The sequence below is a fragment of the Lycorma delicatula genome, chromosome 6 (genome assembly GCF_047948215.1).
Source record: "Lycorma delicatula isolate Av1 chromosome 6, ASM4794821v1, whole genome shotgun sequence".
Classification (NCBI taxonomy): domain Eukaryota; kingdom Metazoa; phylum Arthropoda; class Insecta; order Hemiptera; family Fulgoridae; genus Lycorma; species Lycorma delicatula.
In genome coordinates this window covers 161,717,641-161,789,729 of record NC_134460.1, presented here as the reverse complement: position 1 = coordinate 161,789,729, position 72,089 = coordinate 161,717,641, and the positions used below count along the sequence as shown (strand labels likewise).

The 72,089-nt window shown below is 30.7% G+C and overlaps 1 protein-coding gene across 1 annotated transcript; it reads left to right on the top strand.

Moving 5' to 3' along the window:
* The first annotated feature begins 16,170 nt into the window (after positions 1-16,170).
* On the top strand, positions 16,171-70,312 carry Cka (Connector of kinase to AP-1). Its single transcript, XM_075368921.1, has 11 exons — positions 16,171-16,791; positions 26,565-26,668; positions 28,282-28,452; positions 34,992-35,226; positions 38,145-38,330; positions 42,580-42,706; positions 43,740-43,879; positions 46,917-47,086; positions 54,065-54,399; positions 56,796-57,131; positions 63,351-70,312. Exons 1-11 carry the CDS (start codon positions 16,555-16,557, stop codon positions 63,518-63,520), a joined length of 2,211 nt encoding a protein of 736 aa, XP_075225036.1. The 5' UTR covers positions 16,171-16,554; the 3' UTR covers positions 63,521-70,312.
* Positions 70,313-72,089: the final 1,777 nt, after the last annotated feature.

The following is a 72,089-nucleotide window of genomic DNA, read 5'->3' as shown; positions in this document are numbered from 1 at the left end:
AAACAGTACTCAACACAGAAATTATAGTGATCTTAGCAGAGAATATAATAATTATTTTATTTATTATTTTTATAGTTGTTATTAAATTATCTTAATAACAAACATTTTTTTAGTTATTGATTTTTTAAAGTTTGTTTTGGAAAATGTGAATCAATAAAAAACTATGAATACAAAATAAATTGTTAATTTATTGACATAAGATATATTTATGATAAATGCAATGATTTTTATTTGTTTTTTTTTTTTTGTTACTAGTGAAACAATTAATTGAATTTTTTCTGTTCATTTATAGGTTTGGGAATAGTTCTGCAACTGGACATGTCTGTTGATAACCCTTTTATTTATGAATACAACAGAAAATTACTGTGTATTTTAATACCGCTTAACGTAAAAAAAAGAAAAATGAATACAGAATATATTAAGAATGGTTATTTATTTAAAAAATAAAATAAATCAAAAGAAAATAATTTAACTTCTATTTCTACGTATTTCTTTTAAATTCTTTCTTTCATCAGCAGTATACTTAAGTGAAAATCATCATCAATCTAACTACTAAACTTAATGGAGTTTTTGGAAATTCCTGAACATTACAATAAGTTGAATAAAAGTTAAGGATGAGCGCATGGAAAGTACCTCTGTTTAACAACAAAATTTCATTGTGGAATGTAATGAATATTGCACAGGATTACTAATACATTTTGTTCCCAACATTACCAAATTTTTTAAGGCTTCAAAAGAGGTAGGAGTTCAAAGATTTTAAATCTAAAGAAGGTCATTTGTTTCTTTTTTAACACTTATTTAAAGAAAAAAGTAAAATGATGTGAACCAGAGGTTGCTAAATTTAAAAAGAATTCAACTGATAAATAATTAACAGAGATCACTTGAGGTTTACAACATTGTTTTGTGAATGAGGATGATACTAAAAATATTATTAAAAACACACTGGTGTTTAAAAACAGCTAATAACCAACATAAAAAAACTTTAAAAATAAAACAATAAAATGAAAAATATATTTTTATTTTTTTACCATTTGATTTTCTTACAAAGTATGTATTAAGAAAAAAGTCTTACAGTTAAGAAATGAAAAAAATATATCACTGGTAATCTAGGTGTGTAATCTATGTGCGATACACATACATATTTTTCTAATACTGTACTTCACATAAAATATGTAGGATAGAGTACATGTTATTTCATACCTCTGTTACTACAAATTAATGTCTTTAATAGTACACACTAGTGACACTAGAGTACACACTGATCTTGGCTTCATTTCTTGTACTATTAATGCTAATGAAATAAACCGATTCAATAATATCATTAATAAATAAAAAAATAATTAAATACATCCTGGGGTCCAGGTCAAGATAACTTCAATGTACACTAATGGATAGATCAACTATCATAATTCACCCTTCTTTGTTGTTCTTGATCTCCTCCTACCATTATATCAGTGACCTACTTTTATCGGTATAAAACTGATCCTTCATGTGTAGGATGCACAGCCTGTACTTCCTGGTGAAATTTGGTCGGATCAAATCAACCAAAAAATGTAGGTTTTTGGATCAGCTCTGAGTGAAAAAAGACTTACTAATTCTAAATGCATCCTATAATTCTTAATTTTTATTTTGTAAAAAAGACTCTTCTTAATTAGAGTTGATTTTACTTTCTTGGTTACAACTATAACAGGAAAGTACAAAGATTTGTAAAAAAAAAAACAAAAAATCTAAAAAAATTGGTATTTTTTTAAGTTTTTTACCTTAAGAAGAGACATAATAATTAAAAAAAAATTATGTTATGTATGTATCTTGTCCTGTATTTGGTCTTATAACTCTGGACCTTGTTAACTAATTTTCTTTGAACTTGGTAGACATGCATTACCTTCAAGGGGGAAAATGTATTTAATTTTTGCAAAAATTGGAAAAAAGGATGATAGAATTTTGGGAGAAATAAAAGTTCAATTCTTTATTGCAGAACACTAGCAAAAATGTCTTCTTACAAAAGTTGAATTTTTTCTATCAATACCCATGTTAATCACTAAAAAAATATTTTGCCCATCCCACTCCAATGGTCTGCGGTAACAAAAAATATTTTTTAATTTTTAAAAAATGTTTAAAAAATTAATTTTAAATTTAAATCCACATCTCAAGTTACTCATCGCATTTGAAATGTAAAAATCATAATTTTTTGACGATAGTTTCTAGTCTTTAGTGTTCTTGAAAAAAAAAGATTAGCCAAAAAGTTTCACCCCTTATTAAAAAATTACAATTTTATTTATTTAGAATTATGGCTGTCATTGTATTTTTTAAAAAGTACTTTTTTAATTTATTATCACCACTTTTGGGGACTATTGTCTTACAAACTAATTTTACCCAAAACCCAAAAAATTTTACCAAATAATTTTTTTTCAGAATTTAAAATTTTTAATGTTTAAATGTATTTTGTTAAACAATAAAAACTAACTTAATACACTTCCCCTGATGGGGAGCTCCCAAATTAAAAAAATAATAATAATTTTAAAATAATTTTTAGTGAATATTTTAATCATTAAAAAAAGCCTACAAATTTTCAAAAAGTCAAAAACATATTTTTCAAAATTTGGGAGATTAATATATTAATATTAAAAATGTTAATTATCGCTTTATTTTGTTGAGCATCTTTAGTTCAAAAATTAAAATTAACAAATCTGATGTGTACCCCACATGACTTCTTTGTGCGCCTATTAAATTACATATACACATTTTTAGAAGTACATAAAAGATTATTTCACTCATAACTTCTGATTTTTTCCCATGTTTTTTTTTTATTGTTATTGAATTATTATTTATTGTAAATTTTTTTTTACAATCACAGATTAATAATTATTAATAAATCAATATATTTAAATTAAAAAAAAAAAGAAATGAAGTCGAATTCGAACCGATGTGCCCTTGTGAAACCCAAATATTTCATTAATTAAACGTTTATTTTGCTACAACTCTGGAACTAATGAAAATAAGTACCGCTTATGATATATCGTTGAAAAGCTCTCAATGAGGGCTTATTACTGCAGTTAAGAAAAAGTCCAAAATGAATTTTATTTTGATTTTGGGCTTCTTTGTTTGAGTCGATTGCAATCAAAAGGGGAGGTGCACAATTAGATGTTTCAGCAGTTCTAAATCTAAAATCTCAACATCCTACATCTAATCGTTTTCGAGTTATCCGAAATACATACGTACGTACAGGCATCACGCCGAAACTAGTAAAAATGGATTCATGAATGATCAAAATGGATATTTCCGTTGAAATCTAAAACCCAACATTTTTTGCGATCCCAATACTTTCTTTACTTTATACAAGGAAGTAAAAATGGTCGAATGCATCCAGAGAATATGGTTTTGAACATGTTGAAAAAATGAAGGTACTAGATTATCGAAAAGAGTAATTCATCATAGAGGACTTGAAATAAAATCTTACTGGTCGGCCAAGAAAACACGTAAACAAATGTTCAAAACGAAATTGATTTTACTTTTTTAAATACGCTACGTCTCTCTAGCTTGTTAGAAATTGGAATAGATGGAAGATAAACAGAAGCCATCTAGGTTACGACCCAAACCCCATTTTTAACATGTATTTAAAATTTTTATCTTTTAAACCTAATTTACCAAAATTAATCGGATAGGTTTTCTTAAATAGATTGAAATTATCAAGAAAATACCTAATAGGAACAAGGTTTAGTGTTGTATAAAACGAAGTTTGTCTTGTGAAGATATATCTCCCAAAAGTAAAATTTTTTGCATTCTTTGCTACAGCATCTATAGATATAACGAGAAAGTATTTAGATCGGTCAAAAACAAATCTAAAATATTGGTCTTTAAGTTTTGTGCTTTAAGGATACATTAAAAAAAAAATGAACAAAAAAAAATAGATTTATATAAATTGTAAATAATTAGCGAAAAAATTGTTTGTTCAAATCCACCACGTCAAAAAAATTTATTTTTATCAGACGGACGTTTGTGCATATGTACCTACGTACTTACTTAGGTCTGTATTTGGTCTTATAATAGTAGATTCCGTTGAGCGATTTTCTTCAAACATGGAAAATAGGTACTAGCTGTTAAGACGCAGGGTTATTTAAATAAGGTTATTTCATTTTTATATGAACGTTGGCATCCCTGCTAAATTCTCACTTTTTTTATTACTCTTTTTAAATGAAGAATTTTAATTTTATCTTAAAGGAGTTAATTTTTAAAAGTCCTTCGGACAGGTGCACTCGGCTTCGTACGGCTCACACAGCTCCTGGCGGCTCACTCGATTCCATCCACGCTATAAAAGCTAGCTCCGCACCAGAATAGGGCAGTCGAGCAGTTGTTCGAAACGACCTCCTCATATCTCCGAAGCCATAACGGAGAAACGACGACTGAGGAGGAGATATCGAATCACCCTGTCCCCCGCTGATAAGCGCCTTTTATAATCAAACGGACAGGGTGAAACAACTGCTGACAAGCCACAGAGAGGATTCGTGGAACGAATACCTCGCCTCGGTCTCTGACGACATCTCCTCGGTGTTCAGGTTGAACAGGAGACTGCGAGAAGGGAAGAAGCCTCGCCATCCGGTTGTGGGGCAGCGAGGTTTTCTTGCCTACTCGGAGGCGGAGAGGGCCGAGGTTTTCGCCGATACCTTGGAAGAGCAATTCACTCCAAACCCCCCTCCCGCCCCGAACGATGAGCACACAACCGAGGTGGAATCCTTTCTTGTAGATTATTTCTCACAGGTGGAGGACGCCGCTCTAGAGATTGACCAAGACACTGAAGCGGAAGTTTCCGCAGCCATTAAGGCCACAAGCCCCGACAAGGCCCCGGGTGTCGACGGGATCAGCGCCCGTGCATTCCGGAACATACCGGCCTCCGTGATTACAACAATTTCGGTGATATTCACGTCCATTTTGTACGTTGGATATTTCCCGAATTGTTGGAAAACGGCCAAAGTCGTATGTTTACCCAAACCGGGGAAAAGTTCACTTTTCCCACGGAATTATAGGCCAATCTCCCTGTTACCGGTATTGTCTAAGTTGTTCGAGAGAATTTTTCTCGAGAAACTGAGGCGATACATGGAGGGAGAAGTGCGGCCCGAGCAATTTGGGTTCAGGGAGGGTCACTCAACTACCCTCCAACTGGTAAAAATGACCTTGTCGGTGGCCTGAACAGGAAAGCGGTGACTGCAGCCGTTTTTCTGGATGTGGCCAAGGCCTTTGACAAAGTTTGGCATAGCGGGCTGCTTTATAAGTTAGCGCGATCGGCGATCCCTAACCGCTACGTCAGACTGATGCGGTCATATCTGCTAGACCGACATTTTGTCGTGCGCGTAGGGGAAACGATTTCCTCTACCAGAGAAATAGCCGCTGGGGTTCCCCAAGGAGCAGTGCTTTCCCCGTTCTTGTACACTTTGTACGTGAACGATATGCCGCTGTCGGATGGGGTCAAAACGGCCCTTTACGCAGACGACACGGCATATTTCTACGAATCCGCAAATGTGGATTACGCGGTCCAGAGACTCCAAAGGCAGCTGGACTTAGTGGAACCGTGGCTCGACATGTGGAGAATCAGGGTCAACGGTGAAAAATCGGTGGCCGTGATGTTCACATGCAAGACACGAAAACCGGCCAGACAACTGGAAATCTCAGGGGAGAAAATCCCTTTTGAGAAAACAGTTAAGTACCTGGGGGTGGTGTTGGACAGGCGGCTTACCTTCGATGAACATGTAATTTATGCGACCCGAAGGGCTAAGGCCGCCAGAGCCTCGCTATACCCAGTGCTGAACAGTGCCAGCCCGTACCCACTGGCAACTAAGCTGCTCATCTTTCGGCTGTACGTACTGCCGATTCTAACATATGCTTACCCGGCATGGGGGGCAGTGTTGAGCTCCTCGCTTCAAAAGAAGATCGAGACCGTCCAAAACATCGCGTTGCGGACGATCTTTGGAGCTCCGTGGTTCGTCAGGAACGCCACTCTCCGATCTGATGCGAGATTTCAATCCGTGTCCGAGGTGGGGGTGGCGCAGGCGCGCAGACTGTTCGGGAGAGCGGACACAGTCATCTTCGGGATATCTGCCGAGAGGACCCAACCCCGACAGTTGTAAGGAAGCGGCCTCACGCCGTACTGGACGAACCACCGTGATGGTGCGGTGCGGGAGCCGAGAATCGACAAACCAGGCTTAGGGGCCTCCATATCGCATGAGCCATAAACGGAATAGCGCGTCAGAGGCGTTTCCGGGGTCGCGAGTGAATAGTTTTCGCGAGGTATACAGTCTGAAGAAAATACAGCAAAATACGGTAAGTCGCGCATAAAACAAAAACGCGGTCAAAATTTTAAATTTTTTATTTTTTTCTGCGGGTGTTTTGTTCTGTTTCTCTTGTTTCAGAAACGGGAGAAACATGGATGTGGAACGACTCGTCGTGCCGTCTTGGGAAACGGCCTTTCCTTCCTCTCATCCTGCCAGTCCAAAGGAAAGTAAAAATCAAATTTTTATTTTTTATATTTTTAATTTTTATTTTTATTTATTTATTTTTTATTTTTTCTTCGTGTGTGTGTGTTCTGCTTCTTTTGTTGCAGATACCAACAGCCACCACAAAAACAAATGGTTTCTTCACTGCGGCCACGCGGTCCCCCCAACCCCTTCTCAGACACACGTGTGTCTGAAGGTTAATAATTACGTAGAGTGAATAATTTCTGTTTACTTCTTCTAAGAAAATCGCCGCCCCAAAACCGCGATCGCGAATAGGTATCACCATTTTGTAAGTTCCCTATTACCTTCCTTTCCTTTCAACAAAGAAGAAAGAGGGAACGAGCCCAGCAGCCATCAGCCCAGCAGTCACAAGCCCAGCAGCCACCTGCCCAGCTGCCACTGACAGCACGGAAGAGAGAAGAAACCTGCACTTTCCCCCGTTCAGCCCTTCGGGGCCTGGGAATTTCAAGGTTAATGGTATGTAACTTCGGTTACTACCAATTCTTGGAAAGTGCAGGCCAAAGAAGAACGAAGAGGTCTTCGGAAGAAGAAGAGGGAGAAGAAGAAGATGAAGAAGAAGGAAGACCCACCACTCGTCTCAACATCACGGACTGGAGTCCGGAACAGAGCCCAGCAGAGATGCGTCCTGAAGGGCAGCCATACCAGAAGCGGATGAAGAGCTTCTACACAACCTCTCCTTTTCAAAACTTACAAGTAAGATAAAATAACCCAGCAATTGCGACTCCTCCGGAAAAGGGGACGCATTGCTCCCTCCTTATAGCTAGTGCCCCGTTGAGGCGTATTCCTGCTAGCCTATTAAGCGTTAGCACCGAAAGGACTTTAGTGGACGGTCTGAAGGGGAATTACGTCGGGAGGACAGGCTTTATAAGCCAAGCCTTCCGCGGTCGGCCCATGAAATGGGTTCGATAACGCTGGTTCAACAACGGATTGGAATGCAATTAAATCCGTCTTAAATTAACTAAATAAAAATAACCAAAACTTGAGAAAATTAGACCCGCTATATAAAATAACCCTTTAAAAAAAAACAAGCCCGATTAGAATGATCCAGCAGCAAGGGACTCTGTCCAGGTTCTGCGATAAGTAGGGAGAAATAAACTCCCGTCAACTTTGCATTCCATTCCATTCCAATAGAGCAGTCTAGTTCCTTCATTCAGAGAATCAATTTGTGTTTGTTTTGAAGGCCCAAGTAGTTAATATAATAAGTTAAATACATAATTGTATTAAATCCATATGTACATATGTTATTATTTATGTTAAATACATAATTTACAAGTTCAAGATTATAGTAAAAACAATTTACATTATAAATGAAATAAAAACTTTTATTTATATAAGAATTGAAACCCAACCACCAAAGAACACCGGTATCCACGATCTAGTATTCAAATCCATGTAAAAATAACTGACTTTACTAGTACTTAAACGCTGGAACTCCCGACTTCCAAATCAGCTGATTTGGGAAGACGCGTTCACCACTAGACTAACCCAGTGGGTTGATAAAATTTCTAAATTGAAAAATATGTAAAAAGTTATGTTATTCATTACCGGTTTAAAAAAATTTTTTTTGTGAATTCAACTTCTTCAAATCAAAATAAAAAAAAAAAACTTACAAAAAAATTACAATAACTGATGTTTCTTTAGTTATCTCTTTGCGGTGTTTTTGAAAAAATTATTAAACTATCAAACGAAGTAAATTGGTCACTAATTACCAAACAGATATTTATTTATAATTTTCCAATACAAGATTTTAAAATAGAATAATTTTTTTTAGTTTTTGAAGTAAATTATCTTTTTTCAATTAGGGAATAGTTTTATAAGTAGACATAACTTTTTTTTACGAATAAGAAAAAACACTGTAGATATAACATGTACATGTCAAAAGCAATGAATACAGAATACAGTAAAAAAGGGGTAATTTGTTAAATAAAACTAATCTAAAAAATAATGTAATTTTTATTTCCAAAAATTTCTTTTTGCTTTTTTTTCATTTTAACGGTATTTTAAGATAATTATTATCCAAGTTAATTTTTTTTTTAGCTGTTAGACAGTTTGCAGCAAGTGTGAAAATGCCATGCCTGACTGGGATTTGAATCCTTTTCCTTTCTTTTTCCTGTTTAGCCTCCGGTAACTACCGTTTAGATAATTCTTCAGAGGATGAATGAGGATGATATGTATGAGTGTAAATGAAGTGTAGTCTTGTACATTCTCAGTTCGACCATTCCTGAGATGTGTGGTTAATTGAAACCCAACCACCAAAGAACACCGGTATCCACGATCTAGTATTCAAATGGGATTTGAACCCGGGACTACCGGATGAGAGGCTGAGACACTACCACTCGTGCCATGGAGGCTGGCCTGTTTCAAGTATTGGCTGAAAATATCTTGTTTGTTTTGACAGGTTATGTGTAGTGTTTACCTATTTTATTATGGTTTCTTCTAGTGTAAGTGATCTTGTGATTTTATTAATAAAAGATGATGCTTTTTTATGTAGAATAAGTAAAGTTAATCCTCAGAAAAATAGTTTTGAGGATTTACAAAAAGATTTGGAATTAGCAGGTGTGAAAATTCACGATTCTACTGCATGCAGAAGACTTCTGCAAAGCAATCACAAGGCATGAAGCCCTTAAAGAAAACAACTTCTTATGTAACCATGAAGATGAAAAGGCTTCACTGGGCCAAAAGATACAAAAACTGGAGTGTTGAGACTTGGAAAAAAGACTTTTTCTCTGACGAGAGTCATTTCTAGTTGTGGGTTTAAGCGGGTCATGTGTGAAGAATCAATGAGGGCGAGTTTCCCCAAAATACATCAAACAAGTTGTAAGTATCTTTTACAGAAAATTTTTTGGATTGCTTCTGCTTCTTTGGACCTAAAAATTCAGTACTCATCTCTGGGATGATGAACAATGAAAAGTACATCATCTCGTTAATGGAAACTAGAACTTCAAACACTTGCAGATTTACTTGGAGTTGAAAACTGTGTTTTTCAACAAGATTTGGTCCCCTGCCACTCATCAAAGAAAGTTAAGTTTTTCATGTCCCAAAAAAGAATAGTGTTTGAACTGGCCTGGAAATTTACCAGATCTGAACCCAAATGAAAATTTTTGAGCAATTGTGATGAAAAGACGAGAAAAGTGGACTGCACTGCCAAAGAGAAAATGATTTGTGCTGTGATAAAGGTATGTTTAATGATCAAGAAATTAAAGAAATATGTAAAAAAACTTATAGATTCAATGCCTAAAAGAATTGAAATGGTATGAGCGAGGAGGTCATATTAAATTCTAAAAAGTACTGTAATAAACATTGTACATTCTTTAATGTAATAAATTTGATTATTTTTGAAAATATGCTCTTGTTCACATTAATTTGCTCAAGCTGTTCAGAAATGAAAGTTTTTGTTGAGTAATTTTTATTCGTTACTTTCTTATAATAAAATGAGCACTATACTTTCTTTATTAACATTGTGTTAAACTCATTTTATTATAAATGTAACATAATTTGATGGATACGAAAGATTCAGTATACTGTTACAGAAATATGGTGATTCATATTAAGTCAATAAGAGCAAATGTTTGTTGGGTGTGTTGCTACTATCTCACTGTCAATCTTTACTTCTTCAAAAGGCCTTTCATTCAAATTATTAACAGAAATATAATTGGAAACAAAATAAACAGCGACTGAAGTGTTCTGCAATGTAATTTTCAAACATTACAGGAGACAATGATTATTTATATTTATTTTAAAGGCTCATTAATAAATTTTCATTACATATTTGAGAGCTTTAGTATCAGAAATCAACTACTAAAGTAGTAATAAAAATTAGCTTTAATTGGTTTGTAACCACATAATTTTAAATATGAATAAAACCATTGCATTCTGTTTTGTAGGTTGGCGTCAGTTTTCTAATCACATGAATTGAACTCCTATTAGTGAAAATGATAGTGTCTCTGTTGCTCATAAAGCAAACTTTCTGGGTGTTTTAATGGATGGATGCATACTGTTTTACTGTGAAGTGATTTAATAAAACATTAATTTTGTTATAATTATTAATTATTCATTATGCTTACAGATATTTCAATCTGATCTATTTACCTTAATATTTGAAATGTTTATATTTTAAATAATTAATATGGAATTAATCAGACCAACTTTTTATTTTATAATCAATTATGTATTTTGTGATTCTGTTCAATCAAGGTTTTTACCATGTTTTCCCTTGATTTATCTTTGCCAATGCTGAGGCAATTCCTTCATTTTATCCATGGAGCAGCATATCTACTTATTATTGACTTGATGTATGTAATTATTATTATACAGGGTGATTCAAAGAAACGGGAAATTTTGAAAGTTGTGTTGGTAGCTGTGGGCGATTGATAAGTGGCGCCAGCCTCTCTAACCTAACCTGCCATTTAGTTGTTATGGATCCTTGGAGTGGTGCGTAACGTGCATTTGCTATCAAAGCGTTTTACAAAAACAATGACAGTGTGGAGGGAGCGCGTAGAGAATTTCGCAGTCATTTTAATCAGGGACGGCACGACCGTGTTCCATCAGCACATGCAATTAAAACATGGATATCTAATTTTGAGGAAACTGGTTCGGCAATGAAAAAGAAACCTCCAGGCCGTGAGCGAACCGTCCGTACACCACAGAATGTTCAAGCTTTACAAGATGCTGTCACATGAAGTCCACATCGGTCAATCCGTCGTCTCTCAGCATCTTTAAAATTGCATAGTTCTAGTGTTCGAAGAATGTTAGTGAAGGACTTGCAATTCCATCCATACAAGTTGCAGATCGTCCAGGAACTGAAATCGAACGATGCAGTTGTGCGAGCACAATTCTGTAATGTAATCCTTCAGAAGATAAATGATAACAAAGAGTTTGTTCACAAACTGTGGATGTCAGACGACGCGCATTTCCACCTCAGTGAATTTTTTAACAAGCAAAATTTCAGATAATGGGCACAAGAAAATCCTATGCAGCTACACCAGCGTCCATTGCACAGCCAGAAAGTGACCGTGTGGTGTGCTATGTCATCTTACAGTGTTATAGGCCCTTATTTTTTTGAGGATGACAACGGTCTTGCGATTACAGTGACGTCGGCTCGTTATGTAGTCGTGCTTGAAACCTTTGTTGTGGAACAACAAAAGAGATTTCCACCGATTCTTAACACAGCCTGGTTTCAACAAGACGGAGCAACGTCACATACTGCACGAATATCAATGGCAGCTGTACGCCGATTGTTTGGACGTGTCATTTCACGAAATGGTGACATTAGATGGCCTCCCAGATCGCCTGATCTCTCAGCTTGCGATTACTTTTTGTTGGATCACCTTAAAAGCAACGTGTTCCACAGTAGACCTGCTGCAATTGATCCGAGAAGCAATTGCGGAATTCCAGTTGAGATGTTACGCCAAACCATGAACAATTTAACGAAGAGACTGAAGTGAGTTTTTACATAGAAGAGGTCACCTGGAAGATGTCATCTTTAAAAAATAACTAAAATGTATGTATCCTAAAATGGTAAGATTTGTACAATTTCATGAAATAAAATTCATTTTCTAAAAAAATTTTTCATTAACGTTATATAATTTTTTAAATTTCCCCTTTCTTTGAATCACTCTGTATATCTATCAGAATAAAACATTTATTTATTATTTTGAAGTTGGACAAAAAGTATTTCTGGACTTGGGTTTGTAGATATAATTCATCAAGTGAGGGATGAAAAGTGCAGTTATGGCAACTACAACTTACATTTGTATAAAAACATTTGATAGTCTGAAATTGATAGTCTGCAACCAATTAATTTAATTAACTGATAAGTGAATTTTACCAATAAAATTAAAACTTAATTTTTGGTAAAAATTAATTTTTTCAATTTGAAAAAATTAATTTGTTTTAGCTGTGTGAACTTCATGATTCAGTACCCACTTTGACAAATCTTGGTGTATCATCTGGGGGTCCTAGGTTCGAATCCCAGTCAGGGATGGCATTTTTCATAAGCTACAAAATTTGATTTACATATTCCCTTGTAAAAGCTTCAAAGCTTCTGTGTTGAATTAATGTATTAATTTATATAGCCAAAAAATATATATAAACTTCTACTTTTTGTCAGTCACAGGATTATACTGTATTTTTTCTTAAAATCATGCACTTCATTCTGCTTTCTAGTCACAACATGATGAGATCATTGACGCTCTTGTTTAAGCATAAAATTTATTGTAGATGGTTTTTTCTTCTATTTTAGTTACATATGAATGAGGATGAAAATATAATACTTTATATGTCTGTTTCAGTCACCTTTATTGCGATATTATTTTATTGTTGGTATCCATGATAATTTCTTATCTAGTTGTTGAAAGGTATCAATTTTTAGATACTGTACGACTTTTTAGGTTCTTTATGCTTGCATCTAATAATTGATTAAGCAGACAATAATATGACAAATGGAACTATATTCTTTTTAAACAAGAGTATTCTTTATTTCTAATTTAATTCATAATACTTTAATGGCAATTATCATTCTTACAACTACCATTTTCCATGCTGTCTTTTGTTGTGACATCAGCTGTTATTATAAGTGACATTTTTGCAATAGGAAACCTGTTTTTAGGGTGTGGTCAAAAAGTTTACTTCTTCTTTTATCTGTTTAGCCTCCAGAACCACCATAAGGTATTACTTCAAGAGTATAAATAAGCAGTATATGTAGAAATGTAAATGAAGTGTCTTGTACAGAATTCTGTACAGAATAATTGAGAGGAGACTGGAAAAGTGTTAGGAGAAGACCAACCTGATTTCAGGAAAAGTATAAGGATAAGGGAAGCAACTTTAGTGCTCAGATTAATAGTAGAAAAAAAATTAAAGAAAAACAAATCAACATACATAGCATTTACAGACTTAGAAAAGGTTATTAGATAACATAGATGAATAAAATGTTCAGCACTTTAAAAAATTACGGCTCAAAAATAGAGGTAGAAGAACAATTGGAACCCAGTTGGGTTCCTGTAAATTTATGCAATTATTACTGTTGTAGTTCAACAGTAATAATCGAAGAACATAAGAAAGAAGCTGTAATAAAAAAGGGAGTTTGACAAGGATATTCCCTATCCCCGTTACTTTTTAATCTTTACGTAGAACTAGCAGTTAATGATGGTAAAGAACAATTTAGATTCGGAGTAACAGTACAAGATGAAAAGATAAAGATGCTACGATTTGCTGATGATATAGTAATTCTAACAGAGTAAAAAAGATTTAGACAAAACAATGAACATGCAATCCTACTCAAGAACTATCAGATGAAAATAAACAAGAACAAAACGAAAGCAATGAAATGTAGTAGAAATTATGTAGATGAACCACTGAATATAAAAATAGGAATAGAAAAGATAATGGAGGTAGAAGAATTCTGTTATTTGGAAGGTAGAATTACTAAAGATGAATGAAGCAGGAGCGATATAAAATGCTGAATAACACAAGCAAAACGAGCTTTCAGTCAGAAATATAATTTGCCTACATCAAAAATTAATTTAAACATCAGGAAAACATTTTTGAAAGTATATGTTTGGATCATAGTTTTATATGGAAGTGAAACTTGGGCGGAGTATCTGAGAAGAAAAGATTAGAAGCTTTTGAAATGTGGTGCTATAGGAGAATATTAAAATTCAGATGGGTGGATAAAGTGACAAATGAAGAGGTGTTGTAACAAATTGATGAAGAAAGACGCATTTAGAAAAGTATAGTTAAAAGAAGAGATAGACTTATAGGCCACATATAAAGGCATTCTGGAATAGTCGCTTTAGTAACGGAGGGATAGGTAGATGGGAAAAATTTTGCAGGCAGGCAACATCTGGAATATGTAAAACAAATTGTTAGGGATGTAGGATTTAGAGGGTATATTGAAATGAAACGACTGACATTAGATAGCGAATCTTGGAGAGCTGTATCAAACCAGTTAAATAACTGAAGACAAAAAAGAAAAAAAGTCTTGTACAGTTTTGAGTTGACTGTTCCTAAGATGTATGATTAATTGAAACCCAACCACCAAAGAATACCAGTATCCACAATGTAGTATTCAAATCTGTACATAAGTAATTTGCCTTTACTAGAATTTGAACCTTAGAACTCTCATAAAGTTTACTGGAATATATAAATTATTAATTTCAGTGTTTTAAATGTCATATTAAATCCTTCTAAGATTGTTTTATCCCATGTGTTAAAACACTGCATCTCATTAGCCCAATATTATACAGTTGAAGAAGTTCACTTTGTATATTGCAGTAGTATTAAATAAATGAAATTTTTTTCTGATTGCTGGTATAAAATAGTACATTAAATAGATCATGTTAGGAATGGGTAGGTGTGATACTCCATGAATAGAAAAAATAAAAACTATTCCAGTATTTGGTGTAATGAATTTAGGGACACAATGATAAAATTTGATTACTAGAACAAAAAATGCACAATTATGAAGAAAAAGACAGAAGTACATTTTAATAATTAAAAATGTAAATACATGAATAATATTATAATAAATTACATGTAAAAATAGTAAATAAACAAAATAATTACAAAATAAATAATTCAGAGAAAATTATTCTAGCGTATGTAAACATTAAACAGAAACAGAGAAAAATTAGGGGATTTCTTTAAATTTTTTTATAGTATTATTTGAAAACTCAGCAACAGTCTAATATCCTGTAAAAGAAAATCTTAAATTTTGTAAATCTTAAATCATTATTTAAATAAATTGTTGGGTAGTTACTTTAAATGAGTTAGTAATTTATTAAAAATGGAGATCTGAAACTTTTGATCTCTTTCTCATTCACCAAAGTATTGTACTGCATTTCATGAAATCACTTCTGTTGTTTAATTTAATAGAGGTGGATATTATTATTTTTTGCGAGTATGTGACTATACTTTTTACCAAAAATGTCATATTCATAAATGTAAACAGGTTAAGTTAACGTTTTAAATTTAGTTTACATGATTCATATTTGTTAATGCCTAACAATGGACAACCAATTTTTGTAACTTGAAAACTTGATTTTTTAAGGGTATCCCAAGAGATGACATACTGAAGATGAGAGTATGTTAGTATAATAAACAATAATGATGTCAATCTTTGTATTTTTACTGGACACTTCAAAATAGTGTATTGTTTTGTTTTAAAACAATACTGTACTGTTTTGTAAATAAAACCAATTTTATTGCTTCACGATAATTTACTTTTATCAGAAATATATCATAATTTTCGTAATTGAAATTCTATCTACAACGTTGTCTGCCTGAAAAGCATAATGCAATTTTTTACAAACATTTAAACTTAAATAGTACCAATTCATACAATAAATGTATTAAATTGCTAATAGAATTGCTTATAGTCCTTCTTAATTTAAGTATTGAACATCTTGAATGGTGTATACAGTGTATTTTTAAAATCTGTTATTCTTTTGGCTACATTAAATGATGCTTTTTTTAATTCGTGAGATTTTTTTCTGAGATTTGGTTTGTTTATTTCCTAATCTTCACTCAAAGCAATTCAAATTACCCTCCTTTCAGACTTGATTGATTTTACAATGCGTTTTCATCCTTATTCGCTAGTGTCGCTGGCATTTTTATCTCAATTTTCAAGGGGAAAAGTTTCTTTATTTTGGATAGTCTTATTTTTGTAATTCTTTATTCCAAAAATTGACTTGTTTTTTGTAGTGTGTAAAAATAGTAGTAATCTGAAGGTTGTTGCGTTTTATTTACGTCGTAATAACCCATCTGTTAACCATCAATATAATACTCCCGAAGTTCTATTATTTTCTACATCCGCTGGTAACAATTTGTCATGTGTTAAATGAGGGAATCTGAAATACGTACTTTTTAAGTTAAATGTTGTTATATTTATTCTAGATTAAACTCTTAAAGTTTGTGTAATATTTCCATCAATTTTATTGGTTTGTTGTAGTGAATGGTATATATCTCATATTAAGTGTACAGTGTTTATTATGACTTACCGAGTCAGTTTTAATAGGCAGCTAGCTCGAATTGCTGTAATGGCGGCCATGTCATGAAGATACCCGTTCAGATTGGTGGGCCTACAATGGAAGATAGTTCTCCATCACAAAATCATAATGGACAGTTAGGATCTACTAGTGGTGGAATAAATGTCGGTAATAAACAAAACGATGAAGGTGGTCAACGTATACAATATTCTATTCCGGGAATCTTACATTTCATCCAACATGAATGGGCTAGGTTCGAGATGGAAAGATCTCAATGGGAAGTCGATAGAGCTGAGTTGCAGGTAAAATATTAAATAGAAAGTTACTAAGTTCTAAAATTTGTTTATTATATTTACATAATATTTAAATGTATTAAAATTGGATCGGTAATTGCCTAGAGAGGTTTTCTAACTAGACCTCAGTCTGCTTTTCACTTGAAGTAAACATGCATAAATGCCATAAATGAAATTTCACTGTGTGTATTACAACAATTTCACTTGTTAATTTAGACAGTGTGTGCATCCTTTGTTATCATGGTAACCTTGTTTATTTATGTAATTGATAGATATTAATAATCTGTTAGTGTTTTGGTTGTAAAACAAAAATGACTTGATTACCATACTTGATCTCATTTTTTTGTTGGTTTTTTAATTTGATTATTTTTCTTTTATTTAGATATTTTATAACTGTATTATTTGATTGTTATACCAGTAACAATTGCAACTGGTATTATTAAGAATAATAATCAGTGCATTATATTATTTCTATAAAACTATACTACTTGTAAACTATTTATTTAGTTTGTTGGATTAATGATTTCACACTTTGGCTGATGTTTATAATGCTTGGAAACAAATAATTTTTTATCTGTTTTTCTTTTACTGTTGAGTTACTGTAGGTCAGTTAGTTTATTTCATTATTATTATTTTAGTTTGTGTGTCAGATTACAGATATTTTTTTCTATGCAAGTAGTTTGTTTATTGTGATGTAAAAATATATTTTTTTTGTATTATTAATTTAAATCATTTTATTTTGTAACTATTCTATGTACAGTGTATCAGCATAAATGCTATCCAACATCCTTAACTATTGTAATGAGAAATACTGGAGGGTGTGTCATTGCACAGTGTCATTTCCATTAAATAATAGAGATGGGTTTAAATGTAGTTTTAAATCTTAGCAATTATATGTTTTTATAAAAATTAATATTTATTGAGAGATATTCTGATTTTATTAAATTAATGTAGGCTCTTGGTTTATCCTTAAGCTTTTGAGTGCATTTTGCCAGAAAATAATTTTCTGTGATTGCACTTAGTTGTATGATAGCATAACTTATAGTATACCATACCATTAATGCGTATTAATTGCTTCCTCAGTTTAGCAATTAATATGTCCCTAATTTATTTGTTGTGTGGAAAAATTTTTCTTCTAGAGTGGTTTGAAGTTATAGTTTACTATTTAATCTATATATTTAATTTGTTCTGGTTATAACACCTTTTGTAGTGTGACAGCTTTTCTGGATTTTGTAGATTTATGGCATAGCCAATTTTGTGCAAAGTAGATTATGTAAATTAATTATGTTGTCAAAAATTTATACTATGAAGTTAATGTTTACTGCTAACTGAAGTGTACATATTTATTTATTGTTTATAAATATCCAAGAGATTAATAATTAATTATATGCTTAATAAAGTTACATTTTATTTAGTAAATTGATTTACATCAGACATTTCTTCAGGTGTTGAATTTGCTTAATCAGGAATGTTTGATTTATATTTTGGATCTGATTCTAAAGTTAATTCTTTTAATCTGTGTTCAATATCATTATGTATTGTAAACAACTAGTTTGTGTTATTTTAAACCATTGGTTATTTGCATGTTTGTCATTTTATTAAAACTAAAATAAAAATAAGTTAAAATAAGGTATACTTTTTTATTGAAGCTCTTTTGCAAAAAGTGTTTTTTATTATTATTTTTTTGTTAAAAATCATCAAAGCATTCAAGTAAATTTTTAAAAGTTGTCAAAAATGCATTATGTGATAAATTATTTAGTTTTATTTAAAACCATTAATAATAATTAGTTCTTCCCTAAGGAAATTAATTTTTATTGTATTATAACTTATCACAGTAAACAAGAGATTCCTGTTTGGTCCATGATATTCTTAAAAGAAAAGTCTGGTTATTATTTAGAAAAAAGACACGCATTAAAAAGCAATAATCTTGGCATGTGTTGTTATTTTCACTGCGCTTATTATAAATGTAAAAAAAGTATTGCTTTATTGTAGTTTTTAACTTATAAAATTTTAAAATGAAAAATAAGATATTCCTGCAGTAACAAGGGTAATGTTTAACATTAATTTAATTAAATTACAAAAATGAAGTTAAATGAGTTTCTGAACTTCATACAATATCATCAAACATAGCTTAACACTTGCCTCACTTACTAACCTCGTTAAATTGGCCATTACTAGGCTTAGTCAGTAACTGCATACAATACCAGTTATTTGTTATTAAAATAATGTATATTACACTTGTTCACTACTGAATTATGATATTTTTAGTGAGGATATTTTTGGTGACATCCCTTTCAAGGGATGTAACTCAGATTTGAAAGGCGTCATTTTGACGCCATATCTGAGTCATTTACACTAGAGTGGAGTATATAAAAATATATTTATTTGAATACTAATATTTGTGTTTTATTAAAATATTGTGTTATTTCAATTACCAATGTTTGTTCATATAAAAAATTGTCTTCTCATATGTTAAGAAAAGTAAAAAATCCTTCCTAGGATTTTTAGAGTAGACTGGTGCTTTTTTTTTGTTTATTGATGATAAACACGATTGCCATAATGACATATGCCAAAATGATTGATTTTTGAATGTGTGTCATCTTTCTAAATAATTATATAGAATGTTTAAACTTGTACTTTTTTATAAATAGTAACTGTTATGGGTATTGAATGTTTAAATTAAAGCTTGTATATAACCTTTGATTTCATCTACTTTACTTACGTAATTTATACTTAATTAAAACCACTTTATAACATTTAAAAATATTTATACAATTTAACCACTTCCTAAATAAAAACAGTAAAACAAAAACAATTTTGACATCAAAAGATTGGAGGCACTGTAATAAAAGTAGTTTTTAATAATATATATGAAATGTGCCATTGATTTTAGGATTATAATAATAGATTAATTACAGCCTGAATTTTACAGAAAGAATGATTTGACAGCAGTATGTAATATAAATAAAGAAGTTATTAAAATAGAAATAAAACTGCAGTAGATAGCACTCTGAAAATTAAAGAAGATATGTTACCGTGCATCATTACCTTGAAAGCATAGGGGTTAATCTTGCGAAGCTATTTATTGAAAATCCATATCATTAAACCTTTATTTGTATCTCAATTATATGAAGATAACAATTTTTTTTGGTATGTAGGAGTCATTTTTATTCATTGCAATTATAAAAATTCTGGGAATTAAGGAACAGCTACTTATGCCTAACCAAGTTTAATTATAAGAAAAAAGTTAGATTAATACATACACAGCTATATTTGCACAGTTAAAATATATTTCTATCATGTCCAGTTTTTGCTTGTTTGCTTAAATTAATTTGATTATTTACTGTGTTGAACACCTGTTGAATTGCACTGCACTCTTTTTTCCTATCTGTTTGGAGTATTACTGGTTTTTTGATACATTGTATTTTTGTAGGATGTATTTAAACATTTTTTGAGTTAATTATAGCTATGTAAGTATTTTAGTTAGAAGGAATTTTTCTAATTAAATTAGTAATCAAGGGTTGATTCTCTTGTTATTAATATGGATACATTATCTTCTGTGATTTTTTTTTCAAAGTATACTATCACCTTTTTGCTCAGAAATTTTTTTGATTTATTTTATTTTTTATTAAATTTTAAATTAAAATTATAAAATAAGACAATAATAGTATGTATAATATACTTACTAGCATACACTGGTCTTTTTTCTTGTTAATATACAAAAACAAAAACCTGAGATATGGTGAGGTTTAATATATACAGTTTATTTTAACTAAATTTTATTTTAGTTGATTTATTTATAAGTGGGTTTGATTTTTATATATAAATCCAGTGACTATTAATTTTTTTTTGGTTTGGTATTTATTAAATTATTTAAACTTTTGAGTATGACTGAATAAAATTTAACGTTTTAAACCTAATATAACGTTGTTAGTTACTTGCTTCAAAATATCTTCAGTAGTCTTTGTGGTACTTGACTGGTGTTACTGCTCTCATATTGATGTCAGCTGTTGTTATTGATTGTGCCTTTTTGATTCAGGCAAATATTTATTTAGAACTGTCAGAAAGTGTGTGAAGGATTTGAACTTTGTACTTCATTCAGTATGTCGTAAGTTTATATATAATTGATAATATTCAGTTGTGAAGATTTTCTTTTTTTTTTATGTGCAGAATATCAAGGTTGTTAGTACAGCTAGATTTGTGATTTTTGACGAAGTGGTTGACATATGTTAATTCTGTTAAAAATAACAGTGTTAATTGTGTCTCGAATTAAATTTCATTTGATTCATTTAGAACATTGTGTGGTAAAATAATTTTATGTATTACTGGGACATAGTTTGCCAATGCTGTTGTATGTTTAATGATTAAATGATTATTAAATTCTATAATGATGATTACTATTACGGTATTGTAAAATACTAGCAACAGTTAATATTTGGATTGTAATTTATATTGACAGATATTGTGCATTGAATATTTTTCTTTTATTAAAAAGTTGAATTTAATTGTAGAATTTAGTTAATATTATTTTTGTGAAAGAATATCTAAATTGAATGTGATATTATATCTAAATATGTGAATATCTAAATTGAATGTGCACACACACACACACACACACACATATACATACACACACACACCCACCCATTCTCGCTATGCACAAATATATGTACAAGGCTGAATCAAATATAAACTGTAATTATTTTTAAATAAATTTATTGATTAATAATATACACAATTCATACCTTCATCATTTCTCTATGTAGTCTTTTGCATAATCTACACATTTTTGCCAAAAATTTAGAAGCTTGACTATTCCTTGTTCATAAAATGTTTGAGGATGGGTCGTCAACCAATTGCGCACGCGCTCCTTGATGTCTTCATTGTTTTCTAATTGCTCGCCTCCAAGTGATTCTTTCAAGGGCGCAAATGAAAAATAGTAACTGGAAAACAAATCTGCAGGGTGGTCGAGGGTTTCCCAGTGCATTTTTTCCAATTTATCCCTTGTGAAAATCATGGTGTGCAGTGTGGCTTTGTCGTGAAGGATGACATCTTTGATGGGCATTCTTGTCTTTGGTTTTGGTGGTTGGCTTTTGTTGACTGCAGCAGATGGTAATAATTCATAAAGCTGCATTCATCATTCGTTGAGTGTGGAGAAAATCAATGACTAAAGCTCTCCTTGAATTGAAAATAATTGTTGCAAGAACTTTTTCCAGCTGACAGATGGTTTTGGCCTTCACCGGGCAGCCCTCATCCTTCCTTCATCATTCCTTACTCGCCAATTTTTGACTTGAGTGTAATGAATGACCCATGTCTCATCACATTTAACAATGTGCCTCAAAAATTTGTCCCCTCTGGCTGAAATCGATTCAGAAGTATCTTGCAGATCTCCAATCTGACCTGTTTATGATTTTTGGTCAGCAACTTCGGAACCCATTGAGCACTAACTTTTCTAAAGCCAAGATTTTCAGCGATAATGGATTGAGTGGTCCCATAGTAGATACCCACTTCTGATGCAATTTCTCAACAGTGAACCGGCGATCACTTCAATAAGCTCTCAAATGGCACAGATATTGTCAGCTGTGAGACCTGATCTTGGGTGTTGATCATTATTTTTTTACAACTTCTTGCCTGCCGTTAAATTGTCTGACCCCACATATACACTGTTCTGGGACAGTGTAGCATCCCCAAACTGTACCTTTAAATGAGTTAAAATTTCTGCAGGTTTAATGCCATCATTAGTTAAAAACTTGATTATATGTTGTGCAACAGACGACGCAACCTCTTGCATACTCATGGCTTTTACTGATGACAGAAAAGAGCATAGGAGCTAACCATGCTGGTTCCGCTTCTCCAACAACCTGAACATTAACGCACCCACCACTCTGCCATCCAGCTTAGAAATTCTTGCTATGTAGAATAGTATAATTACTGTTTAAATTTGATTCACCCTTGTAATTGCATGCAAATGATGCATTTAAACATATCTTGAACCTAAGTAGTGTACATATTGTCTTAGAAAGTCATCTAAATTTAGGTTAAAATCAAGATAAACAAAATTTGATTTTGATTTGATTTTCAAGGTAAACAAAATTTGATTTATTTTTTGTCCCAGAAGTGAAAATGGGTGTGTGTAATAGAATTTTTCACGCCGAATTCAAATATGGTTTTAGAATTAGTCCAATTGCATAAGGATTTTTAGAAATAACTATTTTAATTTTACAACATTTACATATTTAAAATGCATTCTTAGTATTATATAATCTTACCTAAAGAGTAATAATGTTTGGTTTTTTATGATATTTTGTTTCATGAACATCACTCTTTAGTGTCCAACAATATTCAGCTAGTATGCTTGGACCCCGGTTGCCCTGGTACTGCTTTTCCATATCCAAAATATCCTAATTGAACATTCACTATTTTCAATGCTGACTACTCTTAGATTTGGTGGGAAGAAATCCAAGTGCAAGTCCAAGAAGTGAATCTTCAGTGTCATATTGCGTCCCTTGATTTCGTAACATTTTAAAAGGTCATCCACTATTTCTTAGTAATTTTCAGATTTATGGTTTTCTAAGAAGTTCTGGCAAATGCTCTTAAAAGATTTCCATGCAGCTTTCTTCACCACATTTAACTTTACTATCAAAGTTTTCATCTTTAAATAAATCTAATTTTTTGGTCCTATAATAACTTCTTTGGGTTTTGCCTCACTGATTTTTGGAAACTTATTTTTTAAGTAAGCAAATCCAAGCTCACTTCGATCCACTGTTTTTATGAAGTTTTTCATTAGGCCCCAGTTATATGGAGTTGAGGTAAATAAACTTTTTTTTAATCAACAAGTGGTACATTAACATTATTCTTTCCTGGAGTTAATGCTGTTCAGTTTGGCCAATTTTTCTGTTTATAATGATTTTTTCAATCTCTGCTGTCCCACAAAGAAAACAACAGTATTTGGTGAAACCAAGTTGAAGATATAGCAACAGAGCAGTTACTTTCAAAATACCACAGATATTCCACTGAAATTCTTAATACTTCATTTTATCTAGCAGAAGTTTCATGTTCACATAAATTTCTTTCAGATTCGTAGTGTAAGCTAGTGTCACTGATGGAAACTCATTATCATTTTGCAGAAGCACAGCTTTCAGACTAGCTTTAGATGAGTCAATAAGCAAACGCCACTCTCCAATTTCGAACTCATGATCAAATGATTCTATTACAGGCTAAACATTATTACAAAAACGAGTCCATCTTCAAATACAAGAAATTCTATAATAATGTCTTCAAGAAATTTTTGAAGACATTATACCTATTTCTAACAATACATTCTTTTGTTTCTTAGTGGAGGAAGTAGCAACCTTTTAATCATGAGCCTAAAGTTCTGCCTCCTTTTTTGATAAATTAAGATCACAAGGTCAGTAAATGTGGTTCAACAAACACGATGTTTCATAGTTTGGATCAACCCTTAGATCATCATTATTCTCTGCAAAATCTGTGTTGTTGATCATTGCTGAATATGATATTTTTTGGTGGTTTATATACAGGCGGCAGTTCTTCACTGTAAGCCACAGGCCTCATGGCAGATGGTTAATTAGGGTATGAAATTGTGTGCTTCATTTTGAACTAATGCCTGCAATATTAATTAGACAAAAGTAACAATTGATGGCATGATCTGGTTCCTGCCAAATCATTGGAACAGTAAAATTTATTTGCTGAGAACCCTTTGACCAGCATGTAAGGAGTCTGACACAAATAGCACAACAAACGTGATTGACCCAATGTTTTTTTTGGTTACAAACTTGGCAGCTAAAATGAAGGTCAAAACATTTTTAGATGAGAGGAACAAAACTAAGTTTCTGAAATTTAAATGTTACCTCACCGCAAATGTTGATGTTGCAAAAGCTATCCATGGTGGTTTGGGTGGGGGGGGGGGGGGGTACACAATCTCTAGGCATTTTGCAAAATCACACAATATACAAATTGCTCAAAAAATATTATTCACTACATGTCTTTAATTCAAAAGATGAAATCTAAATTTATAATATGTTGTGACTGAGAAACATTTACATGGAACTATATTTTATCAGCACATTCACATGAAAGATGTACAGATATCAACAGAATGAACACTGATCATAGACTGGCTATGATTTGAACCTATTTGCTTGTGTCATCACTTCGACAAACAATAATTACTAAGTCTGCAAGAAAGCAATCTTCTGACTCATTTTATAATTTCATCAACCAGCAGTTATGAATAATATTGTTTTATCCCATTACAGACTCATTTTTAAATGCTTCATCAATACAATTTTTGTATTCATTTATATATTGTAAATGCATAATACCATAACATAATTGCATAATTTTCATAACATAACACTGAACAGGGTGTAACTTGAAAACTAAGGGTGATAGAAAAATTCTGTTAACATTTTTAATTCAAGGGGGAAATACATGTAGAAACCTTACCCATTTGCTCTGGGACAAAATTTAGTATATCAGTGTAATTTCTTCTTAATTCTTGATATATCATATCTCATTTGTGAATCACAGAAAAATGTTATTTTGTATTTACAGTACTCTAGTCTGTTTTTTATAATTGAAAAAATTCTAAAATACACATTTCTTGAAAAATTTGTTTTCAAAAATGTTTCTGTTGCTCATTTTTTTATGCACATTCATTTACAGCTGGAGGGATTTTCAGAAGATGAAGTTATGTTGAACCTAAGACATCTCTATTTGTGAATTTCATCTACCTGATTATATCTTTAAAATTTACCTGATAACTATAAGAAGATTTTTTTTTCGTTTTTAATTGGCATCGACTAAGTTTACTTCTTGTCATGTCTTTCAATTTCCAGGATGCTACTCCTTGTGATATTTAGGTGTTAGAAAACCCCATTAGGTTCCAATTTAGTGTGTTCTAAAACAAGAATCTTAACAATTTATGTATTACTTAATAATTATTTATACATGTAACCACAAAATATCAAAAAAACTTAGGTTTTGAATTTTTAACTTGACTACTTAGCTAAATTATATAAAATGTTTAATTTTATATAATTTAAAATGTTATATACATTTTTACATTTTATATAGAAAGAGAAATTCAGGGAGGAAATGAAAAGTAATGGACACTTGCTAATAACTCACGATCTGAAAGAGATTTGAATGAAGCAAAAAAGATGTGAAACTATATTTTATTGGCTCCTAGGCTATTTTTTTTTTGTTGATAATATAGTCACTATTTACAGCTATAAATTTCTCCAAACTGAACCAGTTTTTGCATCTTGTTACTGAAGAATTGCAGCAGTCCTTGTGAAATGAATACCCTTGAGTCCCCTGTATAAATTTGGTAAGAAGTATTTCTCAGGGTGCCAAATCCAGTAAATGTGGAGGGTGTAGATTAGGTTCAAATTTCAGCATCACAAGATTCAGCAGTAGTGTTGGGGGTGAGCATTATTATGTTTCAGGGTTATTTGCCGATTGGATTTTTTAACATGACATGCATATCTTTTCAAGTGTTAACAATGTCCGACACTACTTAATGCACTGTCACTATTCCATCCTTTTTACACTTGACTTCATTAGAACAGTTACAGACAAAGAACAAGTGTTCAGAATTTAATAAAAATATTTCTTGAGTTTCAGTAATGATATAGTTATCGCCAGAGAGAGCTAAATGCCTTGAAAGAAACTTAACAAGAGGAATCTCTAATTATAAACATTGATATTAAATTTAGGCATATGTACTGTAGAAGTATAAGTTTTTTTTTGTATTATAGGCCAGAATAGCGTTTCTTCAGGGTGAAAGAAAGGGCCAAGAGAATTTGAAGAATGATTTAGTGAGGCGAATTAAGATGTTAGAGTATGCATTGAAACAAGAAAGGTAACACGTTTGTTATTTATAATAAATATGTTAAAGAATTTTAATTATAAAAACAAGCTTTCTCGTGGCATTTTTGTTTACTTCTTCAGTTGAGTCATGATGTTTCTCTGTGTAGATTGTATTATATCAAGTTAAAAAAAATGTTTAAAAAACTCATTTACTTTTTTTTTAAATATTTTATTTACTTAAAAGACTCTTAACTACTACATTAATTATCTTAATAAAATTTTGATTATTTTAGTAGGAACCATTTAACAGTTTCACAAAAAAGTAAATGTTTTAGAATTAATGAAGGTAACTTATATCATATTCGAGTTATATTTTACAGAATTATGTTACACTTACATGAAGCGAAATTTGTATTCGTAAATTATCAGTATGTTTAAACAATGTTCCTTGCTTTTTTTATGAAGCACTGTATTTTAGAAAATATATCAGAAAATTGTTGAAACCCATGACTTCTTGATGGGAAGATAACAAAAGTTGTTATACTGTAATAATACTTTTAAGCTCGATAAAATTTTAATTCTGTGTTTGTAAATTCAGATAATTTGTGGTTGTTTGGTAAAAATTACATCTATTGTTAAAGGACAGTGACGCAGTATTAGTCATCCTACATCAGGCTTTTGTAGGAAGACAAGGAGTGAAGTAGTTTCCAGTTGCTTTTTCACTAGCTACTGTTACATATCTACTTGCCATACCTCTGAAAGTAGTTGTGATATTCAGTACAAGTGAAACCTTCATTCTGATCACTTACTTAATCTTAGTTGTGTGATAGACATTGAAAGTCCTCTCTGCATAATGATTTCTGTAAGCAAGAGTTGCCTCTGCCATTTATATCTCAGATGCCATAGACACTTTTACATGTTCAGGCATTCTGTGCAAAGCAATAAAGAAGTTTTATTTTTGGGGAGGAAAGAGCGTATTTGATACACATTAGAGGAATGTAATTACTTCTATCGCTACAAATAAATAACATTTAAATAATTAATAAACATAATAGGAAATTCACAAATACTTGCTTTTTTCAAACTAATGTTCAGTTGTTAATAATTCAGACATTAATTGTAAGATGTACTGCATTATATTTTATTTGTATTTTGAACATGATACAAATAAACTTTTCCAACCTATTATGTAGACTATAGTAATGGGTAAAAAAAAAAAAAAGTAGAATGGGAATTTAATATGTTGATGTGTGGCAGGAATTTATGGACTTATTTTTCTGTTGCTTATGGAAGTTAGTTTTTTTGTAGTTAGTGGTTATGTTATTATTAAGGTAGGGTAATTAGTGATGATTATAAATATAAAAATATTAAATGATATATGAATGTCATGTTATAAAATTTATTAATAGAACTATTTGTTTAATTCGTAGAATAATACTTAACTAATGAGAATAATTCTTAGTAAAATAATATGACAACATTCTACTTCATAGAATAATACAGTAAATAAATAAAGTTTAAACAGTGTCTTAGTTGCTATACCTTAAATAATAACATTATTTTAATTTTTATTTATTAAATTTAATTTATTTGTGCTGAGAGTTGATTGTTTCTTAGAGTTTTGAAGTATTAATTTTTTATTATTTTGTAAATATATGTTTACAGGGCTAAATATCACAAATTAAAGTACGGGACTGAATTAAATCAAGGTGATATGAGGCCTCCAGCGATGGATGAGGGAACTCCTGCACCTCCTGAAGTTAATGTCGATTGTGATGCTCCATTTACATCTGTTAGTAATATTAGTTGGAAACAAGGAAGACAATTATTAAGACAGTAAGTTTGATCATCTGTCTTTATTTATAATTCTACTTGCAAACTCTTTTAAATGTTATGAAAGCTATGTTACAAAAGCAAATAATATTTAAAGAAAATTGATTTTGAGGTTTCATTGAATTTATTTTTTTTCATAATACGAGAGTCAAGGAAAAAAAAATTAGTGTGTAATCTTGTGACTACCTAGAATGATAAACAGTCAAGGTTCTGAGTAAAATTGTAGCCAGTAAGTGTCTCTTGCTCGTAAAGTGATTGCTCCATGTCACCTAGGACATTGATTTGCAAAGTCTGTGCCTCAGTGCCCTGGGGAGTTGTAAAATATTACACAGATTTTTCATAATTTTATTTCCATTTTCAATTTGATCTCATAGTAAATAATATTTGGCAGAGTTGAAAAAAATTCTTGGAATTTTGTTATTTCTTAACTTTTGAGGACAATTGAGTTAAAAAATATAACGGGCAAATCACTTATTTACTCTTTGTAGAGGCCTCTCTAAATGGATATTAGATGAAGTAACACTATTCTCACAGTTGTAATAGTTTTTGGGGTATTCCATTTTAATTCAACAAATCTTCAAAACTGTTATTGCATCACGATTTTTGATTTTGATGATATTTGGTATATAACTACCCACCTTGTAGTGGACAAAAAATATTTTTTTATGTTTTTAAAAGATATTTTTCTTGAGTAATAGACTATTTTCTAATTTGCCAACAGTAAAAACAGCCACTTTCATCACTTTTTCCATGAGCTGTAGCATTCTTTTTTTACTTCATAAAGAGGGTCAAAAAGGGCTTTTTGGCAAGAGCAAAGATGGAACTTCATTCATTTTGTTACATTACCAAATTTTGTAATGTTTACTGAAGTTATGTTTACAAATTGTTGTTTTTTTAAATTTTGGGCCCAAAATGAATAATAAAGGGCTTAGGGTAACAGGCTTGTTTTTTTACCATTTAACTCTTAGGTACTAGTTTGTAAAAATTGGACTGTTACAGTGTCCTTAAAAAAAATGGCCGCCAAATTGTAAGATTTTGAAATGACTTATCTGGGGGTTCAAAAACCACATGTGGGATAGGTGGCAAAAATCTGAAATGTTTGCAGTAGTAATTTCTTAAAATCATATAAAATCTATTTTGTTTCTCAAAGGGGTTGACGAATAATGAAGCCATCAAAATCGTAAAAAAACTCTGTTCCTTCTAACAATATATCCAAAAAATTCACATCATGTATTTTTTCAGATAATAATGTAGGCCTGGTATACAAAATATTCTGATATGTCTGTAATGAGATAGCTTACATTCTAGATAGTTTGTTACTTAAAGTATAGCTCATGATTAAACAAACTCATGTTTAAACATTAAAGTTAATAGACATGCGTGGACATGAATGTTTGTGTAAACCTGATTATAAACTTTGTAGAAGGCTTAATTACTGTTTTGATTTCAATGTGATATGCTGTATTGTTGGTAGTGTTAATACTGTGGTTAGGTAATGTTCACTAGTTTATAAAGTAATTTTATTAGCGGTTACCTTATCTTTTATGTGACATCTTTTATTTTTAATTAGAGAAATTTTTATTTTAGCTATATAGAAACTGGGATATGACAAAGTGAGGTACAGTTGGAAGTTTTATAACGTGTACTAACTGTATTGTTATTGTAAGAACCCTTCCATTTTATAAAAACGGATTATGGAGTGTTCAATTGGCATTTACACTGTAACAGTATGTAGCAAATTGACTTACAATAGATCTTCAGTATTGCACCATATTTTAGAGTTTATTGAACAGCAAATAACTGATATCTTTAAGAAGTGAAACAAAAAAATAATATCTGTACTTTTCATTAAACTGAATATCTAGATAAATAAATTCATTGATAGGAAAAGTTTCTCTGACCCATTTAGCTGTCACACTAAACCGGTTAAGAAATCTCTTCAAGAAATATCTTTGATACTTTCAACAAGTAATCCAAATTTAAAATTAATTTTAGGCAGAGCACTGTGTACAAAATGCTTAAACAAAATAAAAAAACCACAAGATGATACAGAAAGCGAACCGTAATGTCAAGATATATTTGATTTGAGCCTCAATGTGTTTTAGTTGTCGGTGAATAAAGCTTGTTCAGAACTTGGCATTTCCCCTGTTAACGTTCAAAAATTATTGAGCAGCGCAAAGGTACCAATTTAAAAAAATAGAGTTAACAAAAATAGCCAAGTCGGTTAACAGTAAATTAAATGATTCCTTTGATTTAAACATTTTTGCAGAAGAAACCTGTTTAGTACCAAAAAATTATGCTGATTTTGGTAGGGAATAAAAGAATTAGTTAATCATTAAAATACAGGAAAAAATGTAAACAGTTAACATCAACACTGGAAAAAATTAATATTTTAAGTTTTTTACCCAGCAGCTGGAGCATTCAAAAAATTGAAAATGAGTTTAGTGTTAGTCAGTATATAGCCCTTCAATCCAAACAGTTAGTTAAAATAAGTGGAATTTATTTAGATAAACTTACTGTAAATAATCTAAAACGACATCATTTTGTTGCAAAGAAAAAGCTAATTTCCTCAGCATTATAAAAGAAAACTTGTTGGAGGGTGAATGTATTGCAATGGAGAGTTCTCTCAAAATTTTCCTTTTGTGATACAGGATGAAGTCCAATCATATCACTGGTCAAAAACTTTTGCCACAGCACGTCCATTTTCTTATATATTTTAAAAAAAGAAGGAAAATTACAAAGCCAGAACTACTGTGTGATTAGTGGGTACTTAAAGCACAATTATTTTTCTGATGTGTTCTCAGCCTAAAAACAAAAAAAAATTAATAAATTTGTGCTACCATCAAGATGATTTTGAAGTCGCAGCCGCATGGCATTTTTTTTGCCTCATACCATGGAAACGGACTATGTGATGGTATTGGTGGAACTGTAAAAAGGACTGTGACTAAAGCAAGCCTTTAAAATACAGTCAATCAAATCGTTACACCTTCTGAAATGTACAATTATTGCAAAGACAATATTAAAAATATAACATTTATTTTCTGCTCTAATAAAGATGTTCAAGAGATTGAAAAATACCTCAGTTTTTGTTATCAGGTAATCACAACAGTCCCAGAAACAAGCCTTTCACAGTAATGTTCCAACAAGTCAGAAATGTATTCTGCAAGTCCAAACGACCTCGGAATCAGAAACATTTACATTAGTATTGGTACACAAGGACACATGTGTTTCTGATTGCTTTATAAGTTTACAAAAACCAAACTGTAAAACTTATGTCTGCTGCGTATACAATGGCAAGTGGTGGTTAGGCAAAGTCATTGAAGTTAAAATACTTGAAAATGAAGAGGAATATCGAATACAGTTTTTCCATTAGTAGGGTCCTGGCACTTCATTCAAAAAATTGAGGGATCATCAAATATGGGTTCAAGTGGGAAATATTTTAAAGATTCTCACACTTTCAGAGCTTTTTCTATTAACTACTGAAAGAGGACACAATATTACACTAAAGATGAATGAGGACTTATAAGTTCTACTCAAAAAAAAAATGGCAGGAGCACCAGTAATATTAGAGTTTGTTTACAAAACTTCCATTAGCAGGAGCAAAATAAGATAAATGTGAATTGAACATCTTCTTAATGTATTTGAATTGTTCATAATTTTGTAATTATTAATCATTCTGTAATTGGCTATTTAATAATTACCAATTTATTCATTCTAATGTTTAGTTTTAATTTTTATAATCTGAAAAACATACATAACATCAGTATTTTTGGATATGTTGTTTATGGTTAGAAGGAACAGTGTTTTTAGCGGTTTTGTCGGCTTCATTACTCATAAATCCCTTTGAGTAACAAAATAATTTTTTTTATATGGTTAAATTACGTAAAAATTACTTACTGCTGCAAACATTTCAGCTTTTGCCACAAGTCTCACATGTGGTTTTTGGGCCCCAAAAATAAGACATTTTAAAAATCTTAGTGATTAGGGGCCATTTTTTTTAATGGACACTGTAACAGTTCAATTTTTACCAACTAGTACTTAAGAGTTAAAAGGTAAAAAACAAGCCTGTTAACCTAAGCTCTTCATTATTTATTTGGGCCCAAAATTTTAAAAAACAAATTTGTAAACATAACTTCAGTAAACATTACAAGATTTGGTTATGTAACAAAATTAATTTTAAGTACACTTAAAGATGAAGTTCCATCTTTACACTTTCCAAAAAGCCCTTTTTGACCGTCTGTATGATATAAAATAAGAATGCTACAGCATTCTTATTGGCTGATGAAAATGGCTGTTTTTACCTGTTGACAAGTTAGAAAGTAGTCTATTAATCAAAAAAATTTTTTTTAAATATAAAAAAATATTTTTTGGCCATTACAATGTGTGTAGTTATTATCATATACCAAATATCATTAAGATCAAAAATAGTGATGCATTGATCATCTATTGAATTAAATCGAATCTTTTTTCAAATTTCCTGGCATTTTGTATTTGTATAAAAGTTTTTTTTTGCATGGTTTAAGTATTGAATTAGTTTTTGTAGGTTATTTTAAATGAATATTGTTATTGTAAAGTCTGTTGAAGTATTTTTTCTTGTATGTAGTTTAAAAAATTATAACGTTTTTATTTTGGATTTTACTAATCAGTAAATGAGTGTTGTGGAAGTGAAATGAAGAGGGCACATTGTCAACAGAAGTCAATGGTAATGTGTTCTATGGGTGAAAGTTTAAATACCGGAAAGGGTGCTACAAAGTTGAAATGCTGTTTAAAAACTACTCATCCCAGCATAGGAAAATTTTGTGAATACTTTAGCAGGAAGCTAAGAGTTAACTAAACGACATTTTTTGTAAGCAGATATTGATACCAACCGATGCTAGCATCTTTAGCATATAGAATTCCAAAATGTAAGAAGCCTCCATACAGTCAATTGCAAATTCATTTATGGCTGCTGCAGATATGGTAAACATTATGATGGGTGAATCTACTGGGAAGCTATTTCCAAAGTGTCTTTGTCAAATAATAATACCATCAGCCGTGGAATACAGTTCAAAGTGGAGGGCTTCGATCGATGATCAATCAACTGAAAAGTTCAATTACATAAAGATGTCTGTTCTGAACACATGACTTTGCTGTATTACAGATTGCTTTCTCATGGTAATGCATTGTCTTGTATGTTGAAGTAGAAGAAATTTATATTTTTCTTATAGGAGAACTTAAGTACACTGAAAATTTTATCAATGAAGATTTTTTAATAAAATTAGCCTGTTTGTGACTTTTTTTGAAAAACTGAATGCTTTGAATCTGTCTGTGTAGGGAAGACACGTGTACATTTTTAAGCCATTTGAGAAAATTTTATCTTGTTGATAATAATAACTTTATTTTATAATTTTAGTAATAAATGAAAGCTGATTAATAACTTTAAAGAAAATTAAATGAAGATGGAGGGTTTTCCCTTCTTCGCAACAATTTTTGACCTCCAATGGTCAAAACAGATAAATATTTTTATCTGTTGTACAAAGGACAAATCCCAACCCTTGTATTTTGGATTATTATAAAATAATGTTTTAGTTATTTTCTTGTGGTCTGTCTGTCTGTTTGTGATATTTAATTTATAATGACAGACACTTCAATTTTGTCAAACCACCTTTTTAATGCATTTCTTAGATTTTTTATAAGTATTGAAAAACAAAGCTTCTGACAACTTTTGCTCAAAATCTTCAGCTTTATTTGAGTTGTCAATTTTCAAATTAGTAGTAATAATAATACTTTTGTTGGTGTGCTTGCATACTTATATTTATTCAATAATTTTCTTATAGTAGTGTAATTCAATTAATTATGATGTAAGTTGTCTTCTTATAAAATTTATCTTATGTAATTTGTGTAATGTGTTTCAAACAAATACAATCTGTTCAAATAAAAATTTTTATTGAATACTTTAATTTAGTAGTCATACTACTGAACCTGAGAACAACTGCACACCTCATAGTGTCAGTAGCGCTTTCACTTTGTTTTAGCCCATCTTCTGCCAATTGCAGTTAAAATTTTATAAAATGCATAATAAAATAAAAGCTTATTACTAGTAGCAATTCAAAATGAAGATTGTGGTTTTGTTATTTTTAAACTAATTGTTCACTGAAGATACAAATAAAAATAATTTTGTTGAACTTCAACAAATCTACATTTAGTCTCGATTTTGAAATTGTTTGTCATTATAAATTATTATAGTTCATGTGAAGTTTGTTTTACATTTTTGTATTATATCATTATTATGAATCGAGTTCTGTCTGTTTACGAAACATAAATAATCTATTTCATTACTTAAAAAAGTATGAATTTTTAGTATATGTAGTATGTCAGTGTTTTTTTTCTACAGCCGTATAATAAATGTAAAATGGCTTCATTTATTTTACTCAAAAAATTAGTGTTAATGTTGGGAAAAATAAAAACAATTATGTTCAATTAGGTGTGCTATACTAATACAGCATACCTAAAATTGACTTGTTGCTGTGATTCTAATCTTTTTATTTCTTCCATTTTTTCAGATATCTTCAGGAAATAGGTTATACAGATACAATAATAGATGTTAGATCGAATAGAGTACGTTCACTGCTGGGGCTGAATAACAATGATGAAAACATGGGAGGTGGAATGGGTGGAACAGGTGGTGTCGGAAGTGGTGGAGGGGTCAATGGTAATGTTGGTGTCGGTCGAGGTGGCACACCTAGAGATAGAAATGAACAGAGCCGAACCGGCCAGTATAATACTGGTCCAAAGAAGGTAAATTTATTTTAAATCATTCATTTAGTGTTAAATTTTGCTGGTTCAGTAATAATACAAGAATCTAGGTTATTTTAGTTGTATTATTATTATAAGATTTTGTCCAAAATTTAATGAATAGTGAAGTCAGCATTGACTTCTTCATATTAATGGGTAGATAGAAATGAAAATAATTTAAAAGGCAAATGCTGATTCATTTATTTTATTGTGAAAATATACTAGATTGAATTTATTGACGAACAATCTAAATTTGGATTTATAAAGATTTATTTATTACTTTACACTTTGCTTGTATTTGCTTAATCTTATGAAGTTTGTAATTAACAATTTTAAGGAAAAAATAATGGATGAGATTGTAAAATTAACTCTTATAATAACATTATTATACCCAGTAAATAATTAATGTTGATTTAACCTACTTATCAGAAAGTGGATGTTGCCTTTTTTGAAAAACTCATCTGCTTCCTTATGTTCCTTCACTGTTCCAAGATATACAAGATATACAATAGTGATTATTACAATCACTGGAATAGTTTATAGTTTAATTAGTGACAGCTGTTGAAAATTACTCAACATCAATACACATTGCACATGTTCCAGTTTTTTCAAACACTTTAACAAAAACAGTTTACCAAACCAGCTGATGTTCTGGAATGTTTCATATGTATGCTGTTATTTTGGTTTTTAATTTGTCAATTGTGTGTGATCTTTTGTAATACACTGCCTGTCTTGCTGCCTTCCATAGAAAGTAATCTGGGGAAGTCCCAGATTAATCGGAGTATCTGAGAAGAAAAGATTAGAAGCTTTTGAAATGCGGTGCTATAGGAGAATGTTAAAAATCAGATGGGTGGATAAAGTGACAAATGAAGAGGTATTGCAGCAAATAGATGAAGAAAGAAGCATTTGGAAAAATATAGTTAAAAGAAGAGACAGACTTATAGGCCACATACTAAGGCATCCTGGAATAGTCGCTTTAATATTGGAAGGACAGGTAGAAGGGAAAAATTGTGTAGGCAGGCCACGTTTGGAATATGTAAAACAAATTGTTTGGGGATGTAGGATGTAGAGGGTATACTGAAATGAAACGACTAGCACTAGATAGAGAATCTTAGAGAGCTGCATCAAACCAGTCGAATGACTGAAGACAAAAAAAAAAAATTATTGGTACAAGATATTTTAAACAAAATGAGCACGTCTACTGTTTTGATACATATTAATAAAGTAGTTTGCTGGATCCATTGATTTTTTTTTTTACAAACTTGGTCTACAAAAATATTACTGTATGAACACCATAATGTAGTACTGTCTACTAAAATACTGTCTACTCAAATTATCATGTTATTAATTTCATATTGTAATCATAATCTGATCTTTCCTTGACTTTTGTTACTAAATATCAAAGAAATTGCAATTCTCTTACCTGTCTACAATAACTAATACAAAAAACGAAAGCAGTAGAAAATATGAAATATTAATTTTAAAAAACCCGGTATCATTAAAAAAATGTCCAGATCAGTTATGGGTGTTGCATAGACTCTATCCTTAACATAATCCCAGAGGAAAGTCTTAAGGAAGTTACTTCTAGTGATGATGGAGGCTAGGGAGTGGGACTATCATGCCCAATCCATTTGCAATGAAATGATTCATTCATTAAATCTCCAACTAGTAATCCTGAATGTGATGGTGCACCATCCTGCTAGAAAACCACCCTAGGTTACAAGATAGTTAGTTAAGGTATAGCAAAGTGTTGCAGCATATCCAGGTAAATGTTAGCTGTTATTGATTGCTCAATGAAAAAGAAGGGACTAATGATTCTATTGTGCATCAAACTGCACCGTACGTATGATATGCGATAACATGTAATGTCATTGCATGATATGCAGTGATACTTTTGCTATCAGGTGCTGGTTGTCTGTATTCCCTTCTAAAATTTTTCTGCGCAGTAATCTGTGATTTTGACTCGTGATACCACAACACACATCACACATTATGCTTTCTCCTGGATTGATGCCACGTTATAAAAAATTTATCTCAGTGCTCTCTTAAAGAAGTGCCCTGAAAGAAAAACTTGATAATTTTTTCTTTCTTTTGCCACAAACTACTCAGCTGTAACCGTAATAAATTTTTATAATCGTGGAATGACTTTATGGTATACTGTACTATCTATGAACCAGCCAAGAGTACAATCTTATCTACATTGAAAGAGTATCACTTGAAAGTACAACAGTTTTTCTTTAACTGAACTTTAGTTTTGAACTTAAATAGTACTAAATCTAGGAAAATCAGAACGATGTCTTTTATTTAAATTATAAATATTTTATCTGAAATTATAATTTCTAATATTTCTTCTCTATTGTAAATTAAAATGTTAGGTTGTATGTATACATTGAAAAAAAGAACCTAAGCTTAACAAATTATGGATAACATGATTTCATCTCAACGGTTGGACATCTACGGTAAACTATCATAAAGAATCCAGTAACACAACTTAAGTTGATGTTTCAATCGATGTGATGACTTATGGTTTTTTTTTTTACTGGGAGTTGTGTGGATTTCACAGTTGCAGTTGGAAAAAACATCATTTGTTCTTTTGATTTATAGTAATGGAAGTTTTTTGGTTCCAGTTATTGTATTTTTGCAGTATAATCTTAGGATAATGTAATGTCATTTAGAATAATGTTTAAGGGTTGTGGGTTGTAGTGAACTGCATCTTTTACAACTTAATTATTCTGCAATAGTGGTGTTGTAAATCAGTAAGTCATAGTAAATAAACTGGTTCCTGTATACCGTTGAATCTGACAATGCTTAATGCATTAGCTAAAAATGTTAAAAGTTTGTCACTGATAATTATTAAAATAATCGCTTTTATTAAAATGAATAAAAACTATTTTTAATATAAGCATGTTTGTTTATTTCAGACACAGCCAACTTCTCTAACAGAAGCAATGATACTTGACACGGAGGCAGCTGTGATGGCTAACTTTGAGTTCCTTGGCCAGACAGATGTAGATTTGGATGATGATGATGAACTGAATGATGATATGGATGAATCAGGTGATTTAGATGACCAAGAAGAAGTGCGCAATGCAAAAAGGAAAACAAAGGTTTGTATAATATATCTAATGTTATTTGTTTACGGTTTTATAAACAAATGGTAAATATATAATTATCCATAGTAAATAGTAAATTATCCTTATTCATTATCATAATCATCATTGTTCATTCCCATTATCAAAGTTAACTTGGGTTGGCCATTTACCATTCTCTTCCATCTCTCCCTGTCTATACACCATTGTACTGTTTTCCCTGCATCACATCTTCTCTCCAACTCTGTCGTCACATTCTTAACCCATCTCACCAAATGTTTGAATATCCACTACAATGAGAAAGTCAGTGCACGGTGTCTGTTTCTGGTAATTTTTTGACTGGGCTGTCAGAAAAAACACGTGTAACCTTTTCAACAGCCAATACAATATACATAAACCAAGCATCTAATATGGCTACCAATGTAAACATACGTTAGGGATAAGTGTACTAACACAAAATAAATTAAAACCATTGTTTAAAAAAAATGTGTACCATTCAATTAACAGATTATGAAAAACCTTGTTGGAGTAATGTCACACCAAATAATTCACTAGTAAGTGTTCATGCAGCCTTTACAGAAAAACAAACTGTTCACAAAGGCCTTCACATTCTCAAAATTTGTCTAGTTGCAATTTTTCCTTTGGAGCTACCGGAAGGGTAAAGTTGCGAATTAGATCCCCTCGCTATCTATGAACTGAAGGTGAAAATTTAACAAGAAATTGACTACATTATCGACAATGTTTTCTCCATATGCCTGTCATTTGAGCACAAGTGCATTGCTGCACAGGACGCTCGTTTCAAGCATCTTTGGTAAAAGTGAAGGTAAATATGTAAACTTATGATAATGCAAATACAGAATTTAATTTGATTCAGTTTACTTATTTATTGCTTTATTTCATACATAATCTTACTTATTGCAACTATATTCAGCCTGTAAGAATAAGTTACTCACAGAGTATAGCTGACATACAGGTTAACATGTTGAATCAGGGTGTTAAAAATAAATGCATTTAACAGGACTAGGCAGAGATCTGGTACATTTAAATTTTTTTCTACTTTTTCAGATTCATTGTAAAATGAATGAATAAACCTTTATTTCTCTTGTTCAAAATATGACATAAAAATAAGAATTACAATATGTAATTAGGAAACATTATACCTGCAAAGAATAACCTGTGTGCAGGCATGAGCCGCTTAATATAATATCTAAAATGGAAATATAAAAATTAAAACTGTTTTTAAAATAAATAGTTGAAAGTTCTTATAAACCCGTGCTTTAAAATCCAACATTCTAGATTTAGTAAAATTGAGGAAATGCAAGAATATGAAAATGGTGTAAATAATATTTATATTTTTGTATACTTATGCTTAATATATTGTATAAATTGGAGTAAAGTGAATATTGTTACATCTGTTATATTAACACTATTTTGTAACAGTATCGAATAATCTTAGTATTAATATTATGACTATTATTATAAATTTACCCTTAATAAGTTGCCCTTCATTAGTTTTGATTAGCTCCATTATATGATTTTATATAAAAACCAAAACATTATTAAGATTGGATTAGAAAAAATATAATACAATTAAAATAACACATCATCCACCTTTCAGCAATAAAATCAAAAGTATTCTTAAACAACATAAATTCAATATAACAATTAAAACTAATAAAACATTAAAAATGGCCCTCAGAAATGCAAAAGATACAATAGAAAAAGAAGATAAGTCAGTATTTATGAAATAATGTGTACAGAATGCCTTACAAGGTAGAAATATATAGCACAAACTAAAAGAAAATTAAACACCAGAATAAACGAACACAAAAGCTACATAAAGAACAGACAGATGGATAAGTCAGTAATAGCTGAACATATTTTAGAAACGGGTCACATTTTCAATTCAACAACTGTAAAATTATTGAAAAATATCTGTCCATAAGTCAACAAGATTTAGATGCATGGGAATCATATTTCATTAAAAATACTGAAAATATCATAAACAGAGAAGCCGGATCAGTAACAAGTAAAATGTTAGATAAAAACCTTTTTAGATAGTTAATAATTGCTTTAGGCCTATAATAAACAAGCGCTATCAAGCCTTTAGTTTGATTATTGTTATAAATATTATCTACATAGACATGTTTGAATATAATTGTTTACTTTTTATATTATGTAAACTTTAAACACATGTAATCATCTCACTTCGTGGTTTAACAACTTTCACCAATTTGAATACAAACCCCCCACCAACGCTTACATATTCCAGCAACTTTTCTTCAACATTGCTCTCAGTAACATGTAGATCGTCGCGGAAGCTACATGATCTCCTTTTCATATTTCAATAATACTGATTGTTATTACTGAAGAAGATGGTTCTGTTATAACTGAAATGGCTATATAGTTTTACACAAAATAAGTGCCAATTTTTGGAAAATTTATAAAAGTGTTTTTATTTGTTGTAATTAGCAAATCAAACTCAAAGTTTAACAAATTTTAGTTGTATATCATTCAGACAGGATAGCAAAAACATTTTTAGAGTAGCGATTCGTACACATTATTTGTCATTATCCACTCGTCTATTTCTTTAAGGAGTTTTTTTTGTTCACTCTGTTATGTATAAATTTAGCAGGAATAAAATTTATTAGTTTAGCAGAAATATACATGAAATATCTTCTTCAGACCAGTGATCATTTTGTGATATTATAAAGGTGATACTAGATGACCTCAGATTATATGATGAATCTTTGGTATTAAAGAGGTTTATATTTTTGTTAATATATAAAACAATGCTTTTGATGCAGAGCTGTCTCATTAGCATAGCTGTAGGGTAAAGTCTGGGCCTATTTAAGGCTGCTTTTATTTTAATTGATTTTGTAGCACATACACTTTATTAAAGCGCACATCTCTTGCCCCAAATGCTAAAGAAATGACTTTTTACAGAAAGATAATTTTTTGTCTTAGTTTAATACGTAACAGATAAATGTTAATGTCTTTTTCTAAATAAACAGGATAAGTTTTGCACAAGAAAATAGTTTTGCCATTTTTGCTATACCAACAAACATATAACTAAACAAAGCTAAACTAAATCAAGATCGGTGTAACCGGTACACCGATCTTGATTTAGTTTTAAATAAAGAAAGGTTCAAAGTATTATATCCTGCTGTAATAAAACAGTATATGATATTAGTTATGATGTAAATGAAATGATACCTGCATGTGATCCTGACCTCTGACCATATAAAATGATCTGTGAATACATAAAATGATTACATAAATGACCTCCATCAATATGCTCATGCATAGCCTAAGGTGTGAAGACATTTGGTGTATGTAATTGTTATACAGCTTGTTTCCTTTCATTTTCTTCTGCCAACCTAATGAAATCTTATGTTCCTTCATGAGGGCATTGAGAATGTGAGCGATCAGTTAATCATGTTTGCCTACTTTTTACTTTTATATTTCGAATTTCATCTATCCCAGCAGTAAGGTCTGGTGATCTAGATGACAAATTTACCGGCCTTCTACATCCAATCCATTTACCAATAAATTTATCATCTAAAAATTGTCTTACTTCATTTGTGAAATGTGTTTGCTTCATCAAGTTGATAGTACATTTCAATTCCTTTCGCCAATAAAAAGCTTTCAAGCACTGTAAGAAATTCATTATATGAAAATTCCAGATACTCCCCTTGGCACAATGTTCTAATATGAAAGTACCTATTAATTGGTTGTTGAACATGCCACACTGTACTTTCACTGAAAATCATTGCTGGAAATTAGACTAGACTACAGCATGTGGGGTCTGAGGGGATTGAAATCCAGGAAAAGTTTTTCATGAAAAATTAAGGCAAGATATATATATATTTTATATCTTACATCTAATATAATTATTATTATATTATTGAAATATTTAATATTGTAATATATGTAATGTAAACATTTTCATTATTACCTTAATGTTTTTTTAAACTTCAACTAATTCTTTATAGAAAACAAAGACTTTTTTTATTTTTTTCTGTTAGAAAGATAATTTTTCTTCAATTTTCAATGGGCATAATATGTATGTAAACAGAATTTCTATAAATTGTGAAGAAAATTTAATTGAATTCAGTTAAATTTTAAATGTAATTTTCTACTTGTTGTCCAGAAGTAAGTGACATGCACTATAAACATGATTTTGTTTGACCCTGACTTCAGAAGTTTAATAATACATTTTATGATATTTTTGTTGGGTTTATATTTCTATAATGATTTGTTACAGAATTTGTTATTGAATGAGACTGATGATGTGGATGCTGAAGCTGAAGAAGTTTTAAATGAATTAAATTTATTGACAGAATCTGAAGATGCCAATGAAATTAGAAATCAAGTTGATCCGGCTGATTGGGGTAAAAATATATTTTTTATCTAGTGATTTGTTAGTTCTAAGGATCACTTGTGATCACATAATAATAATTGTCTGCCTGCTGTACTATTTTTTTTCTGGTTACTACGTCTTGGGGTCCCAGACCTGATATAATATGAATATAGCCCCGAGGAAGACTCAGGAGAAATCATTCACTCCTGGACTTGTTTAACTCTCTTTGTACAGGTGATCTTGACATCATGGAGACTTATGCCATGCCCATTATGTTTGCAGCATAGTCCCATAATATTGTCTGGAGAGAGCACGCCGAATTCTCTCCACGATGCTTCCCTATGCTGCAGGAACAGATTGTACACAAACACTGTGTTCTGTGGTATCTTCCTTCCTACAGTAGTTACATTTCATAGAGGATGTCAATGTCTGCATGCACAGTTAAGGTTTAAAACACTGTGATCAGTAAGGAACTGGGTCAACTCATACCCCAGTTTTCCAGTCTATAGGTAGGTCCATCTGCTCTTCGTTGACTGATCTTATCTCTCCTACTACCTGCTGACTAGCAGTGCCTTTGCATCTGCTTTACTTGCTTCCCTGTACATCTCTCTCTTTTGAATGAGGTAGTTCAGAGCACAAGTCTGGCCACAAACCGATGGCATCATCAGAGATGGTCCTGTACCCTCAGCATACCCAGAGGGAAGTAGCCTTCTTCATTTGAATTGCAAGGGTTCTCCCACTTTCCAGCATGGTGGACCAGACTGGTGCTCCTGCTTTTATTAATACTGTTTAGAAGTGTATATTTATCAAATAACATTTGCAAAAAAAAAGTAAGGTAATTTTTGTTTTCATGAACTTGGAATAAATTATTGTACATTTGTGAGAATAACTAATTAAAAAAGAGAATAATTCTATAAATATGCAAGCCAAAAAATCCAAATCTTTTAAACTTTTATATTTATTGATAGGAAATTTTGTCTGAACATTAAATCTGTTTATTAAATCATGTTTTATTTAATTTAATTTATTTAAAAAGTATTATATTTTTATAATTAATATTGTAGGTGGAAATGTATTCACTGGAGGAGGATCAGCTAATAGAGCAGGAAGTGGTGGTACTGGTTTAGGTGAAGAGGACTCTGCATTGGGGCTTGGAGAGCTAGCCCAGTTGACTGTTAATAATGAAGCAGAAGCTGCTTATGATGTAAGCTGTACATGAACTTTTGCTATACCACTTAAAAATTTATATTGTTTATGCGGATAATTCAGGTTAACAGCCTTATTTTATTTTGGATGATTAGTTATACAATTTCTCTCAGAGCATCTTTGGATAGTCTAAGGTTATCTTTGTTTTAGGTTATATTTGAGTTTCTTTTACTGTTATTTTTCCTTTGATCATGTGTTTTGTTCAGTTGGTATGTAGGTGAGAGATTATATTTACTGTATACAAGGTGCAACCGTAAATTAATGAGACTGATGTGATTGATATAAAAGTTTTACTAAGTTTTTAGTCAGCTGTAGTGCAGTCTCCTTCAAGGTAGTTCCCTTCTGCTTGCACACACTTTCTCAGTGCTTCTGCCACTGCTAGTAACATTTCTGGAATGATGTCCACCAGGTTGGTCTAATGGTGAACTTGTCATTGCAAATCAGCTGATTTCAAAGTCAAGAGTTCTTTATGGTTCAAATCCTAGTAGAGGCATTTACTTTTATACAGATTTGAATACTATATTGTGGATACTGGTGTTCTTTGGTGGTTGGGTTTCAATTAACCACACATCTCAGGAATGGTTGATCTAAGACGTCACAAGACTACAATTCATTTACATTTATTCATATCATCCTTTGAGGTAATACCTTACAGTGGTTTCGGAGGCTAAACAAAAAAAGAAAAAATGTAGTACTGAAATGTGTTGTGGGGTTAAAAACAGCTGTACAAACAATGCAATATGAGATGGCGCATAATTGTGATGAGCAATCCAACTCCTACCAATGTTTGAACGGACATAAAGAACTTGTTTTTGAAGTCTTTTTAGAATTTCTTTGTATGGTCTATATAGTCTGGGTGATTCCTTTGAACACTGTTAACTTTGACATTTGTCTCTGTTCATGAAAGAATTCTCATCACCAGTGATAACTTAGTTCAATAACTCATGGTTGATTTGTACTTGTTCCAACAGATCAGATCAGCTGCCACATTTTTCCATGCATCTTGCTGTTTTCCTGTGAGATTTTTCGGACTATTTTTGCATGCCCAGATCTTTATGTTTATTTGATTGAACATCAATCAGTTCCCTGATTGATGTTCAATTCTTCTGCAATCATTTTCACAGATAATCTTTGATCGATTGTACAATTTCATGCACCCTGGCCGTGTTGATGTCTTTCTGTGAGGTTGATGATCATCCACTGCGGTCTTCGTCTTCAACATTCACCTTAACAAAACATTTTATTCTAATGAAAAACTTAAGCTCTTGACATAACCTCATTTCAAAAAGCCTTCTGAAGCTTACTACAGGTTGCATTTTCACAGAGTTTAGCCCAAAAAGAAATTGTATAACGTTGTAAAATATTTTACAATTCAATTTCCATGACGAGACCAAAACATATGTTCACTTATTACACCACTTCTCAATATTGAAAGGTACAAAAGTGCCACTTAGACTGTTGGTGACGGGAAGATCAAGGTCAAAGATGGAATATCTGTGAAGGCTGCAGAGTTGCCACATTTTTCTAAAAAAAAAATTAGCATTATTATTTTATTGTTGCACCTCATTTTTATGCTCTATATATTTCATCTAATGTATATAATTATTTATGTTAGTTGTTTAGGTTTTCTTATTTAAAAAACAGTAATATAGTTTTAATCTATTCCTTTATTTATAAGCTGAACATTTTTACTGAAATTTCCTTGTTACACTTCCATTCCCATATCTGAGCATTTGACATCTGCAGCTCAAAAATATTGAATAATAGGAAAATGCTATAAGTTTTTGTGCTCTCACCATGCTCATTTTTCAGTTTGGTCTGACCTACTTGAAATTAGACTTCATTAGGTGTTTTACCCTTCATTTATTTCCTCTTTACCTGTACTTCCTTTCTGTCTCCTTCAATCATCTAATCATCTAATCTTGTCTTCTTTGATCTTTTTACCACTTTAATGAACCTCTTAAGACACACTTTCCTTCATTCATAGATCCATTCAATCTCATTCTTGACCGTTCTGTTTTATCCTGTTCGGGGTCCTCCTTTACCAAATCCCTTTCATTCTTGTAATTCTTATTGCTTTCCTTATGAACTTCATTTCACAGGCATAAATTTTCCTTTGTCTTATTACCGATGTTCTTAGATCTGATTTTATTTCTTATATCTTCTTCCAACTTTTCTGCAGTATGACCTCCTCAATATCAAATTTTAAACAATAATTTCATTTTATTTCAGTGTTTTCTTCCTTACACTTATCAGAATGCCCACCTTCCTTTGCTGTTTTCCTTTGTGTATGTTGTTTTATTTTCTTTTCTATTCTTGATTACTTCTCCCATTTGCAAATGTAATTGTGCTCATTGTTCCTTTACCAGCCTGCCCTGCTACTGACATCAATGTGTTTCAATTATTCCATCGTATAACAACATATAGAGTGCTCTTTCTTGTCTCGAACAAATTTTTGTTTTCTTCTATCCACATATTTTACGTGTACCTTATTATTCTTTTTACGCCATCATAATCTCTTTCTTGAGTTGTTTGACCAGTGATGAATTTTATCTTGAAGAAATGCTACATTACATTCATGATAATGTGCATCATTGTTAAAAGAGAATTTTTAAACTTAAGAGTATAGAAATTTTAAAATGCCTTCTTTTGCAGCCATAAAAAAAATTTTGAATGCCTTCTTTCTTGTGCATAACAAAGTGATAACATATCTGATTACTAGTAATAAAGTTTGCATCATTAGAGATGCACAATCAAAATTACAAAGATTACACAATTCCAAGAAAATTTAAATTTAATTTACTTCTTACTAAGATACAAGAAAAAATGACACAAAAATTAATTACAAAATATAAAATTTGATTAGGTTTGACTAAAAAATAAGAATATTTAGCTGTAATCCTTTTTTTTAATAAAATTCTTACTTCATGTAAAGCTAATTAAAGTCAAGAAAATTGTTAATTTAATTTGAACAATCAGTATAACAATCGAGGTAAATGTTTCAGATTTTACTTATTGTATTTAATTATTTTTAGATGCCAAAAGAATCATTTAGAAAAACATGGAATGCCAAGTATACATTGAGAAGTCATTTTGATGGTGTTAGAGCTTTGGCATTTCATCCATTGGAGCCAGTTCTGATAACAGCAAGTGAAGATCATACGCTCAAACTTTGGAATTTACAAAAAACTGTACCTGCAAAAAAGTAAGTTGTATTGAATTTTGAATACTATATGTTACATATTATACATAAATGTACACATTATAGTGTATTGAATTTTAGTAAGTGTTATTGAAATTTTCATTGTAAGAAAAAGATCGGCCTAATGAATTATGTTCATGTAAAACATTTCTGTTGTTGTAGTAAGACCTTAAGTGTATCAGATTTTGGTGACTGCATTGCGTATGGTGGATGGCATCCGAGAGATATATACTCTTAATAATATCTCTGTTTCTAATTATTTATTTGCAATGTTGTAGGATTAATTGAAATCATTATCTCTAAATATCTACACGTTGCAGCACTTTCCGTCGTATTTAACTTTGCTGATTACTATTTGTGAAATGATACCTGTTTTAAGTTTTGACATTTATTCTTAGACTGCATCATGAAGATAAGTTTGCTTGTGTTCATTGTCTTTGCTTTGACGGTTAGGAAATATTAAAAACTGTTTGAAATCTTAAAACTGATATTTAATTTTTTGATGAAGATCGAAATCATTATATCAATAGTCCTTAATACATTAAAAATTAAATAAGATTTACAAAGAAATTTGTAATTTTTCATATCAAATTTTTTTAATCTACAGAAAACTTTCGCCATTTCCGATTTGACAATATTGTCATGTGTGCAGCCTACTATTGTATGAATACAGTGTATAGTTCCAGCTGCCAGATACTATTTCTGTACAGGTACAATTTGCTTTGTTTTTTTTTTTTATTTATGCTACTGTTAACAAAAGTATTTTGAATTACAATCAAACTGTTGATAAATATAGACTGGATTTCTAGATTATTTGAATCTATCATGTTTTATACTACTATTGTGTATGGTGTTATGCGCATTTAAGTGTTAAAGTTATATTTAAAGTTGATGTTTTGATGTTAACTATGTGATTTTTAATTTCTTGTAACTTCTCTGAATGAAGAAGTAGGAAGTAGAAGTTCATGTGTGGGCTGATATGACCAATTTGTTGTTGGTTAGAAATATTGTAACTTTACTAATAAAAGAATCAAGTAATGGAAAAAATTACACTGTACACTCCATTGGTTTTTTAAACCCCTGACTTGATTAGTAACACATAATATCTGTTATAATTTAATTAATGGGAATGAAACGCTGAAATATTGTGTGAACAGCATATATGATTTAGGTGTTCGTTTGAGTACTTATTGGGTTTTCTATCCTCATAACTGAAAATTTTAGTACATAAATGTGTAATTATTTTAGTTTTTGCTCCTAGTTGTTTAAAAATCCACTAAATCTAGTGGCTCCCACATTTTGAAGGTTAAGAATATATATTTAGAATGGAGTTTACCAGTGGTTTTTAAGTGATAACTGTACATTGTAAATTGAGTAAATACACAGTATTGAGAAATACTCAAACAACCCAACCAATACTGAATACGCGATGGCTGCCATTTAAGAAAATTGGAGATAAATGAAATAATAAAATTTGAAAGATTCTTAGGAATCATTTATTTATAGTGAGTTATCTCTTACAAATTTTATAATTCAAAGTAAAAATAAGATTTCACCAAATTTTAAATTTGGTGAGAGCCTTAGGGTTGATAAACCAAAGCTAATTAGTTAACTAAATGGTGTGGGTGAATAATATAGTGAATTGCAAACTGAGTTGGTACATGATTTTTCAAATATGCCATGAATTCCTTCTATCTTCCTGTCATTGATTCTGCCCTGCCTGTAGCACAAGATATAATATTTTTTAATATAATGCTTTTGTCATCAAAGTATTTCTGCCCCACTTCACAAATTGATATGCAACTGGCATCTGTTTTAGCTTTCTAGTAAAAAGCGCATATCTTCCATTAATTTGTTACATCATGAATGTCAATTTCTCAGTCTGCAATGAAAATTCCTTTACTTTAATTAAAAATAAGTTCTTTAATTAGTTGTTTTTCCACATCATTCCATCAATTCGGTATTATTAATAAGTAAGTAACTAATTATTAATAGGCAAGTATAATTAAACAGAATATTGCTTATCTCATTACCCTTGTGATTCATCATTGTTGAAATAACAATCAACATAGCAGGTGAAATAAGTTTCATCCGATATAATAATATCGGAAACCAAATATGGTTTCCCATTTTTAGCGATTAAATTTGAAATCTCATGTGATGCAATTAATTCACAAGTAATCAGAGGTACGATGTGCAAACATATGTTTTATGGTTGATCTTTTCTTGCAGTAATTTTATATCTTTTGGAAATAATGAATCTATATGTTCTTTTTCTTTCATGATTAGTTTCCAAATGTATTTTCAACTTTGATGGTTGCATACAGTCATTACAGTGTTTTATTGCACATGGAATTTTGTTATCCACTGGTGATTCAGTAAAACTGTAAGCAAGATACTTTATGGAATACTGGCAACATTTTTTTTCTTCGAATCAGAAACAGAATTCATGTGTAATAAATGTAAAATTAAAATTGTATTTTGTTCTGTGTTAATTGACCAGTATTGATAAATTATTTGCAGTTGGGGTTGATGGTGGGATAGTCTTGTCTTTTTTTTTGTCTTCAGTCATTTGACTGGTTTGCAGCTCTCCAAGATTCCCTATCTAGTGCTAGTCGTTTCATTTCAGTATACCCTCTACATCCTACATCCCTAACAATTTGTTTTACATATTCCAAACGTGGCCTGCCTACACAATTTTTTCCTTCTACCTGTCCTTCCAATATCAAAGCAACTATTCCAGGATATGCCTTAGTATGTGGCCTATAAGTCTGTCTCTTCTTTTAGCTATATTTTTCCAAATGCTTCTTTCTTCATCTATTTGCCGCAATACCTCTTCATTTGTCACTTTATCCACCCATCTGATTTTTAACATTCTCCTATAGCACCGCATTTCAAAAGCTTCTAATCTTTTCTACTCAGATACTCCGATTATCCAAGTTTCACTTCCATATAAAGCGACATTCCAAACATACACTTTCAAAAATCTTTTCCTGACATTTAAATTAATTTTTGATGTAAAAAAATTATATTTCTTACTGAAGGCTCCTTTAGCTTGTGCTATTCGGCATTTTATATCGCTCCTGCTTTGTCCATGTTTAGTAATTCTACTTCCCAAATAACAAAATTCTTCTACCTCCATAATCTTTTTTCCTCCTATTTTCACATTCAGCGGTCCATCTTTGTTATTTCTACTACATTTCATTACTTTTGTTTTGTTCTTGTTTATTTTCACACGATAGTTCTTGCGTAGGACTTCATCTATCATCTATGCCGTTCATTGTTTCTTCTAAATCCTTTTTACTCTCGGCTAGAATTACTATATCATCAGCAAATCGTAGCATCTTTATCTTTTCACCTTGTACTGTTACTCCGAATCTAAATTGTTCTTTAACATCGTTAACTGCTAGTTCCATGTAAAGATTAAAAAGTAACGGAGATAGGGAACATCCTTGTCGGACTCCCTTTCTTATTACGGCTTCTTTCTTATGTTCTTCAATTGTTACTGTTGCTGTTTGGTTTTTGTACATGTTAGCAATTGTTCTTCTATCTCTGTATTTGAACCCTAATTTTTTTTAAATGCTGAACATTTTATTCCAGTCTACGTTATCGAATGCCTTTTCTAGGTCTATAAACGCCAAGTATATTGGTTTGTTTTTCTTTAATCTTCCTTCTACTATTAATCTGAGGCCTAAAATTGCTTCCCTTGTCCTTATACTTTTGATGAAACCAAATTGGTCTTCTCCTAACACTTCTTCCACTCTCCTCTCAATTCTTCTGTATAGAATTCTAGTTAAGATTTTTGATGCATGACTAGTTAAACTAATTGTTCTGTATTCTTCACATTTATCTGCCCCTGCTTTCTTTGGTATCATGTCTATAACACTTTTTTTGAAGTCTGACGGAAATTCCCCTTTTTCATAAATATTACACACCAGTTTGTATAATCTATCAATCGCTTCCTCACCTGCTCTGCGCAGTAATTCTACAGGTATTCCGTCTATTCCAGGAGCCTTTCTGCCATTTAAATCTTTTAATGCTCTCTTAAATTCAGATCTCAGTATTGTTTCTCCCATTTCATCCTCCTCAACTTCCTCTTCTTCCTCTATAACACCATTTTCTAATTCATTTCCTCCGTATAACTCTTCAATATATTCCACCCATCTATCGACTTTACCTTTCGTATTATATATTGGTGTACCATCTTTGTTTAACACATTATTAGATTTTAATTTATGTACCCCAAAATTTTCCTTAACTTTCCTGTATGCTCCGTCTATTTTACCAATTTTCATTTCTCTTTCCACTTCTGAACACTTTTCTTTAATCCACTCATCTTTCGCCAGTTTTCACTTCCTGTTTATAGCATTTCTTAATTGCCGATAGTTCCTTTTACTTTCTTCATCACTAGCATTCTTATATTTTCTACGTTCATCCATCAGCTGCAATATATCGTCTGAAACCCAAGGTTTTCTACCGGTTCTCTTTATTCTGCCTAAGTTTGCTTCTGCTGATTTAAGAATTTCCTTTTTAACATTCTCCCATTTTTCTTCTACATTTTCTACCTTATCTTTTTTACTCAGACGTCTTGCGATGTCCTCCTCAAATATCTTCTTTACCTCCTCTTCCTGAAGCTTCTCTAAATTCCACCGATTCATCTGGCACCTTTTCTTCAGGTTTTTAAACCCCAATCTACATTTCATTATCACCAAATTATGGTCGCTATCAATGTCTGCTCCAGGGTAAGTTTTGCAGTCAACGAGTTGATTTCTAAATCTTTGCTTAACCATGATATAATCTATCTGATACCTGCAGTATCGCCTGGCTTTTTCTAAGTGTATATTCTTCTATTATGATTTTTAAATTGGGTGTTGGCAATTACTAAATACTTCGTGCAAAACTCTATAAGTCGGTCCCCTCATTCATTCTTTTTGCCCAGCCCGTATTCACCCACTATATTAACTTCCTTGCCTTTTCCAATGCTTGCATTCCAATCTCCAACTATTATTAAATTTTCATCTCCTTTTACGTGTTTAATTGCTTCATCATCATCAGAGTGTAACAATTTTGTATGGGTTCATTCATTATCTTATTGTATTTGTTTTCTATTGCTGATAGTTTAAAATGTTATGTTTTTTTAATAATTTTTATTAGCAAAGGAACGAATTTGTAATTACTTGTTCTGTAAATAAGGGAATTATAAATGTTGAAAAAGTATAAACAAATGTGACATCTCAATAAAACAAATACTGTTCACATAGCTATTGTTACAACTTTTGTTTTTTATTACTGATTGGTTAATGAAGGAGTTTGTCTTGACTAAATAGAATACTTGAATTAAAATGTTTATTTAGACATAGTTTATATTTCTACATAAATTTTATTGTTATATTGGGCCCCACATGTACTATAGCATATTATTTGATGTAAATAAATGAAATGAAATTCATCTAATTTAACATTATGCTGCACACATTATCAGCATTTTGTGAAATGTTTAAAAAACCAAATACAATTAAATAATATCATGTACAAGCCATCAAAAACAAAAGTAAGTAGCAAAGGATGTGTGTTATCCATGTAAATTTAATGGTATGGTTAAATTTCACTACTACCTTCAAGACCCGTGTGCCAACTAATGAATGGAGAGCGTGTGGTTCCAGCCTTAACACACAATTTGACAAAATTAAATAAATATGGAAATAAATAAAATGATTGATTCAGCAGGAATGCTCTACAAATACTGCAGCCCATTAGTGCAGCCAAACAGATCTAACATAGAGATCAAGACAGTGAAAGAAGTTGTTGATCCTCAAGTCACAGATGAACTTGTTGCAAGTGTCGATGTGAAAATTCAAGAAATTCTCTATTCACGATAGAATTATTCAAATTTTTTTCTGGCAATTGTGAACCGTGCTGTATAAATCATAATTGATAGGTTAGGTTTCCACAAAGTTTGTGTTCGCTGTGTGCCTAACCTGGCACACCTGTTCTTGAAAACCTGTAAAGGCATGTCAAACACTTATTAAAAAAAAAAAACTGATGGCATTGGTTTTTTGGGACTGTAAAGGTGTGATCTTGGCTGATTTTATGGATAGAGGCATAACAATTAACACTGAAACTTACTGCGAGACATTGCAGAAATTAAGAAGGGCCATACAAAACAAATGAACATGGTATGCTGTGTTCAGACATCATTTTTCTTCATGACAATACTCACTTGCTTACTGCATTATGCACTTGATGCCAAATTGACAGTTTCAAATGGAATTTAACGATCCTCCACACAGCCCTGATTTGACTCCCAGTGATTATCACCTTTTCCTGAAAATGAAGAAATGGTTAGCAATGCAGCATTTTGAAAATGAAGTCGAAAAACTGTTACTACCTGGTTTACTTCACAAATTGCAGAGTTTTTGTCAAGGATATTCAAAAACATTTTTACAGATATAAGTACCTTAATTTGTGGGGGGGGGGGGCAATTATATAGTAAAGTAAGCTGTATAATGCATATAAAAATTATTTTTTTTAATAAACAGATTGAAGTTAGTTTTCAAATAGCTTTTTTATAACAAAGCTAAGAATGTTGCGTGAAAAAATATTAATTTTAAGATGCATATAGTGTACCCACAGAGAGAAAAGGGGAGACAGCAGTGTGATCACAAATAATGAGATTGTATAGAGACAGTTTATGTAGAAGAAAAGAAAAATTAGAGTTGTGTGTAATGATGAAAATAAACAAACCAGAAAAGATAAAACTGATTTTGATATGATAATTACATTGAAAGGTTACAAAACTCCAAAGAACTTACTTATAATGTTTTTTTTTTATTAAACTTAGGATCAAGTAAGTAGTTTGTAAATGAAGGTATTACTTGAAGCTTCTGATCTTCTTAGTGCATAAAAAATTATAGATTTATAGAATTCCTTTCTTTTCATCTTCAGATTTTTTTTAGATGTGTACATTATTTATTTTTATAGGTCAGCATCACTAGATGTGGAACCACTTTACACATTCAGGTGTCATACGGGGCCGGTCCTCTGCTTAGCAATGAGTGCCACCGGAGAACAGTGTTACAGTGGTGCCACCGATGGTGCTATACATTGTTGGAATCTTCCCAGTGCCAACATAGATCCTTATGACTCATTTGATCCTGGTGTACTGGCGTGTACACTGATCGGTCATACAGATGCTGTTTGGGGTCTTAGTATACAGAGCCATCTTCTATCGTGCTCTGCAGATGGAACTGTAAAACTTTGGTCTCCACAGTCACATTCAAAATCTCAACTTTTATCAACATACACATCCGAACAGGGTAAGTTGGTTGTTAATAATAATAATAATAATAATGAACTTGGTTGTTCAGGAATATTAGAGTATTAGAAAAAATGGAAAAGAAGAATCACTTTACTAATAAAATTTTATTAGAGTACTAATAACGTACAAGAGAGATGATGAAAATTAAACAGAAATAAGTAGCTTTAGCTCTACTGAAAATTTGTTATTCAACTGGCCTACTGGTCTCAATTACAACACACAAACTGCCGGATTGACTTTAGAACCTTAGCGTTAATAACTGCTGTTGAATTTCCTGTGGGATATTTTTAATAGATATTGTTCTATTCATTATTTAAATTCATTAAATATGGTTAGTTTCCAACCTCTGTGGCGTAAGTGTTAGCATCTGTGCCTTTCATTCGGAGCTTCCGGGTTCGAAACCCAGTCAGGCATGGCATTTTTATACGCTATAAAAATTGTCATTCCTCTCATCCTCTGAACCAATCAATACCTGATGGTGGTCCTCGAGATTTAGAAAAAATAAAAAAACCAGTTGTGGAGGAGGATGATGACAAAACCCACCGAAGAACAGATTGTGCAAAGTGTGCTGAACTACACTAATAAATAACTACAATACTGTTTGTTAATTGAATCATTATGACGTAAATTTATACTGACAAAACAAAAATTCAAACATTCAAACATTCTGGCTTATTTGTTATATTTAGCAGTAATAAATCTTTCAGCTCTTTGTTATTTACGAGGGTAAATCAAATGTAAATGGGATTTTTGTTCCTAAGCATTTACGGTTGGTAGGACTGGGCCTGCACTTTTGGTACGCTTGGGTGGGGTCATTAGGAATGGGGAGAGCCGTCCATTCCACACTCCCAGCCAATTCGTCAGTAACGCTCACGATGTTAGAGTAACAAGTGCACCTCTCCACTGTGCAACGCATAATTATAAAATTTCTTGCTCATGGAGGAGTTCAAGTGACAGAAATTTTCTGGAGATTGACTGCACAGTTTGGGGACCAAACATTGTCAAGGACTCGTGTGTTTGCCTTTATAAAGAGTTCAAGGAAGGACGAGAATGAGTGGAAAATCAGGAACATAATCGCCGTCCTCAGACCAGCATTACAGATGAAAACATTCGCGCTATTCAAGACATTCTTGAAGATGATCGATGTGAGAGTATCTGAAACTGCAGAACAGGTTGGAATAAGTTATGGGAGCTGCCCATACACGAACGACCTACATATCATAAACCCCACATCACATTTGTTAAAAAAACATTTGTTTAATTCTTGATCATGCACGGCCACTCGCTGCTTGATAAACTGTTGGGTTAAACTGTCATGAGATAGCATGAGATACAGTGTTTGTAATAAATAGCTCTGAGAATTCTAGTTTGAAAACACATTTCTGCTCAGGCTTGTGAATGAAAAAGATAAAGTTTTGTTAAACTTTAATGACAAGAATCTAATAATGAAGTTGAATCTGGCAGTGGTTGAAGGCATTCAAAAGCATAAGAGCAGTGTCCGTATCCTTTAAAATTATGTACTTTTGTAATCTGACCTCTTTAAAGAACATATTGTTACAGTGATTAGTGTTACACAGCATTGGTTTTGATGCTGATTCATGTTACTTAAGAGAAGTTTACCTATTTTCAATTTTGTATTGCAGCATCATATGTTTACAGCAGTACCACATGATAGTTAAGTAATTACATAACCGTAGAATGGGTGTAAGTGATCTAATATTTTGTAGTATAATAGTGACATGATATCACCAGTTAAATTATATATATCACAATTTCAGTGGAGCGATACAATATCCTAAAAGAAGAGTCATTTAATGGGAAGGGATGAATCGGAAGAAAGGAGTGATTTGACTACATAGAAATCACAAAATAAAAGCTGACCCTCACCTAAAGGAGTATTTTACTGCCCCTCCAGTTAGTACTTGTTTTTATTTTAATTCCTAAAAGTTGTACTTTTACCCAAAATGAGAGTAACTCATTACTAATCATGTTTTTTTATTTACTGGCTCAAACATATGCTGCAGTAGTCTTTTCTTTTTCTTTACGTGTTACTAAAGGAGAATTTTATGATGCTTAGTATCCAACCAAAATAATAAACTATTCAGCCAGTCTTGTCTGAAATGTGAGACATAACCGAGTTGGCTGTCACAGGATATGTTTAATTCCTTTCCCATTTAAAAACATTCATTACAGACAACTGACTGATGTATTAACCGGATTTAATTATTTAAATTTAGTAATACGATCATATCATCAATGGCCACTAGTATTTGTTATTTAGTAGCAATAATTCATAATACGATAGCTAGTGCTGTTATGAAAAAGTACTTATCTAAGTTAATGTAATTTTGTAGTAATGATTTAAATTAAATTTGTACTTTTTATTATTTTTAGATGGAGTGCCAACATCGGTTGACTTTGTAAGAGATGAAGCCGAAAGGATGGTGGCAGCATATAATTCAGCGCATTGTGTTCTGTTTGATTTAGAAACAACAAAACCTATATTAAGGTTAGAATCATCACAGGATGTTGTCAATAGCTTGCTCGGTAGACAGATCAATCGTGTGGTCTGTCATCCCACATTGCCGTTGACCATGACAGCTCATGAAGATCGCCATATTAGATTTTTTGATAATTCAACCGGTAAACTGGTACACTCTATGGTAGCACATCTTGATGCTGTCACTAGTCTTGCTGTTGATCCAAATGGCTTATATTTATTGTCAGGAAGTAAGTATTTTTTTTTTCTTCCTCTACCCAAAAGCGATTGATTCTGAATTCTGTTGTGGACCAATGACTTCTGTTGTCTTCTGTCTCTTTAACTTTCTTCATCAAAAATCCTATTTTAACTGTGTTATTTATATGGCCTGTAGTCTTTGTGTCTTTGATTTTCCTTTGCCTTCCTTTGATTGATTTTATACAATTTCTGAGTTGAAAATGCTTCATTACCTTTCTTTCCTGCATTCCATTTAAATGAACAAACCACATTTCAGCTTACCCTGCTCTGTCCTTTTGAAAGTTTATTAATCCTAAGCTTTCCTCTTGCCCTCATTCTTTTCTCTATATATATATATATATATATATATATATATATTTTATTTCTTTAAGTGTTAACCATTGCATTTTTCTATTCTTTTAGCAGTTAAAAATTGAATATCTGGGATGAGGTATGAAGTGTTGATTTTAACATTAGAATCTAAAGAGTTTTAGTAGTGCGCATGCTGGTAGATTGATTCCCTATCTTTAAGGTTCACAGTGTTAACTAGCAAACGTGGCAATTACTGAACAGAAGGCCTTTTGTGTTTTGCAGTTTGTTAAATCTGTAGTTTACAATTTGACACATGCATTGCCTAGAAAGTTTAATTGTGATGTTCAGTGACAATAACATTTATGTGTAAAAGATGGAGAATACAATGCCATCAAGTCGAGTCTTTCCTGTTACTTCCTAAAAAATCTTTTAGGAAGGCCAACTGGAAAATTAGTTAGTGATGACAGTGTAGGATATTTTAAGGAAACATTTTCCTTACTTAAGTTAAATGACCGATGTCTGTGTAAAGGGAATGTAAAAATGTCTGAAGAAAATGTTGAATGTGTCAGGGAGTCTTTCCTGAGTAGTCTTTAAAAATATTTCAGGAAGATGAACTAGCAGTTCTCCTTCTCACTGACATAACTCTGTATGGAATGGCTTGAATGATTTTCCCTGACTGCTGGATTGGTCGGCTTGGACATGATGGTAGAGTTTGTTTGCAGTGGGTTCAAAAGTCACCAGATTTTGACTCTTTGGGATTTTATGAATGATCTTTTGTACATGTCTCAAGTACCTACTGATCTACCAGAATTGAGCTACAGGATTGAAGCAGCTATCATTTCCATTACTCCAGATATCTTGGTTAAAATATTTGATAAAACTCCTCTCTTCTATTGGTTCGATATATGCTGCTTGACAAAAAGTGTTGACACTGAACGCTTATTGGGAAAAGAGTTAACTCTTTTATTTGTGATTCATTATCGAAGTTAAAAGTAAGAGATATTAATAGTTTTAAAACCCCCTATCTGGTTTTTCTGTATACTCAGTATAATTAAATTGTACAAATTTACTAGATTTTTTAAATTTGAATAAATTGAGAAAAAATTTGAAATTACAAAAAAGTTGTTTACTGTTACAGTCTTAAAAAGGGTGATTATTCTAATAATAACTTCTTGCAATTTTATTATAAAAATTTAAAAAAAGAAATTTATTATTACATATTTTACAATCTGATACATATTTTTTACTAATGTAACATGTGGCCTTACTTTTCTATTTTTTATTTTTTTTTACATAATTCATCTATTACGTAATACTATCTATTCATTTTTACATAACATTTTAAATCTTTAACAGTTTCATACTTATTTTTTTTATGAAAAAAGAAACTTTGAGGTTTTTTTATGAAAAAAGAAACTTTGAGGTACAAAACAAAATAAAAACTAAAGTGAATTAAATTATCATTTAATGATCGTAAAAAATAAAGTGTATATTTTTTCCACGAATTGATTTATAAACAAATAACTTAAACACATGACATGCCATGAATACAACCTGTAAAGTAAAATTAGATAAAAAACAAATTTGAAATCTGTAATACAGATCATAAAAGACACTTAATGCTGTGATTTGGAAATTATCACGTGGATATTTTTAATGAATAATGTATGAATAAATGCACCACCAATTAGATCTGTGCACTACTTATGAAAAGTAACATAATTCATTAAAAAATAAAAAAAATGATCATACAATGTGAAAAAATATTAAAATTAATAAAATTCATATTTTTTCTGACAATTTGATATAAAGTAATTTAAAATTAGGTATTTACTAGAATTAGTAAGTCTGATCCATCAAAATCCAGTAAAATCCAGTAAGTCTGATCCATCATCGTTAAGGGCAAAAAATATTTGATTATCAAATCATTAGATTAGGGGGAATAAAAATGTAGAATATTAAATCTTTTTAAATAATGGACAGCTTTATCTATAATGACGTAACTTGCTAATTTGATCTGCTTCACCACCTATTATGAATTTTATTTTTTCACTGAGTAGTTGTTTTTTGTTAACTGTGCTGAGAGCACATACTCTATCTAACATAGTTTTGGTGGTTAACACCCAGCATGTCTTTTGCAAAAATGTTAGATAAAGATTCATCATATTCTCGTTTATTATATAGGATTAGGATGGAGATTTAAATCTTCACTAATTGGTGGCATCTTAATGAAAATATGGGCAAAATTGACAAAGTTGTTTTCATGTTTAAAAATTATTTAACTCTGAAATTTAATATAAGCTATAGTCTAAACCAACTTTTTGCTATGACCCTTTACTTTTCATCTCAATTTAAATGTGCACTTTTTTGTTTTAACAATTTGACTGTCTTGAGATCCATATGCAGTCTTGCCTAATGTTAATAACAGGCCTGAGAAAAAAATTTAATTGTTCCCAACAGACCACTATATGTTAGCAAATAGTTACTCAATACTAGCTGGTCAGAGTTAATGTAACAGGACACTAAGTATGTAGATTTATTATTTATGATTGTGGTGAACACATGTACATAGAAAAACACAAAATAATATGTCATGTAGCGTTTCCATGTCCTGCTAATAAACTGTGTGCGAGAGTCTCAAATGTTATGTGAAATTGAAAATTCAGCAAGTCAGTGAAGTTGTTAAATATTTGAATTTATTTATTATTTTTAAAAAAAATAAATATATATTTTACTGTTAACGGATGTTTTTACAAGCACCTTTGTTTTAATTCCTCCATCTTTTGAGGGTTCCATACAACCTTTTCATTTTTTTCAATAGATGTCTGCATAAACTTTTATTAATAATTTTTTAGCTGTTATTTTTAAAAGTTTCTAACAAAGTAAAAAAATTATTTAAAAGCTTTTTTAACGCTGTTGATGGTATTTTTTCTGGAAATTAGCCTTGTTAGTTGTTCATCCGTAAAATTCAAACAAAACATTAATTTATTGCTTACGCATTCATTTTACTAATAAAACTAATAGAAGCAAATTTTATAATCATAAATTTCAGTCTTAGGAAATCTAAGTTTACAAGTATATTTTGTCTGTAAACTTTTCAAGTTTTTCAGTTGATAATTATCAACTGTTAATGGATTACATCATTGGCTTAGATTTTTAACTATGTTAACTGAATATTGTCATTGTACCTGATTAATAGCGTTAGTTATTAATGAAATTTTAATTGTAAATTTTCGCTTGTTCTGCTAAAAAGCCATAAGAACATTAAAACTTTATTGCTTTATTGTTTCTGACATTTATATGCAACAGATACTGTAAAACTATGTAATCTTTAATGTATTTTGTCCAAGAAATAGAAATATTTGTATCAGCTGTTAAATGATCCTTTTTTTTTTAAAAATGTGTCTGGCAATTATGGCAGCAGTAATAATGTTTTGCAAGCCGGAAAATTAAAAAAGCGGCTCTGTTTTTATGGCAAAAGTAAACAAGTGGCTTGGCTTTTTTATGGCAAAAGAATATACATACATCTGATTTGCTATTTTTGTTTGATGAGATTTTTTTTTACTGTATTGGTACTTAAGTGTCACAGAAGAAACAGGAAAAATTTCATATAATAATCTACAAATGAAAATAAAGAAAAAGTTCAACAGAAGTGTGAAAATGCTCATTTCAAGTAGCAGAAAATTGCATCCAGCTACTTGAAATGAAGCATTTCTATACCTCTTAAAATGAAGCCAGTAAAATTTGTGAAGAATGCAGAAAAATATGTATAAATTATGTTAAAATTGAAGAAGAGTTAAGAAATATGATATTCATTAAGACTTATTGAAAACAGAATAGATTGAAATATTGCAAAAATGATATATATATAATTTTCAACAGAAATAAGAATCACTTCAATATTGGAAAATATTGAGAAACAAAATAAAGAAATAAATAAAAGCTTAATATTAAGTAATTGTCTCAACAACAGAGGAAATTTTGAACAATTATTCTGCTATAAAATAGTCCACTCAATTTAAAATTCCTTGGGTGGGTCTTCTTAACGTTACAAGATTTTTTTGTAAAATTTTAGCTTGATTGAAAATTCTTGTCACTAATTCTCTAGTTAAGTATGACTTCACTTTACCCCAAAGAAGTCGTTCACTGGCATCAAATAAATTGATTTAGGAAGCCTGTTAATTGTACGCTTTGCCCGATCCAAATTCCTAACTTCTTGATAAAAATGAGGAGTGCTAAGAAAGAATGTTTTTGTTCTTGTTAATAGCGAAACTTTTTATAAAAGATGAGGCAAATTATTTTCTAAGAAATTAAGACAATTTTCCATATAGTCACCATCAAAAATAAATGGTCCAATAATATACTTGTCAACAATAACACATCAAACATTAATATAAATCTGTGTTGTTGAAAACTACATTCTAAGTGTCTGTGAATCAACTCCATCTTTGAAAAAATTGCATCATCAGTAAGTATAATGGAGTGTACTTTGTAATAATTGCCAACCAGCAATGAAAATTTGTAAATGCAGCAGAAGTCTCCAAGTAGTTAATATGATGGAACCTTTTTCTATTGGTAGGGTCAGAGATTTTTTTTATGAAGTATTCACCTTACTGTACTGCATGACAACCGTGCGATTTTAAATTCGTCTAGAACTCAACCCCAGGCTGTTTGACCTTGCCAAATTAAATTCTGCTCTTCATTGGTGATAGGATTCAACAGAAAATGAACAGAAATAGAAATAGCTGGTTTTGCATAAGTACTATGATAGTAATGCAAAGGCTTGTGGATGAGATTTGGGATCCTTCTATATGGGAATCTTTTTCTACATTCAGGATATGTGTAGCTGATGTATTTCCATTACAGTATCCATAAACAAACATTATATCTCTGTATTCTTTTGAAAACTGAAAGGCATCTTTAACACCAGCATAATCTTTTCAATTTTGAAAATATATAAATGTAATACCGATTTCATTTTTATTGGCTTTTAATTTTGCCAACTTAAAAAAAGTGCTTAAATTAATTTTAAAAACTATTTCTAAATAATAAATTTTCATTTCTTAATGTTTATAACATAATGAAATTTAAATAATGGTATTAAAAACCTGTCTTATTTTTTAAATCTATTTTTAATAATTGATTTTGTTCCAATATTTTCTAATATTGAAATGAATCTTGTTTTGGTTAAAAATAAAGTATTTTTTTGCCACATTTCAGTCTGTTTTTAAAAAAGTCATGAATTTAAGAAATTCATGAGTCATGTTACTTCCACATTTACGCAGTGTTGATTTTTTTATAATTCTGTTTTAAAATTTTATTTGTTTACTATAAAAACTTAATGAAGTCTACATCAATCCTAAAAAATTGTTTCGCTATACCAATTCTTTTATTTCCCAATAATTTTCTTAAAAATTTACTGGAGATTTAAGTCAAACCTGTTTTTTTTTCTTCAATTTTTTTGGTTAAAACCATACATATGAAATCATCAAATTATTCCTTAATTTAAGTTTATAAGAATTTCAGGGGATGGCTTCATTTTACCTACCTTGGAGTAGAAATCAGGGTGAAATATTTTACTACTTGAAAATATTAAGAAATATATTAAGTATTTCTGTACTTAATGTTGTATAAACTTTTGTTCATTATATTTTCACTTACGTTGCACATCCTGAAATTCTGTCTACTTCTTAGTGAGACACCATGTAAATGTAAATTTTAAGTGACAGACTGCAATCGACATTAACTAACAATAATAAATGCAGACTATGTACATGAAAATTGTAACTGGTGGTTTATGCGGATAATTTTGATTATCTGCAAACTCAGGTTCAATTACTAAGATGGTTTGTTTTAATTTATTTGTATTTATATTTAAATTTAAATAGTGATTTTTTATTTACTTATTTATTTTTTTTTAGGTCATGACTGTAGTATAAGATTATGGAACCTAGATAACAAGACATGCGTCCAAGAAATTACAGCTCATCGGAAAAAGTTTGACGAGTCCATATTGGATGTAGCATTCCATCCATCACGTCCTTATATAGCAACAGCTGGTGCTGATGGGCTTGCCAAAGTATTTGTTTAAAAAATCAACTGCTGTAAATATAATCTATGGAAGAAAGAACAAATAAAGAAATGCTGTTGATGGCATTATTACTGTTGTAATATAAAATAATGGTATCAGTGTGTGCTAGAAAGCCTAGTGTGTCATAAGGTCATATATCTTGCACATACTGGTGATGCCGTTGCTGTTGTTGATCTTACCTTCGTAGCGAAAATAAATACTAACATGTGACACACTGTTGCTCCTATACATTATTATTACAGCATGATGATAACTCTCTTGTTAGGGTGTGTAAATATGCGTGTGTGCATGTGTGAGTAAGTTCTGAGCATGTGTGTTCATACTACACTCATAAAATACATGTAACGACTGTATTATTTTAATAATTATAATAATTATTGATTATGTTGAAAATAATAATATAATTAAAATGAGTGTATTACAAACTGCAATAATGCATGTACTATAAGTTAAGACTAAAGAGTATGCATTATGATCAATATTAGTAATGAATAAAGACTAAAGGTCTGCTGAAAGAAAGAATAGAGGTTGTGTGTATGTATGTATATGTATATGTGTTTATGTGTGTGTGATAAAAACTATCTGTTTTTGGGTATTTATTTTGTGAGTTATGTCAGTGATGTGGTGTAATATTCATGTATGAGTTTCAGAGAAATATGTATATTAGCATAAGCATAGTCTGTATTTAGTATTTTCATATTTGTAATAATAATTAAACAAAAAGAAGCTAAATTAATAAATAGATATATTGATGTGACACCATTTCTTGCCTTGTCTTGAAAACTGTTAATCGATACATTAAATATTTATATTAATAATTACTAGTACACAGTGATACCACTACTGCTGTTATGAGACAGTAAGTACAGTGATGGTACGGTTGAGAGTCAAATTGCCCCTGAGGTGTGCAGGATAGAGTGAAAGAGATGTTTTGAAAGAGCCTCAAATATGATCTGTATACTGAGGTATGTGTGAATGATGGATTAATAAATGTAGTATTGGACTGAGCTCTTTTACCCTTTCCTTTGCTCTATATGTTTTTTGCATGCACAGTCCACGTACAATTTTGTTCTTGTTGAACTATAAAATTTTATGTGCTTGTGCACTCAGCATTTAAATGATTGAAAAACTGTGCTTCCATTTATATTTTTATTAAAAATTAAATGATTTATTTACAAACTAAGTAATCTTTAGTGTCGTAAAACTATCAGCGTACCATTATTAATATTTGTGTAGGCCTATTGATAAAACAAAGTTATTTATTTGTTCAACCTGGGAGCATAAGTTTCTTTTGTTAATTTGTGTGTGTGGTGTTATATGATTTAAGTTAAGAATGAAAAATTGTTTTAAAATTTTATTTAATACATAAATAAATTAAATAATCCTTTTTAAATACTGTTTCAAGAGTAACATAAAAATTTGAAAATTTAAATTAAATAATTAAATGAATTGTCTAAAAGATTAAAAATAATTTGTATGTATTTTAACAGGTTGGCACCCAAAATGATTTTCTAAATTTTTTTTTTTTTTTATGAATTTGCATTTTCTTTTCTCTCATTTACCAATGATGTGTGCAGTATTTTTTATTTGAATAGGTTTTTATTTTATTTTACCAATAACATTGTTATTTATTATAATTAATTAAATTAAAACTGTAATATTATTATTATTCCCCCAGAAAGATAAGGTTATGGCAAAAATTTGTTAAATTAAAAATAATAGTGTATTTGATATGAAGATTGAATGAGAATCAATATGTGCAGAAAAATTATTTGGTCTAAGCAGTTTTATTTATATATTACACAATTGTATGATTTAAATGAACGAGATAGTAATTATTTCTGCCCACTTCATAAAAGTATGAACAGTTTATTCATTTTTTGCTATATTGAAAAATAATTTTGTTTGTTTAGAAAAATAATTTAATGTGCTTTCATCATATTTACTTTCACTTCAATCATTTGGAATTTTAATTAAATTAGTTCTACTGAAGTATAATGTTAATATGTTTGCTGCTGTTCTGGTTCCTGGTGCTAGGAAAGGTTATTCAATAAAGTGCAATGTTATAATTGCCTGCCTTAATGATAATGCTTTTCCCATCCCCGGGGTGCAGAACATATCCAATAACACAATAACGCAGTTGATACTTATAACAGTATCTGCTGAATCAAGTTGTACTTTTCTGCTATGTTTAGTTTTATCCTATTGTTTGTTGTTAATTTAATTTTGTTTCACTATTCTTTCACTAATTTATTAATTACATTCTAAAAAATTCTGTATTAATAATTTAAGAATTCAAAAAAAAATGTGCAAAAAGTCATTAAAAAACTCAGGTAATGTAAGAATTAACGCTAGACAGTAAGATTCATTAACACTTTAATAATATTCTAACTTAGCTTTTTAAAATTTTTACAGTTTAAATAGAAGTGTGGTACGAATTAAAACACTCCAGACAATAACTTGAATTGCCTTCACAGACTTTGCAGAAAGATGTCACCTTACAGGCTTTTCTGTCAGCTTCTTTGCTATTCATTGATTCCACAAATTCTGGTAGCAATCGCCGGATGGTTTTTTTTTTTCGCCTGGACCTTCAGGTTTTACTAACTTGTGACAAAGTCTCTTGCCTACTCTTTTTTCCATGTCAATTGTTTTTGATTTACTTACCAAACTATTTGCTAACACCCTTGTAAATTCTGTTATTGTCATTTTTTTGTTGTTACCTGATATCATTTTATAAATGATCCAGGCATTAACAGTTGCAAGTAAAAATTAATTCAAGTGTGACCTTGTGGTCACAAACAGCCTTGTCAAATACAAGGCTGTTTGTCTTGCCATTTAATGGCTTCAATTTTTTTCTTTTCTAGGCTGACGAATTTCCCCCATGTCTTAATTTCAGTTGACTTATTTCTTTGGGGACTCCTTTTCTATTACTTCGCAAGGTACCGCAGTATGCAATTTTCATTTTTAATAATTTCTCTGCCAGAGATACATATCGCTGACAATTGCATAAATATGCAATTATGAAATTTATTCATCAGAATCATAAGCATTTATTTTTACCATTAGGCCTAACCAGATACTGGTTATTATTCAAACAAAAAAACCTTGACAACAAATATGAAATAACCAAATTATATGATGTTCGTAAGTTATAAAAAGACTAAATTAAATTGTTGATGCATCCTTACCCTGGAGGTAGAAATCGCAACTAAATAATGTGTAGAAACCACAGTGTGTTTTGTACCTCCCAGAAGGTAAATATTTACAAAAGACCTTTAAAATCTGTTATTTGTTGCTATAACATTTGCTATACATTTCTATAATAAAATATCATTTTAAAGAGAAAAAAAGCAGCTGCTCAGGTGAGTTTTCAGTCAAACCCAGCCACACTAAATGCAAGGTAGGTTCTGGTCTCCAGGGATTGGGACAGCACTCTCTAAAATGGGATTAAAATAATTCCACAGTAAATGTGTGTTAATAACTGTGATAGGAGTACTGAGGTATGATGTAATTATTCCTCCACTCCTTGCTTGTTAAAAAAATATTTTTTTAGATGAATTAAACTTTTTTAAATAAATTTTGTGGTTACAAAGTAAAATTATTTTTTTAAAAAAGCTTAAAACATTTTTCTTGAAAGAAAAAAGACACAAGAAAAAGGTAGCAAGGTGTTATTTGCAAGTTTATTATGTACCGTCTTCCTGAATTAGCCTTTTTATTTTTTTACTCAGTTTTCACTTTCTTATTAAAGGCAATTTTAATATAAAATGGAACTGTGTTTAAAGAAAGAAATGTGAACTGTTTATTTTTTTCCAATATGGAAAATGAAAATAGAAAAAATACAACTTATAAAATAGTTTATAAATGCAAAATTTGTAAAGAGCCTGTAATTATATGTCCAATTAGTTTTTAAAACTATCTTCTTTTAGAAATCAGCAACTCTGGCTGTATAAAACTCAGGTTAAATCGGCCTAATTCTTAATGGACGTGATTAATTGGATTAAACTACTTGGCATTATTATTTTCTTGATATATATATATATATATATATAAACAAAAATTTTATTTTAGTTTCTTCCATGAGGTCATTTTTTTATATTGTATTATCTGTTTTGCGATCATTCTGTATCATGGCATATTGTGAAATATCATTTGTATTGTGACCATTTTTTTTGTTACTGGTTTCTCTCTTCTCTTTATTGAACTGTCAACAGTAGGAATATCCTACTTATAAAATATTAATTGGCATGTGAGTGTTTTAAGGTTGTTAATTATTAATTTAGCTTGATATAAAAGAACAAAAATCAATTAATATTGTACTACTTTTTCATTAAGATAGATTTCAGTTCAAGCTGATAATTAGTGGTTCAGTCAGACTGAGGTTCTTCCTGAACCTTCAAGAGTTTAAATCAGTAATAGTTATATCAGCATCAAAACAAGAGCATAATTCTAATCTAGCATTTTACTTGGTTATAATGCAAAAAAAAATTTGTTGATTACAGAATTCATATTAAATTGTGTTTTACAGGAATGCATAACTAGACTTAAAGAAATATACACCTACCCGACATTAAGAAGATGATTTAAACAAAAGTATTAGAAATTCACCCTAAAAACTGTTGCCATTTTTTTTATTTATAAAAAATTAGTTGATTTAGTTCAGTTGTATTTAAATAAAATTAATAATTTACAGAGATGCCTAGACCCTTTCCAGAGACTTGAACATTGCTCACTGCTTTTCTAACAGGCTATCCAGTTAAAAAATGCCCATACTAATATTTCACTTTTTTCAAACTATACAAAAAAGAAACAAAAAATAATTTGAACTAAAAATAAAATAGCTCTTGTAATATTTACAATAAATTGAAATTCGTAAGACAATTTTTTTACTCATTTATGAGCAGAATATTTGATCATGTTAAACAATTTATCATATATAGAATAATATTTGAAAATTGTCTGATTTACTGTTGTACGTTCATTGTGTTAAATAATACGGGAAATTCGGCTTTGATGCTGAAACTATCGCTTTTGTATTATCACTCGTATTAGTGAGTAATAATAGTTAATTTTTTAGCATACTGTAAATATTTTAAACAGTAATTCAAAACAAATCCCCTCTTTTTTTTGTAAATAGATGAATTTGCTTGTTTTTTTTAATGAACTATCTGGATACAGTTTAACAAGGAAACATTTACCTTAAACATACTTGATTATGCAGGAATGAAATCCAGCAGAAGTATACATTGTTGTAGTTTTGCAAAAGTGCTTTCAGTATTATTTACTTGCATTAAGAATGATGTAATTCTTTAAAGAATCAGTTTCACTAAAATCTTAATTTTTGTTTTACGTTAACTGTGGTACAAGTGTTAGCATTTGTGTCCCTCATCTAGAAGCTTCAGAGTTCAAATTCTCATCAGATGTGGTGTTGTTTTTATCATGTCCATCTAGAAGCTTGTGAGTTCAAATCCTGGTCAGACATGGTGGTTTTTCATAACTCTAATTTCATCCAGCGTTAAGTGACTGGTATTAGGGTGTCAACCTGTTATTACTGGATAAAATTGAGTATTCTCTAGGAAACTGTGAATAAAACTGATTACTAAAAAACTCTATACTGCTACATTATATGTCTGAATTGTAAGTGTTGTGGGTGAGAGTCGCAACTGCTAATAACTGTGTTAATTGCTAATTAATAAATAATGTGCTCTTGAAATTGTTGGGTTGTAACTAATTTCTAATCTTAATTTTGGGAATTGAAATGTAATAGAAAAAAAAAGTTATGTCTAGATATAAATTTTGTATTTGGGAAGGTAACATATATATATATATATATGTAATTATTATGATATATTCAGGAACTGATGTTATTAGTAGTATACTCTGATGTTGATAGGCATCATCTTTCAGTCTTATTTTGTTAAAAAGCATTTCAGGGTGACTGTGTCATATCATTTGATGTATAATTGCTGCTGTCATGTACCGAATAGACTTTATAACGAATAACTTTTAAAATTTTAACTTATTAAGTTGATATATTTTTATTATATTTAATAAAAATATGTTATAAAACTAGAAGTACTTAAGTTATTTGCTTTTATTATTTATTTTCTGTTTATCTTTTAACCGAATCATATAATTTGTTGTACCATCTCTTCTGAATCATTCAAAACATCATTCAATTATTTTCACATCTGATATTAATTTTATATAACCTAACTGAAAAGAGATTACTATTATATTGATTATTGTTGCCGCATAATTACTATTATTGACTATTATTGCCACAGATGCAAACTGCACATAATAAAATTGTACCCAGCATTGTTTATTCTGGTTATCTTAGGAGTCTATTATTTATCAGTCTTATAAAAATTGTTGATTTCCAGGAAACCATTCTCTAAAACATTGCAGGTTTGAGGAAGCATCAGTTTCTGATGCTTCTTCAGCGTGACTGTTAAACAAGTTTGAAAAGAAATTAATGTGGTGTCCTATAATTTATGGGATTTTACTAATAACAGGATGTACACTGATGACAGGTCATTTACAGCAATGTATCATGTGGATTTTGGTACATGTTCTTAACTATTAGTACTACTGTGATTCTTTGTATACGCAGTTAATCGAGAGCGAGTTAAATTATAAATATTTTACTTCAGAGGATTGATTACACTTAATGTAGGGATGAGATTTATTATTTTTTTTTTGTTGTATTAATTTGTGTATTAAATACAATAAATCTGTATTGTGTTTGATAGCTGATAGTTTTTGTTTGTATATATTTTTAAATAATTATCATTTGAGCTTATTTTAATATGTTTATATAAATTATTTTTAAAAAAATTAGTCTTTTATGTAGACAAATTTCTTTTTGTCTATATTCTTCTTTAAAATTGATTGATAAAAAAATGTTTAAAATTGATTTTATTTTATTTTATTTTCTTTTTTTTTATAAAAGTATCCTTTGATTATAATTACCATATTTTTTTGTTGAAAAACCCTTTTTTATTATATAGTATATTTGGTATTTTTATTAATTATTATATTAGTTGTTTATTGTACTTTGTATAAAAATTTGAACGGTATGTTTGAGATGTCATATTTAAATCACATTTACTTGATCTTCAAATTTTGTTCCTTTTATTTTTGATGAGTTTATTTTCTGTTAGCTAATATTAATGGCTATCTGGATAATTTTCCTTAATTTTTTTTTTTTTTTGCTTCTGTCAACAATGGTTTTGTTTTGTTGATAATTTTATGATTTACCTAAAATGCACACATGCTGTTGTAACCATAACTAGATATGTATTTTTAAAAAAAAGATATAATTATTTATCATCTCATATTATTACCATCATTATTACTTAACTATCAACATTCGATGAAAAGATTGTTTTTAATGGTAATATAATAAATATTATCAAGAAACCACTTAACAGTTGTGTTATGTGAAATGCCGACATTCAGCGAGTGTACAAAGAAAATGTATGCTCTGTCCATGGTGAAGGCAGTAGATGCACTTCTCTTGCACAAGTCCTATATTTGTATTAATCACAGTATATATTAAAATTTCTATTATTATTATTATTATATGTGATCATTTTTCAATATTATTGCAGTTGAAAAATGTTAGAAAGTCAATACTTTATTAAGAATGGAATAAACTCTAATATAGCAAAAGAAACAAATTCAAATGCAGCTCAGTGGTATCTCTCAAGAACGTGTTAACAGTATGAAATGTTTTCTTGTTATGGAGTAATATTTTTTCTTTTTTAAATTAAAATTTTTAATATCTACATTGTTGTTTTTCAATTCAAATCTTGAGAAAGGTTGAAAAGTTTTATAAAATGCTTTATGTGAAATAATATTTTTTAGTTTGTAATAAGCACCCTTTTCAAAGTTTACTTATTATTTTTTCTACAGGAAGCTTGTAGAACTATGTAGTTAGTAATTTTTCATAATAAAATCTTTACTGTAAAATAATAATAAATATTCTGAAAGTCTGTGGATATCTCATGTAGCTTTCTGGATTTGTGATTTATAGACAGTTGCATCCCTTGTTCAAGACATGTGAGTGAGACATATATACTCTGGCCTGACTGTACCTGAGAGGCTTGGTTAATTGATACCCAGCAACTGAAAACTGGTATCCACAATCTAATATTCAAATCCAAATTTAAAACAACTACCGTTATTAGGATTCGAATAATCTGAGAACTCTTGACTTCCGAATCAGATGATTACTCAAATTTTACTGCTAGACCTGGAGGGTTAAAAGCAATTTTTTTGATAAGGTTAAAAAACTTTATGTGTAGATCATATGTTTCAGTGTTTATAATATATCTCTATACAACATTTTACTTTTGTGTAAAATAATATTTGTAAAATTATGATTTAATGATATTTCTCAGAAGAGGAACGCTTAAATCAGTTTAACTTGATACTATTCTTTATGATGTACATTGACTGTTTAAGTTTGGGCACTTTTTTTTTTAGTGAAGAATATTTTCTCGTACAGAACGTAACATACTGATAAATGATCTTTATACTGATTTAAGCACCTTATTTACAACTG

Excerpts from the sequence above, each read along its gene's own strand:
- Cka (XM_075368921.1), top strand. The coding sequence starts at position 16,555 with ATGAAGATACCCGTTCAGATTGGTGGGCCTACAATGGAAGATAGTTCT. Across the intron at positions 16,792-26,564 it reads TCGATAGAGCTGAGTTGCAG|GCCAGAATAGCGTTTCTTCA; the intron begins GTAAAATATTAA and ends TTTGTATTATAG. Across the intron at positions 54,400-56,795 it reads AACATACACATCCGAACAGG|ATGGAGTGCCAACATCGGTT; the intron begins GTAAGTTGGTTG and ends TATTATTTTTAG.